Source organism: Zea mays, chromosome 1 (genome assembly GCF_902167145.1).
Source record: "Zea mays cultivar B73 chromosome 1, Zm-B73-REFERENCE-NAM-5.0, whole genome shotgun sequence".
NCBI classification, from domain to species: domain Eukaryota; kingdom Viridiplantae; phylum Streptophyta; class Magnoliopsida; order Poales; family Poaceae; genus Zea; species Zea mays.
In genome coordinates this window covers 219,349,302-219,421,390 of record NC_050096.1, presented here as the reverse complement: position 1 = coordinate 219,421,390, position 72,089 = coordinate 219,349,302, and the positions used below count along the sequence as shown (strand labels likewise).

Genomic DNA, 72,089 nt, shown 5'->3' with positions numbered 1-72,089 from the left:
TTTAGATTAACAATAGTAATGGCCATCTGAAAGTAGGAAATACCATGTTGCTGCAGGCAATGCCAGGGTGTATTATGTTCAAAACAACCTCCCTAGAGAATGAGGACGAGCTAAAGGTTATGTTTGGACCCATTGTCTACACAAATGAAAGAACCCTTGTTCCTGGCGTCGAGGATGCAAATTCATCATCTGATGATCATGTCGAAGTCACTTTAGGTGGGGGTGAAAACAGCACACCTGACCCATGCTCAAATGCGACTGGGAAGCGTAAGGTGCGTCATGATTCTCCTGAACCAAAGAAGAAAAAGGATACGAGGGAAGAGTACATGAAACGACTAGTGGAGGCATTTGAGTCGCGTTCAATGACCACTAACAAGTCCATCACCTCTGCTGAGACCGACCCTGTTCGTGTTGAGGTTATTGCGCAGTTGCAACAAGTGATCGATGATGGTTCACCAGAAGGCAGCGACCTACATTTTTTTGTCACTCATCTGTTGATTGAGAAAAAGTATAGAGATGTATTTGCATCACTGAAGACAAAAGAAGGAAGGAACGCTTGGCTGCGCCGTGCTTTCGAGATAGATCTAAAAAAGTCCACTTAGATGGTGGTCGTCCGACAACAGAGGCTGATGTTCACTATTATGTTAGTCGTGTCACTATTATGAGTCTTGTTGTGTCACTATTATGAGTCTTGTCGTGTTACAAAATAAACATTTTGTACGCATAATTTTCCCTTTCGAACAATTTTGCAATTATTCGAGTTGAACATGTATTTGAATAATCAGAGTTGTATGTTTGTGAACAATGTCAATCTGTGAAATTTCTGTCACCTATGATACATGAATATGTGTCTTATATACTGTGCTTATACATGAATATGTGCCTGTTGTTTGTGTGCATGCAGATGTGTGACCCTGCTGCACACACATATGATCATGACATGGATGACAGAGATGCACAATTGCTTGTTGCCCTATATGCTGTAGACATTTGGGGCAGGCCTTCCAGTGAGGTTTCTAGAAGAACAATGGTTGAAACAGGTATTCAATGGGTTGAGCGAACTTTGGAGAATAGTAACGACTGCTTTGACATGTTTCGCATGCGACGTACTGTTTTTAGACGATTGCATGATACGTTGGTGGAAAGTTATGGTCTGCTTCCAAGCCGTGGTGCAAGTACTATGGAAGCTCTAGGTATTTTCTTGTGGGCATGTGGGGGTCCACAATCATTTAGGCAGATAAGGAATAAGTTTGGTCACTCCTTGGAAACTATTAGTCGCAAGTATAGTGAAGTACTTAATGCACTACATAAGATGTCAGTTGACGTAATCAAGCCCAAAGACCCAAATTTCATAGAGATTCATCCTCGTTTGCGAGAGGGGAGATTTTGGCCCCACTTCAAGGATTGCATAGGAGCAATTGATGGTAGTCACTTTCCAGCGTCTGTCCCAGCCTCGGAGCAAGCCAAATATATTGGTCGGCACGGTTACGCATCGCAGAATGTAATGGCCGTTTGTGACTTCGATATGAGGTTCACATTTGTTGTCACAGGTTGGCCAGGTTCAGTACATGACACTAGAGTATTACAAGATACTTTGATAACTTATGCGGACTGGTTCCCCCATCCACCGGAAGGTAAATAAGTATGTTGTACTTTTGTATCATACGATATTCATTTATGTCTTAAGTATTGAACTTTATATTTCTGTTTGTGCAGGTAAATACTATCTTGTGGATTTAGGTTATCCAAATAGAAAGGGGTACCTTGCACCTTATAAGGGTCAGAAGTACCACATTTCTGAATGGCAAAATGCGAGGCAACCTATTGGGAGCAAAGAAGTATTCAACTATGCACACTCGTCGCTACGCAATGGTATAGAGCGATCTTTTGGTGTGCTTAAAATGAAGTGGAGAATTCTGTTAAGTCTCCCTTCATTTTCGCTTAAGAAACAATCCAAGATAATTATTGCATGTATGACATTGCATAACTTCATTAGAGACAGTGCTCTACACGATAGAGACTTTGATGAACTAGGACCTAATAGCCTTGGTCATGATGTATCTGTAGGTGAGAGTAGTAGTAACACATCTGATGAGTTAGACATGAGTGCATTTCGAGATGGAATTGCTAATGCATTAGTGTCGTAGTTAAATATGTAAATGTAACGGTAGTTATGTTGTAATGAACTCCACTAATTATATGTAATGACCTTTTGTTGGTTCGGTGTTAATGTGTATAATTTGTTCAAACAGAATCTGCAATCTGAGAATCTGTGTATCCAAACACCTAGATTCTAACGAACAACTTTTCTGCACAGCTGGCGAACCAAACACCTAAATTCTAACCACCAGCTTTTCCCAACAGTCAGCTTTTCCCCACAGCCAGCTTTTCAGAAAAGCTATTCAGAAAAAAGCCGAACCAAACACGCCCATAGTATGCCATTTTTAGAACAAAAGGTTCCCAGTCTGCAATACTCTAACCACACTGAAATTTGATAGTGTATCAACTTGCATCGTTTAGCTTCTTCAATATTCAGCGGCGGCAGCAGCAGCAAAACACAGAAACGTATTAAGGGGGTGTTTGGTTTTTAGTGACTAACTTTTAGTCCCTTCATTTTATTCTATTTTAGTCTCTAAATTATTAAATACGGAAACTACTAAAACTCAATTTCAATTTTCGTATTTACCAATTTAGAGACTAAAATAAATAAAATAAAAGAGACTAAAAATTAGTCTATAGAAACCAAACACAACCGAAGAATTTGTTTGGTAAACAGAAAAATGGAAGAATCACCTCGCTATTTAAAATTAAATAATAAAGGGAATCCTCTCCATAGACCGCCTTCATTTGTTTGTCCACCAAACCGGCCCTAAAGCTACGAAGAAAGCCAAAGCTGTTCCAATGCCTTCTTGCGGCTGGCTGCAGCTGCACTGTAATTCTACACCGGATAAGCTTTGCTTGGCTGCTTTCGCAAGCTGCTGGAAGCAGATGTGTGGAATGACACTGGGGGCAGTGCGTTGATTAAATAATCGCCAATAATAAACAATAAGGCACCATTAACAATTGGTCACGTACGCTAGCACGCTTCCCGTGAGACGCATATGGACACGTAGATCTGCATGACTGCATCAGATACCTCTCACGTGAATGCAGGAAGAAAACAATGCAATTACTGGCCTAATGATGCCGTCTCGAATTTGTTAAACAAACTGGAGAACTAGGGAAAAAAGGCCTCGGTCTCTCACTTAAAATATTACAGTGTAGTTCAATTGAATTTTCTAAAAATAACACCGGGAATTAAACAAGTTATAACTAGAGGACAAATATAGAATAAGTTGCACATAAATTTCCCTTTGGTTAGGCATTATGTGTTAGAAACCCTAAAAATAATCATAAAGATGAGTATATTTCTTTATATTCATAATATATATTGTTTAATTGAATATCCATGTGAAAGACACCTTGTATTTATAGCAATTACGTGAATTGTTTGTAAGATTTTTTTACTTGTATGATTATTCTAAAAGATATCCCTCGTCAGATTTGATGACTAGCACATGTATTAGTTAATGACTATGTTTCATAAGTTATGGACATGGAGATGTAAAACTAATAATGTAGACACATGTATAACATGAGGTTATACTGACCCAACGTGAGTTTTATAATATAATTGTCTTTTTACAATATGTATGATATATGTCATTAGATCTGAGGTTATCACATGTTCTTAAGATGTGAATTAATCTACTTAGTGACTATCAAACATTACTCCGTAACTAGATAGTTATAGAGGTTGTTTTGGGTATGTCAGAAAGCATGCTTTGAGGCATGATCGGTTAAGATTGAATTTGTCCTTCTCTACGTGAGAGAGATCTCTGGACCCCTCGAGTGATTGGATCAAGAAAATACATAGCCATGCTACGGCTAAGTGTTAACCTATGAAAGGATTCCAAATCACAATATCGAGAAAGAGAGGTCAACTTAGAGCCAGACCAAATATCGTGAGATAAAGGGAACATAATGTTCTGATGGTTTGTCTGATATGATTTTTACATATGCATAGAAGTTGACATGTCATGCTAGAGGATGTTGTAAATTATTGGACTAAGTAAGAGTACTCGGGCCATGTCTATTTATACGTGAACCTATAGGGTCACACACTTAAGGAGAATGAAGCCTAATTCAGATAGGATTCGAATTAGACTGGGTTTTAGGGTTGTTGATGGGCCTTGGAGTCAAAAGCCCATCAGGACGCCTATATAATGAGGGTGGAGGCGTGGTAGGTTTAACCTGATTCGTCCACCAGAACACCAGCAGTCGCTCTCCTCTCACCATCACCACGCCACTGTCGCGGACCTAACAGTTCGATATGCGACACTTTCTCCCTACACGTGTGAATACCTCAGAGGTGCTGCATCTAGAGCACTAGGACAAACCACACAAGGACATGAAGGACATCGATGACTGCACGTCACTGCTCGGCGGTTTCGTTCACATCAAGATTGTTTCCTCTATCATGTGTGTCTAGTGGTAATCTTGTGACCTATAACATCTGTAGATCTTGGTTTTATGGGATCAAAATTTTTATTTTGCGCTACCATATCCTCTCTGTAATCCTACAATGGTATCAGAGTTGTACCTGTTAAGTTTTAGGTTTGGGACATGTGCATATAGTTATATGCGAGTTTTTTGGATGATCTATGAACACGTTTTGGTGTTCTTGCTGCAATGGTCATGTAACGATCTACTCCTACCGATCAGTATTCCACCATCGGAGTTAAATGATACACGTAATACAAGTTGTGGTGAGATGAGACCAATGTGATTGGTCAGATCGAAACTCAGTTTGATATGGTGTTTGCATCTGATGCGCAGTAGTAATTTGGATCTACTACCGAATTGGGTTTATCGTTGTTATGAAACCTTACCGTATGTTGGAAATGGTGATGCCTAAAAGGGGTGAATTAGGACATCTAAAAACTTCTTTCTAAACTAGGCCACAAAATAAACCCTAGAACAAAACCTATGCAAATAAACAATCTAGATTGTGCAAACTATATTTTGTCTATGTGTTGTTATCTCTACCGCAAAAGAGTTATGCAACCAAAGTTCCAATTCTATATAATCTACACTAAGAATAGTAAAGATTGCAACTTAAGTAGAGAGAGTAAATGCGGAAGATTAAAGAGCTAGTAGAGAAAGCAAACTCTCATGGACGACGCTGGTATTTTTATCGAGGTATTCAGAACCATGCAAGGTCCTGACTAATCCTCGTTGGTGCCTCTACGCAAAGGGTAGCCCACACGAGGGCCAAATACCACGGTCAATTAACTCTGTAGAGAGCCACATGCCTTCTCCATGTGCAAGTTGTGCTCCACTTACGGCTCCTCTCGGACGCTCCCCGCCATCTCCACTATTGAGCTTTTGGATAAAACATTGTAGGCCTCGTTCCCTTCGATACATAGTGGCGGTTGTGTCACAGACGCGGTTGTCACAGTCTCGCAAGACTCTTGCCCCCACTCGGTACACTATTACAATAGCTCGCACATGAGCCGAGGGGTTTTGTGGATTTTTCTAAACTCACTCAACTAACTAGGAACAACCTAGAGCAAGCGCATAAGCGGTCTAACTAACCTAAGCAATTCGCAAAGCACCTATGCTAATCACTGAGTGATTCTATTAAGCACTTGGGTGTATGAGCACTTGGAAATGTCTATAACATGTGTTGGTATGTTGCTTGGGCTCCCACACATTCAAATGGCCAGTTGGAGGGGGTATAAATAGCCTTCCCTCAATTATAGTCGTTGGATAGAAAGCTGATGTTTCTGTTGTCGAACGCACTGGATAGTCTGGTGCTGAAAGGGAAATGTGCCCTTGGGCCATTTCTATTTTGTTTTGGTGATTAAATAAATACTCATCACATTGTCTTGGACTAACATCTTGATGTATGAGCATAGGCACAGATATTTAAAAGGCAAATTGAGAAACATAAGAAAAGTGCATTTGGTGTATATTGCAAATCCTATCACATTAAAGGAACAAGGTATGATTCTAGCACCAAGTAAATTGTTTTAGTTGCTAACTATGTTCAAGTTGAACAATTTTGGAGAAATGGTGTTTGGCTAAGATTAGCCAAACTTGTGCCAGTCCAGTGTGCACCGGACAATGTCTGGTGCCCAGGCTATCAGCTGGCCGAACAGGCCACTCTCGGGAAAGTGTTGAGGCTCGCTGGCTATAATTCACTGGACTGTCCAGTGTGCACCGGACTGTACGGTGTGCCAGCCGCACGCCTGGCCAACGGTTGGCCGCGCAATCAGCGTCGGCCACGTCAGCCGAACCAATGGTCACCAGGTTGCACCGGACTGTACGGTGCGCCGCTGGACTATCCTGTGTGCTAAGTGACCAACTGTTGGCAATGGTCAGCTCGACTAATCAAGGAAGCAAATTTGTGACTATGTAGTGTCCGGTGTGCACCAGACAGTCCGGTGCACCCGCGGACAGAAGGCAACCAGGGCCTTCCAAATGGAGCTCCAACAGCTCCTAGGTACCTTGAGGCTAATAGAGCCGTACACAAGCATACCTTAAACATACTACAACTCCGAGACTCCACGATTAGTCTGTTGTTTTGTTACATAGAGATTTGAGCGCGTTCTTGAGCTGTGACTCCGTTGTTTTGAATCTTGCGCTCTCTTCTTGACTTGTGTGCGTGTTGTTGCTGTGATTAAGTTCTTGTGTGTCTTTCTACTCCCTCATTACTCTGGTTTTGATTAAGATCATTTATGTAAGGTATGAGAGACTCCAACTTGTGGACATTCCTCACAAAGGGGATTTGATATAAGGAAGAAAACTGTGGTACTCAAGCTCAATCTTTGGATCACTTGAGAGGGGTTGAGTGCAACCCTTGACCGAAGGAGGCCACCACAACATGGAGTAGGCATTGGCTAAACCGCGAGATAAAATCGTCGTGTCTTTTATCTATTTACTTTATTGCGATTATTGTCTTCTAAGAGTTCTCATATTTCAATTGTATTATTGCTCCTAAGTTTGATACACATATCAAAGGAGCAATCAAGTGAAGAGTTCTCCTCTCCTCCATCTCTACTCATACCAACTTGGTTTTAGCTTCCACTAACATTCATTGTAAACCAAGTTTATGTTGTTTAGAGTTGATTTTTGCAGGATCACATATTCACATACCCCTCTAGGTGCTCTCAGGTGCACACCGGACATGTCCAGTGCCCTAGCCATGTCAGCCGACTGTTGAGAGCTGCTGTTGCCGACCATTGGGAAGGTTGATGTCGACCGTTGACCAGACTGTCTGGTGGTGCACACCGGACAGTCTGGTGCTCTAGCTCTCGAAAGTACATTTGCGGAGCTCTTTGTGCAGACTATCCGGTGTGCCACCAAAGCGCTGGCTGACTGCCTTATTCTTGGATTTATTTACTATTTTCTTGGGCTTATTTTGGTCTTGAGTCTTGGACTTGTGCTCGATTTTTATTAATCTTCTAAGCATCTTTTAGGTCTTGTTTTTGAGGTGTTGCATCCATAGAGCCTCAGTCTAATCATCTTCAGATCCTATGAACTACAAATACAAACACTAGCAAACACATTAGTCCACATGTTATGTTGATCATCAAACACCAAAATCATTTAGTCAAAATGGACCGAGGTCTATTTTCCTTATAATCTCCCTCTTTTGTGATTGATGACAACACAACCAAAGCAAGAAAATAAAACAAATATTTTGATGAAATTATGCAATCTACTTGCTAGGATGCATGAATGTCCCCACAATGTGAGATTATGGACTTAAGCCTCCCCCTAACCCCATAATCCACATACTTCCTATTTTAGACCAAAACCACTTGTAGAACCAAAACCACTTGTAAGCTCAATGTTTTTAAATTAAGTGGTGTTTGGTATTTGATATATTTTGAATTGCTTTGGTCCATAAAACTTCTCCCCTTTGGAATCAAACACTGAAAAAGAAGACATTAAAAGCATATAGGAAGCAAAAGACTTGCCCTCTAAAAAGATTACTCCCCCTTTGAAGGAATATTCTCTCCCTTTGTATGAAAGAAGACATACTCCCCCTGTCGGAGATCCTCTATTTAGGAAAAGCACATGAGAAAGAGAGGGGACAAGACATGATTGAATAGACTAACTCCCCCTATGCATAGGTAAAAGATATATTTTAACTACATATGCATTTATGGCAACATGGGAAACATAAGATGTGAAATATAGTCTAATCAAAATCTGGAGAAGACATGTAAATGATACTAGTAGAATGAAACCACTTGCGGAACTTGAAAACACTTGTAGATTTGTTGTGGAAGTTTATTGTCTTTCTCCAGGGACTCCATTTTCCTTCAATGAGACTGAAAGGGAAATAGGGTCAAACCTTTTCCTAAATGATTTTGGTGGTTGAAATGCCCAACACAAATAATTGGACTAACTAGTTTGCTCTAGATTATATATTCTAAAGGTGCTAAAGGTTCAACACAAACCAATAAAAAGATCCAAGTTAGGTTTCAAAAGAAAGGAGCAAAAGAAACCGAAGAGAACCCTGGTCTGGCGCACCGGACTATCCGGTGTGCCACCGGACAGTGTCGGGTGCACCAGGGGACGTAAAATCTGAACTCTTCACCTTCGGGTTTCTCAGACGCCGCTCCGCTATAATTCACCGGACTGTCCGGTGTGCCACCGGACTGTCCGGTGCACCAAGCGGAGCAATGCCTCCCAGCGCAACGGTCGACTTCAACGGTCACTGCCAAACGCTACAGTGCGCAACAGTGCGCGGCAAAGTTAGAACGCACCGGACACTGAACAGTAGTTGTTCGGTGTAGCACCGGATTGTCCAGTGCCCCAAGATGTCAGAGCTCCAACGGTCGAATCCGTAAGAACCCTAACGGTTGGGTGACGTGGCTGGCGCACCGAATAGTGTCCGGTAGCGCACCAGACTGTCCGGTGCACCCATCGACAGATAGCCTCCCTAACGGTTGGTTTGGTGGTTGGGGCTATAAATACCTCCCAACCACCACCACTCCAAGCATCCAAGTTTTTCAGACATCTCATTCAATACAAGAGCTAGTGCAATCAATACAAGACACAATTCAATAGAATCAAAGCCTCTCCAAGTCCCAAATCCACTCCAAAGAAATAGTGACTAGAGAGAGTGTTTTGCTCGTGTTCTTTGAGCTCTTGTTTTTGGATCGCTTTCTTCTTCCCCATTCTTGTTCTTCAAAGCACTTGTAATCAAAGCAAGAGACACCAATTGTGTGGTGATCCTTGTAGGGTCTAAGTGGCCCATTTGATTGAGGAGAAAGCTCACTCGGTCTAGGTGACCGTTTGAGAGAGGGTAAGGGTTGAAAGAGACCCGGTCTTTGTGACCACCTCAACAGGGACTAGGTTTGCAAGAACCGAACCTCGGTAAAACAAATCATCGTGTCACTCGCTCTATTTCTTTGGTTGATTTGTTTTCGCCCTCTCTTTCGAACTCGGTTTTATTTGTAACGCTAACTGTGGCTTGTCGCTTGTCACTTAAGTTTTAAATTTCAGATTTGCCTATTCACCCCCCTTTAGGCGACTTTCAATTGGTATCAAAGCCCGATACTTCATTAAGAGTCTAACCACTCGAAGTGATGTCGGTTGGATCTGCCAAGAGGGAGATGGAAACCGCCACAAGCCACGGGAAGTCTCCATCAAGAGAGTCCGGCGCCAAAGGAAGGGAGGAATCTCCTCCCCACGTCAAGTTGCATCGGAGTGGCGACAAGAAGAAGATGAAGAAAGTGGTCTATTACGAGACCGACTCTTCGTCGCCATCCACCTCCGGCTCCAACGCTCCGTCCGTCACTTCTAAGCGCCATGAGCGCAAGAAGTTTAGTAAGATCCCCTTACGCTATCCCTGCATTTCCAAACGCACTCCTTTACTTTCCTCCTGAAAGGGAATTAGGCTTACACCTAGTTCCTAAATAATTTTGGTGGTTGAATTGCCCAACACAAATCTTTGGACTAACTAGTTTGCCCAAGTGTATAGATTATACAGGTGTAAAAGGTTCACACTCAGCCAATAAAAAGACCAAGTTTTGGATTCAATAAAGGAGCAAAGGGGCAACCGAGGGCACCCCTGGTCTGGCGCACCGGACTGTCCGGTGTGCCACCGGACAGTGAACAGTACCTGTCCGGTGCACCAGGGGACTCAGACTCAAACTCTTCACCCTCGGGATTTCTCGGAAGCCGGCACGCTATAATTCACCGGACTGTCCGGTGTGCACCGGACATGTCCGGTGCTCCAAGGAAGCGCGGCCTCCGGAACTCGCCAGCCTCGGTTTCGCGTGGCAGCCGCTCCGCTAAAATTCACCGGACTGTCCGGTGTGCACCGGACTGTCCGGTGTGCCAGCGGAGCAACGGCTCTCTTCGGCGCCAACGGCTCTCTGCGGTGCATTTAATGCGCGCGCAGCGCGCGCAGACGTCAGACTTGCCCATACCGGTGCACCGGACATCAAACAGTACATGTCCGGTGTGCACCGGACACCCAGGCGGGCCCACAAGTCAGAAGCTCCAACGGTCAGAATCCAACGGCAGTGATGACGTGGCAGGGGCACCGGACTGTCCGGTGTGCACCGGACTGTCCGGTGCGCCATCGAGCAGAAGCCTCCAGCCAACGGTCAAGTTTGGTGGTTGGGGCTATAAATACCCCAACCACCCCACCATTCATTGTATCCAAGTTTTCCTACTTCTCAAACACTTACAAGAGCTAGGCATTCAATTCTAGACACATTCAAAGAGATCAAATCCTCTCCAATTCCACACAAAACCCTAGTGACTAGTGAGAGTGATTTGCCGTGTTCATTTGAGCTCTTGCGCTTGGATTGCTTCTTTTCTTTCTCACTTGTTCTTGTGATCAAAACTCCATTATAATCAAGGCAAGAGGCACCAATTGTGTGGTGGCCCTTGCGGGGAAGTTTTGTTCCCAGCTTTGATTTGAGAAGAGAAGCTCACTCGGTCCGAGGGACCGTTTGAGAGAGGGAAGGGTTGAAAGAGACCCGGCCTTTGTGGCCTCCTCAACGGGGAGTAGGTTTGAGAGAACCGAACCTCGGTAAAACAAATCCGTGTGTCACACTTCATTATTTGCTCGCGATTTGTTTTGCGCCCTCTCTTGCGGACTCGTTTATATTTCTAACGCTAACCCGGCTTGTAGTTGTGTTTATATTTGTAAATTTCAGTTTCGCCCTATTCACCCCCCCCCCTCTAGGCGACTATCAATTGGTATCAAAGCCCGGTGCTTCATTAGAGCCTAACCGCTCGAAGTAATGTCGGGAGATCACGCCAAGAAGGAGATGGAGACCGGCGAAAAGCCCACTACAAGCCAAGGGAGCACTTCATCGGAAGAGTCCCGCACCAAAAGGAGGGAGAAGAAGAAGAGCTCCTCCAACAAAGGGAAGGAGAAGAAATCTTCTTCTCACCACAAAGAGAAGAAGGAAAAATCTTCCTCCCACAAGCCGCACCGGAGTAAGAACAAGGAAAAGAGGATGAGGAAGATGGTCTACTACGAGACCGACACTTCATCAACATCAACCTCCGACTCCGATGCGCCCTCCGTAACTTCTAAACGCCAAGAGCGTAAGAAGTTTAGTAAGATCCCCTTGCACTACTCTCGTACATCTAAACATTTACTTTCCGTCCCATTAGGCAAGCCACCAACTTTTGATGGTGAAGATTATGCTAGGTGGAGTGATTTAATGCGATTTCATCTAACCTCACTCCACAAAAGTATATGGGATGTTGTTGAGTTTGGTGCACAGGTACCATCTATAGGGGATAAGGATTATGATGAGGATGAGGTGGCCCAAATCGAGCACTTCAACTCTCAAGCAACAACGATACTCCTCGCCTCTCTAAGTAGAGAGGAGTATAACAAAGTACAAGGGTTGAAGAGCGCCAAAGAGGTTTGGGATGTACTCAAGACCGCGCACGAGGGAGATGAGCTCACCAAGATCACCAAGCGGGAAACGATCGAGGGGGAGCTCGGTCGGTTCCGACTTCTCAAAGGGGAAGAGCCACAACACATGTACAACCGGCTCAAGACCTTGGTAAACCAAGTGCGCAACCTCGGGAGCGTAAAATGGGACGACCACGAAATGGTTAAGGTTATTCTAAGATCTCTCATTTTCCTTAACCCAACTCAAGTTCAATTAATTCGTGGTAATCGTCGATATACAAAAATGACCCCCGAGGAAGTTATCGGGCATTTTGTTAGTTTTGAGTGCATGATTGAAGGCTCGAGAAAGATCAACGAGCTTGATGAACCCACCACATCCGGAGCTCAACCCGTCGCATTCAAGGCGACGGAAGACAAGAAGGAGGAGTCTACACCAAATCGACAACCAATCGACGCCTCCAAGCTTGACAATGAGGAGATGGTGCTCGTTATCAAGAGTTTCCGCCAAATCCTCAAGCAACGGAAGGGGAAGGATTACAAGTCCCGTTCCAAGAAGGTGTGCTATAAATGTGGTAAGCCCGGTCATTTTATTGCTAAATGTCCTATATCAAGTGACAGTGACCGAGGCGACGACAAGAAGGGGAGAAGAAAGGAGAAGAAGAGATACTACAAGAAGAAGGGCGGCGATGCCCATGTTTGTCGGGAGTGGAATTCCGACGAGAGCTCAAGCGACTCCTCCGACGACGAGGACGCCGCCAACATCGCCGTCACCAAGGGACTTCTCTTCCCCAACATCAGCCACAAGTGTCTCATGGCAAAGGACGGCAAACGGAAGAAGGTTAAATCCAACTCCTCCACTAAATATGAATCTTCTAGTGATGATAATGCTAGTGATGAGGAGGATAACTTGCGTACTCTTTTTGCCAATCTTAACATGGAACAAAAGGAAAAATTAAATGAATTAATTTGTGCTATTCATGAAAAGGATGACCTTTTGAATTCCCAAGAGGATTGTCTAATTAAAGAAAACAAGAAACATGTTAAGGTTAAAAAGGCTTATGCTCTAGAAGTAGAAAAATGTGAAAAATTATCTAGTGAGCTAAGCACTTGCCGAGAGACAATAGACAACCTTAGAAATGAAAATGCTAGTTTATTAGCTAAGGTTGATTCTCATGTTTGTATTGCTTCAACGTCCAATCCTAGAGATGATAATGTTGATTTGCTTGCTAGGATTGATGAGTTGAATGCTTCCATTGCTAGCCTTAGAATTGAAAATGAAAAATTGCTTGCTAAGGCTAAAGATTTTGATGTTTGCAATACTACCATTTCCGACCTTAGAAGTAAAAATGAAATATTGCATGCTAAGGTTGTAGAACTAAAATCTTGCAAACCCTCTACATCTATTGTTGAGCATGTGTCTATTTGTACTAGATGTAGAGATGTTGATGTTAATGCTATTCATGATCATATGGCTTTAATTAAACAACAAAATGATCATATAGCAAAATTAGATGCTAAAATTGCCGAGCACAACCTAGAAAATGAAAAATTTAAATTTGCTCGTAGCATGCTTTATAGTGGGAGACGCCCGGGCATCAAGGATGGCATTGGCTTCCAAAGGGGAGACAATGTCAAACTTAGTGCCCCTCCTAAAAGATTGTCTAACTTTGTTAAGGGTAAAGCTCCCATGCCTCAGGATAATGAGGGTTACATTTTATACCCTGCCGGTTATCCCGAGGACAAAATTAGGAGAATTCACTCTAGGAAGTCTCACTCTGGCCCTAATCATGCTTTTATGTATAAGGGTGAGACATCTAGCTCTAGGCAACCAACCCGTGCTAAGTTGCCTAGAAAGAAAACTCCTAGAGCATCAAATGATCATAGCATTTCATTTAAAACTTTTGATGCATCTTATGTATTGACTAACAAATCCGGCAAGGTAGTTGCCAAATATGTTGGGGGCAAGCACAAGGGTTCAAAGACTTGTGTTTGGGTACCCAAAGTTCTTGTGTCTAATGCCAAAGGACCCAAAACCATTTGGGTACCTAAAGTCAAGAACTAAAATTGTTTTGTAGGTTTATGCATCCGGGGGCTCAAGTTGGATACTCGACAGCGGGTGCACAAACCACATGACAGGGGAGAAGAAGATGTTCTCCTCATATGAGAAAAACCTAGATCCCCAACGAGCTATCACCTTCGGGGATGGAAATCAAGGTTTGGTCAAAGGTCTTGGTAAAATAGCTATATCTCCTGACCATTCTATTTCCAATGTTTTTCTTGTAGATTCTTTAGACTACAACTTGCTTTCAGTTTCCCAATTATGTCAAATGGGCTACAACTGTCTTTTTACTGATATAGGTGTCACTATCTTTAGAAGAAGTGATGATTCAATAGCATTTAAGGGTGTGTTAGAGGGTCAGCTATACTTAGTGGATTTTGATAGAGCTGAACTCGACACATGCTTAATTGCTAAGACTAACATGGGTTGGCTCTGGCACCGCCGACTAGCCCATGTTGGAATGAAGAATCTTCACAAGCTTCTAAAGGGAGAGCACATTTTAGGATTAACAAATGTTCATTTTGAGAAAGACAGGATTTGTAGCGCATGCCAGGCGGGGAAGCAAGTTGGAGTCCATCATCCACACAAGAACATCATGACGACCAACATGCCGCTTGAGCTACTCCACATGGATCTATTCGGCCCGATTGCTTACATAAGCATCGGCGGGAGTAAGTATTGTCTTGTAATAGTGGATGATTATTCTCGCTTCACTTGGGTATTCTTTTTACAGGAAAAATCTCAAACCCAAGAGACCTTAAAAGGATTCTTGAGACGGGCTCAAAATGAGTTCGCCTTAAGGATCAAGAAAATAAGAAGCGACAACGGGACGGAGTTCAAGAACTCTCAAATTGAAAGCTTCCTTGAGGAGGAGGGCATCAAGCATGAGTTCTCTTCTCCCTACACGCCACAACAAAATGGTGTAGTGGAGAGAAAGAATCGAACTCTTTTGGACATGGCAAGAACCATGCTTAATGAGTACAAGACACCGGACCGGTTTTGGGCCGAAGCGGTCAACACCGCCTGCTACGCCATCAACCGGTTATATCTTCACCGAATCCTCAAGAAGACATCATATGAACTCCTAACCGGTAAAAAGCCCAACATTTCATACTTTAGAGTTTTTGGTAGCAAATGCTTTATTCTTGTTAAAAGAGGTAGAAAATCTAAATTTGCTCCTAAAACTGTAGAAGGTTTTTTACTTGGTTATGACTCAAACACAAGGGCATATAGGGTCTTTAACAAGTCCACTGGACTAGTTGAAGTCTCATGTGACGTTGTGTTTGATGAAACTAACCGCTCTCAAGTAGAGCAAGTTGATCTTGATGAGATAGGTGAAGAACAGGCTCCATGCATCGCGCTAAGGAACATGTCCATCGGGGATGTGTGTCCTAAGGAATCCGAAGAGCCTCCAAATGCACAAGATCAACCGTCCTCCTCCATGCAAGCATCTCCACCAACTCAAAATGAGGATGAGGCTCAAGTTGATGAAGGGCAAAATCAAGAAGATGAGCCACCTCAAGATAATGGCAATGATCAAGGGGGAGATGCAAATGATCAAGAAAAGGAGGATGAGGAAGAACCAAGACCGCCACACCCAAGAGTCCACCAAGCAATCCAACGAGATCACCCCGTCGACACCATCCTCGGCGACATTCATAAGGGGGTAACTACTCGATCTCGGGTTGCTCATTTTTGTGAACATTACTCTTTTGTTTCCTCTATTGAGCCACACAGGGTAGAGGAAGCTCTCCAAGATTCGGATTGGGTGGTGGCGATGCAAGAGGAGCTCAACAATTTCACAAGGAATGAGGTCTGGCATTTTGTTCCACGTCCTAACCAAAATGTTGTAGGAACCAAATGGGTCTTCCGCAACAAGCAAGATGAGCATGGTGTGGTGACAAGGAACAAAGCTCGACTCGTAGCCAAAGGGTATTCACAAGTCGAAGGTTTGGATTTCGGTGAAACCTATGCACCCGTAGCTAGGCTTGAGTCAATTCGCATATTATTGGCCTATGCTACTTACCATGGCTTTAAGCTCTATCAAATGGACGTGAAAAGTGCCTTCCTCAATGGACCGATCAAGGAAGAGGTCTATGTTGAGCAACCTCCCGGCTTTGAAGACAGTGAGTACCCTAACCATGTCTATAGGCTCTCTAAGGCGCTTTATGGGCTCAAGCAAGCCCCAAGAGCATGGTATGAATGCCTAAGAGATTTCCTTATTGCTAATGGCTTCAAAGTTGGCAAGGCCGATCCTACACTCTTTACTAAAACTCTTAAGAATGACTTGTTTGTATGCCAAATTTATGTTGATGATATTATATTTGGGTCTACTAACGAGTCTACATGTGAAGAGTTTAGTAGGATCATGACACAGAAATTCGAGATGTCGATGATGGGGGAGTTGAAGTATTTTCTAGGATTCCAAGTCAAGCAACTCCAAGAGGGCACCTTCATTTGCCAAACGAAGTACACTCAAGACATTCTAACCAAGTTTGGGATGAAGGATGCCAAACCCATCAAGACACCCATGGGAACTAATGGGCATCTCGACCTCGACACGGGAGGTAAGTCCGTGGATCAAAAGGTATACCGGTCGATGATTGGTTCATTGCTTTATTTATGTGCATCTCGACCGGACATTATGCTTTCCGTTTGCATGTGTGCAAGATTCCAATCCGACCCTAAGGAATCACACCTTACGGCCGTAAAACGAATTTTGAGATATTTGGCTTATACACCTAAGTTTGGGCTTTGGTACCCTCGGGGATCCACATTTGATTTGATTGGTTATTCGGATGCCGATTGGGCGGGGTGCAAAATTAATAGGAAGAGCACATCAGGGACTTGCCAGTTCTTGGGAAGATCCTTGGTGTCTTGGGCTTCAAAGAAGCAAAATTCGGTCGCTCTTTCCACCGCCGAAGCCGAGTACATTGCCGCAGGACATTGTTGCGCGCAATTGCTTTGGATGAGGCAAACCCTGCGGGACTACGGTTACAAATTAACCAAAGTCCCTTTGCTATGTGATAATGAGAGTGCAATCAAAATGGCCGACAATCCCGTCGAGCATAGCCGCACTAAGCACATAGCCATTCGGTATCATTTTCTTAGGGATCACCAACAAAAGGGGGATATCGAGATTTCTTACATTAATACTAAAGATCAATTAGCCGATATCTTTACCAAGCCACTTGATGAACAATCTTTTACCAGACTTAGGCATGAGCTCAATATTCTTGATTCTAGAAATTTCTTTTGCTAGCTTGCACACATAGCTCATTTAAATACCTTTGATCATATCTCTTTTATATGCTATGACTAATGTGTTTTCAAGTCTATTTCAAACCAAGTCATAGGTATATTGAAAGGGAATTGGAGTCTTCGGCGAAGACAAAGGCTTCCACTCCGTAACTCATGCTTCGCCATCACTCCGAGCAACTCTCTATTCCTTGGGGAGAAATGAGCATCAAAGAAAAGGACTTCATCCTTGGGGGAGAGAGTAAAAGCTCAAAAGCAAAAGGACCGGACTTCATCTTTGGTATAATCTTAACTCGTTACTTATGACCAAAGGGGAAGAAATTACTTCGAGGGCTCTAATGATTCCGTTTTTGGCGATTCATGCCAAAAAGGGGGAGAAATGAGCCCAAAGCAAAAGGACCGCACCACCACCACCAAATTCAAAAACTTAGTGCTTTCCAAAAGTCTTTATCATTTGGTATCCTATTGTGTTCAAAAGGGGGAGAAAGTAGTATTTCAAAAATGGTATATCAAAACCCTCTTGAACACTAAGAGGTGGATCTCTTTTAGGGGGAGTTTTGTTTAGTCAAAGGAAAAGCATTTGAAATAGGGGGAGACAATTTCAAATCTTGAAAATGCTTTGCAAACTCTTATTCATTTACCTTTGACTATTTGCAAAAGATCTTTGAAATGGATTTACAAAAAGAATTTGCAAAAACAAAACATGTGGTGCAAACGTGGTCCAAAATGTTATATAAGAAAGAAACATTCCTTGCATATCTTGTAAGTAGTTATATTGGCTTAATTCCAAGTAACCTTTTCACTTACCTTTTACAAACTAGTTCAATTATGCACTTCTCTATTTGCTTTGGTTTGTGTTGGCATCAATCACCAAAAAGGGGGAGATTGAAAGGGAATTAGGCTTACACCTAGTTCCTAAATAATTTTGGTGGTTGAATTGCCCAACACAAATCTTTGGACTAACTAGTTTGCCCAAGTGTATAGATTATACAGGTGTAAAAGGTTCACACTCAGCCAATAAAAAGACCAAGTTTTGGATTCAATAAAGGAGCAAAGGGGCAACCGAGGGCACCCCTGGTCTGGCGCACCGGACTGTCCGGTGTGCCACCGGACAGTGAACAGTACCTGTCCGGTGCACCAGGGGACTCAGACTCAAACTCTTCACCCTCGGGATTTCTCGGAAGCCGGCGCGCTATAATTCACCGGACTGTCCGGTGTGCACCGGACATGTCCGGTGCTCCAAGGAAGCGCGGCCTCCGGAACTCGCCAGCCTCGGTTTCGCGTGGCAGCCGCTCCGCTAAAATTCACCGGACTGTCCGGTGTGCACCGGACTGTCCGGTGTGCCAGCGGAGCAACGGCTCTCTTCGGCGCCAACGGCTCTCTGCGGTGCATTTAATGCGCGCGCAGCGCGCGCAGACGTCAGACTTGCCCATACCGGTGCACCGGACATCAAACAGTACATGTCCGGTGTGCACCGGACACCCAGGCGGGCCCACAAGTCAGAAGCTCCAACGGTCAGAATCCAACGGCAGTGATGACGTGGCAGGGGCACCGGACTGTCCGGTGTGCACCGGACTGTCCGGTGCGCCATCGAGCAGAAGCCTCCAGCCAACGGTCAAGTTTGGTGGTTGGGGCTATAAATACCCCAACCACCCCACCATTCATTGTATCCAAGTTTTCCTACTTCTCAAACACTTACAAGAGCTAGGCATTCAATTCTAGACACATTCAAAGAGATCAAATCCTCTCCAATTCCACACAAAACCCTAGTGACTAGTGAGAGTGATTTGCCGTGTTCATTTGAGCTCTTGCGCTTGGATTGCTTCTTTTCTTTCTCACTTGTTCTTGTGATCAAAACTCCATTATAATCAAGGCAAGAGGCACCAATTGTGTGGTGGCCCTTGCGGGGAAGTTTTGTTCCCAGCTTTGATTTGAGAAGAGAAGCTCACTCGGTCCGAGGGACCGTTTGAGAGAGGGAAGGGTTGAAAGAGACCCGGCCTTTGTGGCCTCCTCAACGGGGAGTAGGTTTGAGAGAACCGAACCTCGGTAAAACAAATCCGTGTGTCACACTTCATTATTTGCTCGCGATTTGTTTTGCGCCCTCTCTTGCGGACTCGTTTATATTTCTAACGCTAACCCGGCTTGTAGTTGTGTTTATATTTGTAAATTTCAGTTTCGCCCTATTCACCCCCCCTCTAGGCGACTATCACCTCCCATTAGGAAAACCACCGGTTTTTTACAGTGAAGATTATTGTATGTGGAGTGATAAAATGAGGCATCATCTAACCTCACTCCACGCTAGCATTTGGGACATTGTTGAGTTTGGAGCGCAGGTACCATCCGTGGGGGATGAAGGCTACGACTCAGACGAGGTCGCTCAAATCTGGCACTTTAACTCCCAAGCCACTACTATACTCCTCGCCTCTCTATGTCGAGAGGAGTATAATAAGGTGCAAGGGTTGAAGAGTGTCAAAGAGATTTGGGACGTGCTAAAGACCGTGCACGAAGGGGATGAGGTGACCAAGATCACCAAGCGGGAAACGATCGAGGGGGAGCTCGGTCGATTCATCCTCAACCAAGGGGAGGAGCCACAAGCAATGTACAACCAGCTCAAGACCTTGGTCAACCAAGTGCGCAACCTCAGGAGCACCAAATGGGATGACCATGAAATGGTCAAGGTTATTCTAAGATCACTTGTTTTTCGTAATCCTACATAAGTTCAATTAATACGTGGTGATCCTAGATATAAGCTAATGTCTCCTGAGGAAGTGATAGGAAAGTTTGTGAGCTTTGAGTTGATGATCAAAGGCTACAAACAAATCATTGAGCAAGGCGGCACCTCCACACCCAAGGTGCAACCCGTCGCATTCAAAGCGACGGAAGAAAAGAAAGAAGAGTCTACATCAAGTAGGCTCCCCATCAATTAATACATGGACACTAGAAGCATCTATATAATGGACTCCATTGCCTATACCATCATGGTTTAAGGGTGATCATCCTAGCATGCATTATATCCATAATATACATTATATTGCCAATAATATGAATGTTGCCATGGAATTGGCCAATCCTACATGGAAAGACGATATTTATATGTGGCGTCGTATAGTACCAACATGGGTTCCAAGAACATTAAACTGGTAATTTTTTAACCCGAACAACTTATTAATTTTGTCTACATATATGTAACAATGTATTCTTTTAATTTGTAGGGATTTATCTGGCTTTCTTGTTATCAACTTTATGCACGATTGGAATGGTATAAGGTTACCCTGCATTTGCACCATGAGTACCCTATTTGTTCTAATACTTTGTCAATATTGTTCTTCTATAATTGATTATTAATCGAGTTCAATGATATGTAATAATGAATGTGCAGAATGGGAATGTCCTGAGGACCAAATTCTTAGTAGAATTATTGAAGTACAAGGACAATGAATCCAAAGACAACATTCCAGAAGAAATACAAGAAATTATTAGGCACATCAGATAGATATGATTTTATTTGTAATGATACTCAACTTTTACAGAAAATTATTATCCTTAATGTATATTCACTTCATTTTAATTTGTCGTCTTACCAAGATTTCAGTGCTTATTAATAATAATAAAAAACAAAGATTCATGTTTTTTGCACATCTTATTATCCTAATTAATTTTATTGCCTTTTAGGTTCGTAGTATCGTTAGGACGGGCATCTTACTATAACAATATAAGACACATTTTGTATATATAACACATGTGCTTATATAAGTTATCGAGATATTACATGTCTCTGTTGCAACGCACGAGCACTGACCTATTATATATAGAAGTCTGTATGGTGCTGATTGTTGCAATGTAGTGGTGAAATAGGTAGATTAAAATAACAAAATTTATGTATAGTAGGATCACAAGTGGATTACAGAACCTTTTCTTATAAAAGTATAACACACATTTGTAAATAGATTATCGTGGTTTTATATGTTCCCGTTGCAACGCACGGGCACTCTCCTAGTTTTTCTTATGATGGCAGCTTTATAATGGTGAAATGGAAGAATGTTGCATGCTCTGTTCCAATGCTCCCTGCTAAAACTTTGAAGACCAACTCTTCTTCATATGTGAGAATGATGCATGCTCTGCTCCAGTGCTTCCTGCTAAGACTTTGAAGACCAACTCTTCTGTATTTCATCAGTTGCAACCTTGTAGAATTCCAGACTGAACTAGGGCACCCATTTACGAGGCATGGAACATCAGTGTGCTTGGTCCAGTAACGTTGTCCCGCCTAAATGAGGTGAAGAGGGACCTCAGCAACCAGAAATGGACCTATTAGGTTGGTACCTCACCTTTCCATCTCATCTAATGACAAACCGCTACTCTCCCCTACCCCTCTCTATTACTCTGAATCTAAACACAAACAATGATTGTGACTGACTTCGCGCCTGCAAATCGGCCTGCACGGCAAGTCGCTAGGCGTGCACTCCATTGCCGGGAGCTTGTTCGTCGAGTGGGGTAGCGTGGCCAGGAAGTAGCCTGTGACATGGCACAAGGATACAAGGTCAGTGGTGTACTAATACTACATGGTTTGTCCCACCTTGTCGCTGGTTGTGGCTCTAAAATGTGGATAGTTAGTACAAGTGGATGTTTTGCTGGAAAATGTAGAATGGAGTGATTGAAAAATGTGTTATTTGAGTTGTCACATGTATTCTTGGAATAAAAATTTGGGCAGTTCCAAGCTAGGACACAGTGTATTATGATACAACTATAGTAGCCTTGCTCGACTTTTGGTGTGGTTTTTATCATTGAATGAGGCACTGTTTGTTGACCCTCTAGATTATATAATCCAACCAAACAAACAACATAGATTATCATATGGATTTAATAATCTAAAATTCATGCAACGATAGCTAAATTTTAGATGCTACTATGCATGGTTTTTATCGCTTTAGAAGATCAAACATGCCTCCACCAAAAATGAAGGGCTTTTAAGGCAAATTTTTATTTGCTTCTTATTAGATATGGTTCCTCCATTATCATTAGTCCCTCAAAGTCAGGTGCAGAAAACTCATGCATGAAAATTGACTTGGAGTGATGTGAATATGATATGTAAATTATTTTATCATGAAATAGATAAGAAAACACAGAACTTAAAAGCATGTAGTTTTGCTCTCAGTAGGGTGTTGTAGCAAGCTGTGTGCAGCCATTAGAATCCAATTGTCTGATGAGTGATGTCGTCATGCTTTGTCAAGTTGATTTGCTATTTATATGCTGATTGCTCTTGCAAATCGGTGGTGGATTTACTGTGGCGTGCATAATCTAGAGTCTTTCTTTGACAGTGCTTCGATGAAATCCGATGTATTCATTGCATGCAATTTCTGGTTATCATTCATATTTCATAAGGTACGCCATCTGAAAGAGGCTCTCTTTCTGGTTTTACTCTACATACATTCAACTGATAAATTGTAGATAAAATAAATTTTCAAAACATCACTTTTTTGACATATTCAGGATCATTTTGACATTTGCTTTATTGGTTTATTTGTATGCATGTATATTATATTGCAACATTGCATAACTAGGCACAAGACAAAATTCTGCGTATGATTAGTTGGTACAGTACTGTGCCTTGATTCTGAACTATAACAATCTCGACTCTCAAACTTCTATCGGGATGCATTTGGATTCTCCATGTCTATATCACCCTTGTATATCCTTCATGTATTACTAATGGCATGTTAATGTTTTTTTACCATGAATTTAGGCACTCTATGAAGTAGTAGGTGTTGATGTAGGTTTCCTCTAGGGAATGATTTTTGATGATTTGTGCAGCTCATGCTACTATACTTAAAAATATTAAAATATTATTTTAGATGCATTGAACCCCAAATTTGTAGTTGAATTCGAATTCCATATCTATTATTCTATAATTTAAAAGCTTCAAATACTCTAGAAACAACTTTGTATTTCAAATGTGTAGAGACTCCATTTGGAGCAAAGACTGAACATTGCAACACATCAAGACGATTGGGTCCTGCATTTGAATGGAGGATGGTCCTTGAGACCCCAGTCTGTCAAAGCATGCGACATGCCGAATTTTTTGCTGGGCTATGTTGCATTATATATTGGCTAAAATCGACAATAAGTTTAAGTGGGTTACAAGGGAGAAGGATTTTGTTGTATCTCATATTGAAATCTAACCTACACCTCCCGTGAGAATGGATTATGGACACCCTAGATCTAACTTGCACCTCTCGTAATATATAAAAACCGTAGCAATGCACAATCATTGTACTATCATATATAAAAGTTTGTAATAGATGATTGCAATATAGTGATGAAATAGCTAGATTAAAATAACAAAATTTATGTATAGCTAGGATCACAAATGGATTACGAAATCTTTTCTCGTAACAGTATAACACACGTTTGTACATCTCTACTACTAATTATGTACCTACTGTAGGCGTCCACATCCCCAAGATGGTGCACGTTCTGCCGGCCACATCCCGCACGCGACCCCTGCCCCCCCCCCCCCCCGTTCCACCCCCAAAGGCGGAGAGGAAGAAGAGATCCAGAGACGAGCGAGCGTCGGGACCGTCGCCACCCGACCCATCTCGTCGATCCACATCAGAACGACCTCCGCGACTGCCTCGCGCACCTCTCCACCTCCTCCTCGAGGACCACCATCGTGGGTTGTTCAAGGCGTAGCTGGAGGCGTCCTACACGACGCGCTTCTAGGTCGAGCGATGGCAGTCCATGGTAGATCAGTTCGCGGATTCTTTGGTAAGCCTTGAATTCTTCCTTCCTTAATCCTATGGCGTGGGAGACCAAAGCAAGTTCGAGTTTGAATGTACAGGGTCAGAAGCGGCATCGTCGCATCGTCTCTCTGGGCGACTCCGCCGCCGCCACCGAAAACCACCAATTGCTCCCTCTTCTGGCCGCCGCCTGTCGGCACCACCTTTTATCCCTCCTCTATCCCTCTTTTTCTCCATCTTGCGACTGAACCTCTGGCAGCGTCGTCGCTGTCCGATTCTCCATCTTGCAATTGAACCTCTGGCAGCATCGTCGCCGTTCGGTCGGCAGCTATGTGGATTCGGGGCCCCTAGGTGTGGATCCGCTCGTACCTTCCCCGGATCTGGTGTCCTGTCGCCCGGGTGTGCTCTGATGCTTGTGCATGGGCAGTTTCCACTTATTCTCGCGCGAGACACCTTGGGCTAAGCAGTCTGTGTGGACGGTGTTATTCGTGAGGTGGCGGCAGCTGTTTGTTCCGATGTTTTGGCTTGTAGAAGTAAGCGCTCCATGGTCGGAGCTATAGTTGATTTTGGTGCATCTGATTTGAATTTGATGTGTGGATGACAGGTGTAACGCCCCGAATTTTGCAGTTGAATTTTTTTTTCTTTTCTTTGCTCGCCAAAATTCGGGCGTTACCTTTCTTTTTCTTTTTCCCTCGCTAAACCTTGACCTTTTCCAAAGTTCTAGCGGGATTCGGTTTGGAATTCCCGTATGTATAAAAACCCTAAATACTTTATGTTGTTTGATGCACCATGCCGAACCTTGCATTTCTTTTGATTGCTTTGAAAGTGCAAATGCATTCATGTAGAAAGATCGGATTTCGAAAATGTTTTCTTTCTCTTTTCTTTCTCTTTTCTCTCTCTCTTTCTCTCTCTTTTTTTTTCTCTCTCTCCCGCGCCGTGGGCCGACCCCGGCCGGCCCAGCCGCCCCCTGGCGCCCCCCTCTTGGGCCTAGTAGGCCCAGCCGCCCCCCCCTCTTTCCCTTATCCCCTAACCCTCTCCCTCTCCCCCCTCATTTTCTCCCTCCCCACCCAAGCCGCCGCCCCCTACCCGCCCCCTGCCCTAGCCGCCGCCCCTGCCTAGGCCGCCGCCCCTCCCCGTCGCCGTTCGGCCGCCCCGCTCGGCCGCCCCGTCCCCGTCGCCGGTGAGCCCCCCCCCCCCTCCTCCCTCTCCTCCCTCCCCCTCTCCTCCCTCCCCTTCCCCTCGCCGCTCGGCCCCATGGCCGGTTCGGCCGCCCGCCCCACCCCTCGCCGCTCGGCCCCATGGCCGGTTCGGCCGCCCGCCCCACCCCTCGCCGCTCGGCCCCATGGCCGGTTCGGCCGCCCGCCCCCCCCCCGCGTGCGCCCCCGGCTTGGCCGGCTCGGCCGCTCGGCCGCCCCCGCGCCCTGCCCCGCGCCCCTGCGCGCCCAGCGGCTCGGCCGCCCCGCCCCTGCGCCGCCCCCTGCCCGGCCGGTTCAACCGCCCTAGGGCCGGTTCAACCGCCCCCCCCCCCTCTGTTTTTTATTTTTTTTTTATTTTATTTTATTTACTTTCTGTGATCATAATTACTGTATTTTAAGTAGGCTAATCACTGTTCATGCTATGGGAAAATAGGAAGTTTAATTTAAAATTCCGTTATGCTATTGATTCACGTAGTTAATTGTTTACCCCGTGCAATGTTGATCAACTAGAAGTGATTAGGTTTCCATTAGTATATATAAATATGTATAACAGAATTATTTTGTTAAGAACCAATTGTGTCATTAGTGCATAAGATTTAACCCCCTGCGAGACCTTTCCCGTTTCTTTCTATCCACAACAAATGCGTTATCGAATGTCATACTTGATGCATATTCGCTTTATTTGTTATCTTGTATGGTGTACTGTTCTTTTGTATTAAATATGTGGATGTATGTATGTATGTTTGCGCTCGCATAGAGAACGATCCGGTCGAAGAGCCCGAGGAATTCGCAGGAGAAGCCCCTGAGCAGCAGTCGTTTGGTGGAGGCAAGTGTCCTTTGACCCATCTATGTCCTATTCATTCTTTAATTCACCTCCCGCTTTACACATTTATACCTAAGGATTGACTAGCTTTTGTTATCCATGTCCTTGTTTACCTATTTGGGTCGGATTATTACTACTTAGTCTGATGCTATTGCTCAACTCTAATCAATGAACATGATGTGATTATCTATGATACGCTGTTTTCCCGTTCTTCTTTATGATTATACTTGTGGTTTTCAAGGGGACTCGAGCGGTTTCTCGAGTGCCTCTCCGTAAGGACCTGTTCTATGGATGACCGCCCGGGAAAACAGTGCAACCATGAGGGTGGAATGGGGTGCCCTTAGCTGAATAATTAGAGGATCCGGGGTGTAGTTCACTTAGCCGTCGTGCCGTCAATGGGGCTCGGTGTATGCGGCTCGCTCTGCCAAGTTTGGGTTCGCCCCTTGGGGAGGAGTGCGGTGCATTTAGGAAACCTAACGGGTGGCTACAGCCCCGGGGAATCTTTGTAAAGGCTTCGTAGTGATGCCCTGCTGGATCACCTTGGTAGTGATCAATGGAGAGTCATGATCTCCGGGCAGAATGGGAATCACGGCTTGTGGGTAAAGTGCACAACCTCTGCAGAGTGTTATGAAACTGATATATCAGCCGTGCTCGCGGTTATGAGCGGCCAAGGGAGCTCCAATGATTAGTGGTACTTGATCAGAGATATTTTGGTACAGGTGGTTATGAGATTGATGGTTCTGGTTATGATTATGGTGCTGGTAAGTGGTATTCTTTCCGTTTGGAAAGGATACATTGGGTTAATAACTTGGGTTAATGTTAAAACCTGGCTTTCTACTAGTAAGTAATAACCTGACCAACTAAAAGCAACTGCTCGACTTATCCCCACATAAAGCTAGTCCACTACAGCCAAACAGGATACTTGCTGAGTATGTTGATGTGTACTCACCCTTGCTCTACACACCAAACCCCCCCCCCAGGTTGTCAGCATTGCAACCACTGCTCAGGCGAAGATGAAGCTGTGGAAGGAGACTTCCAGGAGTTCCGAGATTACGACGAGTTCTAGGTGTGGGTTAGCGGCAACCCCCAGTCGGCTGCCTGTGAAGGCCGCGTTATCTACGTTTCTTTTCCGCACTTTGATTTATTGTAAGAACTATATGGACGTCTCAGACGTATGATGTAATCGATTATTTCCCCTTATTAATACTATTTTGAGCACTGTGTGATGATGTCCATATTATGTAACTGCTGTGTACGTGAATAACTGATCCTGGCACGTACATGGTTCGCATTCGGTTTGCCTTTTTAAAACCGGGTGTGACATAAGTGGTATCAAAGCCGTGCTGACTGTAGGACCGCTAACCTAGAGTAGAATGGTCGTTCTAAGGACTATAGACCTCTGTCTCTTCCTTGACTTTGATATCTCTTCAAAAGTTGGTCCTACCGACCAAACCTATGTTCTACTACATATTATACCTTGCTGAAAATTATGTTTTATTCTGATCCTTCATTTACTTATTACTTGCTGGTCATATTAATTCTGTTCTCACCCTTTTGCTTGCGATGTCTTTTGTAGATGGCTCGACTTAGACACACTGCACGAAAGTCAGTCATCCCCTTCTTACCCTCCCGTCTTGCTGAGCGTCCGCTTCGCCGTCCCGTGGCCGGACAGTCCAGCCACTTGGAGAGACTACACCACCGCCTGCGTGAGGAGCAGGAACGTCGACGACAGGAGCAGCGGAGCTCTTCCCTCTCGCTCCACCAGGAGATAGAGTCTGTGAGGAGCTGCTCCCCTGTGCTTTCTCTGGAGCCGCCCCCTGCACCACCACTGGGCGCCCCAGCTTCTGGAGTAGCTGCTGGAGGAGACCCAGACGACGGAGATGGCGACGACAGCTCGAGCCACGACACCGACTTCTCTGCCAACCCTGAGCCGGAAGGATGGGTTGCTCGACCCATCACTCGCGACGCTGCTCGCGGGTGTCACTTCCACGATGCGCTCGACACCCTGCTACGTCGGGCATTTGACCGGCATACTTGGTCCGTCGAGTATCGCTGTGTGGTCTACCAGCATAGTCGCGGGGTCTACCCGGACCGCTGGGAGGCGACTTGCTTGGTGCGCTGCCCGGAGGACAGTCTCCAGGGTGCAGAGGCCTGTTCAGAGCACTATTCTATCTCTGAGCGGGACTCAGCTGAGGCAGCCATGCAAGATGCTGCACGGCGTGCGCTTTCGCACTACTGCTCGGTTTTCGGTGGGGCAGCTGACGGTCTTGACCTGAAGTATTACCCCCGCCGTTCATCTGGCAGCACAGGAGGCGTGATTGTCTCACCTGTCGGTGAGGGCAATCCTAGGTTGAGCAGCACAGTCAACCTAGCCGCCGTGCTAAACACGGAGCTGGACCATGCACTAGACGAGCTGAGTAGGGCTCGTGCTGAGATCGCCCTGCTGCGGGCTGAGCGCGCGGAACGTCGTTTTCTGGATGGTGGTTCCCCCGCTCCCGTCGGGACTCAGCACCCGTACCGCTCACCTCAGCGTGGACACCAGTCTTATGGCAATCCCGCCTGCAAGACCAAGATCAACCTAGAACCATAGATCGTTAGAGTTGGATCTTGTAATTAATACGAAATAAATATATACATAGAAGCTTCGGTCTTAGTGTTAGTCTCGCTCTTAGTTAGTCTTAGTTAGACAGGGTAGTTTGCTATATCCTGTGCATTTATGTTTGTCATGATGAACTATGTTTGGTTTGGATCTTTGTAATGATTGTCACCAGAGTGTGGGTATCCCCTGCATTTTGGTTTACGTACTATGTCAATAAAGTTAGTTATATAGTTGGGAAACCCATTATTCTCCTTTCCTCTTTATCTGAGAAGCTGTGTGGTCTGTGTTGGAGATCAGTGAAGATGCTCATCTGTTCAGTGCTGTTGGAGAATTCTATACTCTTTTCTTATGCTGCAAGCTTTGCCAGATCAGTTCTGATGTGTGGTTGCGTTCTGCAGATGTCAGAGAACAGGCGTAGAGGAGGAAGGCGTGCTCAGCAGGAGCGAGCCGCTCCGCAGGATGAGGTGCCCCAGCAGCAGCACCTGCCGCCCCCGCCCCCGATGTCCATCGAGCAGATGTTTCTGATGCAGACTCAGGCAGTTCAAGCCATCGGTCAGACTCTGGCCGCCATTCAGCAGCAGCAGCAGCAGCAACAGCAGCAGGCTCCACCCCAGCCTCAGATGCCTCAGATGCCTAGAGATAAGCGTGCTGAATTCATGAGAGGTCATCCACCAACGTTCGCTCACTCTTCTGACCCCATGGATGCTGAAGATTGGCTGCGCACTGTGGAGCGGGAGTTGCATACCGCTCAGTGCGATGACAGGGAGAAAGTTCTGTATGGTCCCCGTCTGTTGAGAGGAGCAGCCCAGTCATGGTGGGAGTCTTACCTCGCCACCCATGCCAACCCCGACACCATCACCTGGGAAGAATTCAGGGGTAGCTTTCGTCAGTACCATGTTCCTGCAGGTCTGATGACAGTGAAGAAGGAGGAATTCCTGGCCCTTAAGCAAGGGTCATCGTCTGTCAGTGAGTATCGAGACAGGTTTCTGCAATTGTCTCGCTATGCTCCTGAAGATGTCAACACCGACGCCAAGCGACAGTACCGTTTCCTGAGAGGCTTGGTTGACCCTCTGCAGTATCAGCTGATGAATCACACCTTCCCGACATTCCAGCACCTGATTGACAGAGCAATCATGACAGAAAGGAAGCGCAAGGAGATGGAAGATCGTAAGCGCAAGATCAGTGGACCGCAGTCTGGAAGCAGCAGTCGCCCTCGCTTTTCAGGCAATCAACCTCAGCAGTTCAGGCAGAACCAGCGTCCACCTCAGCAGCATCAGCAGCGTCAGCAGTATCAGCAGTTCCAAAGGCAGTACCCTCAGAATCAGTACCAGAACCGTCAGAGCAATCAGTCAGGAGGTCAGTTTCAGAAGCAGAATCAGCAAGCACCTCGTCTTCCTGCCCCAGCAAATCAGCAGAACAGTCAGGCAGCACCAGCTCAAGTTGGAAACAGAGCGTGTTTCCACTGTGGAGAGCAAGGCCATTGGGTGATGCAATGTCCAAAGAAGGCAGCCCAGCAGCAGTCAGGCCCCAATGCCCCAGCAAAGCAGAATGTGTCTCAGCCTGGAGCAGGCAATCGCTCTCAGCAGCGCTATAATCATGGAAGATTGAATCACTTGGAAGCTGAAGCAGTTCAGGAGACCCCCGGCATGACAGTAGGTATGTTCCCAGTCGATTCCCATATTGCAGAAGTGTTATTTGATACTGGAGCAACACATTCTTTCATTACTGCATCATGGGTAGAAGCACATAAACTTCCAATAACTACCATGTCAACCCCCATTCAAATTGATTCAGCCGGTGGTAGAATTCGAGCCGATAGCATTTGTTTGAATATAAGTGTGAAAATAAGGGGGATAGCGTTTCCCGCCAACCTTATAGTAATGGGTACTCAGGGAATAGATGTCATCCTAGGGATGAATTGGCTAGATAAGTATCAGGCAGTTATCAGTTGTGATAAAAGGACAATCAAGTTAGTGTCCCCACTAGGAGAGGAAGTGGTGACCGAGTTAGTCCCGCCTGAGCCAAAGAAAGGAAGTTGTTATCAGATGGCTGTCGATAGCAGTGAAGCAGACCCAAATGAGAGTATCAAGGTTGTGTCTGAATTCCCAGATGTGTTTCCAAAGGATTTACCGGGTATGCCACCAGAGCGGAAAGTTGAATTTGCTATAGAGCTTCTTCCTGGAACCGCCCCTATCTTCAAGAGAGCTTACAGAATATCTGGACCAGAGTTGGATGAACTTAAGAAGCAAATTGATGAGCTGTCAGAGAAAGGTTACATCCGGCCAAGCACCTCGCCTTGGGCCGCCCCTGTCTTGTTTGTGGAAAAGAAAGATGGTTCTAAGAGGATGTGTATCGATTATCGAGCTTTGAATGAAGTCACGATCAAGAACAAGTATCCTTTGCCCAGAATAGAAGATCTGTTCGACCAGTTGAGAGGAGCCAGTGTGTTCTCCAAGATCGATCTGAGGTCAGGTTATCATCAGCTCAGGATCCGACCTTCGGACATTCCGAAGACGGCATTCATTACCAAGTATGGTTTATATGAGTTCACAGTGATGTCTTTTGGTTTGACCAATGCGCCAGCATTCTTCATGAACTTGATGAACAGTGTATTCATGGATTATCTTGATAAGTTCGTGGTGGTATTCATTGATGACATTCTGGTTTATTCTCAAAGTGAAGAAGAGCATGCAGATCATTTGAGGATGGTATTGCAGAGATTGCGAGAGCACCAGTTGTATGCAAAGTTGAGCAAGTGTGAGTTCTGGATCAGTGAAGTCCTGTTCTTGGGTCACATAATCAACAAAGAAGGATTGGCTGTGGATCCGAAGAAAGTGGCAGACATTCTGAACTGGAAAGCGCCAACGGATGCTCGAGGAATCAAGAGCTTCATTGGAATGGCCGGATATTATCGGCGATTCATTGAAGGGTTTTCGAAGATTGCGAAGCCAATGACAGCGTTGCTAGGCAACAAGGTTGAGTTCAAGTGGACCCAGAAATGCCAAGAGGCCTTTGAAGCGCTGAAAGAGAAGTTGACTACAGCGCCTGTCCTAGTCTTGCCTGATGTGCACAAGCCCTTCTCGGTGTATTGTGATGCTTGTTACACAGGTGTGGGATGTGTGTTGATGCAAGAGGGAAGAGTTGTGGCTTACTCGTCCCGACAGCTGAAGGTTCATGAGAAGAACTACCCCATCCATGATCTAGAGTTGGCAGCAGTGGTTCACGCACTGAAGACATGGAGGCACTATCTGTATGGACAGAAATGCGATGTTTACACAGACCACAAGAGTCTGAAGTACATATTCACTCAGTCAGAATTGAACATGAGGCAACGAAGATGGTTAGAATTGATCAAAGACTATGAGTTGGAGATTCATTACCATCCAGGCAAAGCAAACGTAGTGGCAGATGCTTTGAGCAGAAAGAGTCAAGTCAATCTGATGGTCGCTCGCCCGATGCCTTATGAGTTGGCCAAGGAGTTTGACAGGTTGAGTCTCGGATTTCTGAACAATTCGCGAGGAGTCACAGTTGAATTGGAACCTACCTTGGAGCGCGAAATCAAAGACGCGCAGAAGAATGATGAGAAGATCAGTGAGATTCGGCGATTGATTCTAGATGGCAGAGGCAAAGATTTTCGAGAAGATGCAGAAGGTGTGGTATGGTTCAAAGACCGCTTGTGTGTTCCCAATGTCCAGTCCATTCGGGAGTTGATTCTCAAGGAAGCTCATGAGACAGCTTATTCGATTCACCCTGGCAGTGAGAAGATGTATCAGGATCTGAAGAAGAAATTCTGGTGGTACGGAATGAAAAGAGAAATCGCAGAGCATGTGGCTATGTGCGATAGTTGTCGAAGAATTAAGGCAGAACACCAGAGACCTGCTGGATTGTTGCAACCGTTGCAGATCCCTCAGTGGAAATGGGATGAAATTGGTATGGATTTCATAGTCGGATTGCCTCGCACTCGAGCCGGCTACGATTCCATCTGGGTAGTAGTGGACCGCTTGACCAAGTCAGCCCACTTCATACCTGTCAAGACCAACTACAACAGTGCAGTATTGGCAGAATTGTATATGTCTCGGATCGTTTGTCTTCATGGTGTGCCAAAGAAGATAGTGTCAGACAGAGGAACGCAGTTCACCTCTCATTTCTGGCAGCAGTTGCATGAAGCCTTGGGCACGCATCTGAATTTCAGTTCAGCTTATCACCCGCAGACAGATGGTCAGACTGAAAGAACCAATCAAATCCTTGAAGATATGTTGAGAGCCTGTGCGTTGCAAGATCAGTCCGGATGGGACAAGCGATTGCCTTATGCGGAGTTTTCCTATAACAACAGTTATCAGGCCAGTTTGAAGATGTCACCGTTTCAAGCGCTGTATGGAAGGAGTTGCAGAACTCCGTTGCAATGGGATCAGCCTGGAGAGAAGCAAGTGTTTGGGCCAGACATTTTGCTCGAAGCCGAAGAGAACGTCAAGATGGTTCGAGAGAATCTGAAGATAGCGCAATCAAGGCAGCGAAGCTATGCAGACACAAGAAGAAGAGAGCTGAGTTTCGAAGTCGGAGACTTTGTCTATCTGAAAGTGTCACCGATCAGAGGAGTCAGAAGATTCGGAGTGAAAGGCAAGCTAGCACCCCGCTACATTGGTCCGTATCAGATTCTTGCAAGACGAGGAGAAGTGGCTTATCAGCTCAGTTTGCCAGAGAATTTGTCTGCTGTGCATGATGTCTTTCATGTGTCTCAGTTGAAGAAGTGCTTGCGTATGCCAGAAGAGCAGTTGCCAGTGGAAGGTCTTGAAGTCCAGGAGGACTTGACCTATGTTGAGAAGCCAGCTCAGATCCTTGAGGTTGCAGATAGAGTCACCCGAAGGAAGACCGTCAGAATGTGCAAAGTCAGATGGAGTCACCACTCTGAGGAAGAAGCAACCTGGGAGCGTGAAGATGATCTGATGGCCAAGTACCCGGAGCTCTTTGCTAGCCAGCCCTGAATCTCGAGGGCGAGATTCTTTTAAGGGGGATAGGTTTGTAACGCCCCGAATTTTGCAGTTGAATTTTTTTTTCTTTTCTTTGCTCGCCAAAATTCGGGCGTTACCTTTCTTTTTCTTTTTCCCTCGCTAAACCTTGACCTTTTCCAAAGTTCTAGCGGGATTCGGTTTGGAATTCCCGTATGTATAAAAACCCTAAATACTTTATGTTGTTTGATGCACCATGCCGAACCTTGCATTTCTTTTGATTGCTTTGAAAGTGCAAATGCATTCATGTAGAAAGATCGGATTTCGAAAATGTTTTCTTTCTCTTTTCTTTCTCTTTTCTCTCTCTCTTTCTCTCTCTTTTTTTTTCTCTCTCTCCCGCGCCGTGGGCCGACCCCGGCCGGCCCAGCCGCCCCCTGGCGCCCCCCTCTTGGGCCTAGTAGGCCCAGCCGCCCCCCCCCCTCTTTCCCTTATCCCCTAACCCTCTCCCTCTCCCCCCTCATTTTCTCCCTCCCCACCCAAGCCGCCGCCCCCTACCCGCCCCCTGCCCTAGCCGCCGCCCCTGCCTAGGCCGCCGCCCCTCCCCGTCGCCGTTCGGCCGCCCCGCTCGGCCGCCCCGTCCCCGTCGCCGGTGAGCCCCCCCCCCCCTCCTCCCTCTCCTCCCTCCCCCTCTCCTCCCTCCCCTTCCCCTCGCCGCTCGGCCCCATGGCCGGTTCGGCCGCCCGCCCCACCCCTCGCCGCTCGGCCCCATGGCCGGTTCGGCCGCCCGCCCCACCCCTCGCCGCTCGGCCCCATGGCCGGTTCGGCCGCCCGCCCCCCCCCGCGTGCGCCCCCGGCTTGGCCGGCTCGGCCGCTCGGCCGCCCCCGCGCCCTGCCCCGCGCCCCTGCGCGCCCAGCGGCTCGGCCGCCCCGCCCCTGCGCCGCCCCCTGCCCGGCCGGTTCAACCGCCCTAGGGCCGGTTCAACCGCCCCCCCCCCCTCTGTTTTTTATTTTTTTTTTATTTTATTTTATTTACTTTCTGTGATCATAATTACTGTATTTTAAGTAGGCTAATCACTGTTCATGCTATGGGAAAATAGGAAGTTTAATTTAAAATTCCGTTATGCTATTGATTCACGTAGTTAATTGTTTACCCCGTGCAATGTTGATCAACTAGAAGTGATTAGGTTTCCATTAGTATATATAAATATGTATAACAGAATTATTTTGTTAAGAACCAATTGTGTCATTAGTGCATAAGATTTAACCCCCTGCGAGACCTTTCCCGTTTCTTTCTATCCACAACAAATGCGTTATCGAATGTCATACTTGATGCATATTCGCTTTATTTGTTATCTTGTATGGTGTACTGTTCTTTTGTATTAAATATGTGGATGTATGTATGTATGTTTGCGCTCGCATAGAGAACGATCCGGTCGAAGAGCCCGAGGAATTCGCAGGAGAAGCCCCTGAGCAGCAGTCGTTTGGTGGAGGCAAGTGTCCTTTGACCCATCTATGTCCTATTCATTCTTTAATTCACCTCCCGCTTTACACATTTATACCTAAGGATTGACTAGCTTTTGTTATCCATGTCCTTGTTTACCTATTTGGGTCGGATTATTACTACTTAGTCTGATGCTATTGCTCAACTCTAATCAATGAACATGATGTGATTATCTATGATACGCTGTTTTCCCGTTCTTCTTTATGATTATACTTGTGGTTTTCAAGGGGACTCGAGCGGTTTCTCGAGTGCCTCTCCGTAAGGACCTGTTCTATGGATGACCGCCCGGGAAAACAGTGCAACCATGAGGGTGGAATGGGGTGCCCTTAGCTGAATAATTAGAGGATCCGGGGTGTAGTTCACTTAGCCGTCGTGCCGTCAATGGGGCTCGGTGTATGCGGCTCGCTCTGCCAAGTTTGGGTTCGCCCCTTGGGGAGGAGTGCGGTGCATTTAGGAAACCTAACGGGTGGCTACAGCCCCGGGGAATCTTTGTAAAGGCTTCGTAGTGATGCCCTGCTGGATCACCTTGGTAGTGATCAATGGAGAGTCATGATCTCCGGGCAGAATGGGAATCACGGCTTGTGGGTAAAGTGCACAACCTCTGCAGAGTGTTATGAAACTGATATATCAGCCGTGCTCGCGGTTATGAGCGGCCAAGGGAGCTCCAATGATTAGTGGTACTTGATCAGAGATATTTTGGTACAGGTGGTTATGAGATTGATGGTTCTGGTTATGATTATGGTGCTGGTAAGTGGTATTCTTTCCGTTTGGAAAGGATACATTGGGTTAATAACTTGGGTTAATGTTAAAACCTGGCTTTCTACTAGTAAGTAATAACCTGACCAACTAAAAGCAACTGCTCGACTTATCCCCACATAAAGCTAGTCCACTACAGCCAAACAGGATACTTGCTGAGTATGTTGATGTGTACTCACCCTTGCTCTACACACCAAACCCCCCCCCAGGTTGTCAGCATTGCAACCACTGCTCAGGCGAAGATGAAGCTGTGGAAGGAGACTTCCAGGAGTTCCGAGATTACGACGAGTTCTAGGTGTGGGTTAGCGGCAACCCCCAGTCGGCTGCCTGTGAAGGCCGCGTTATCTACGTTTCTTTTCCGCACTTTGATTTATTGTAAGAACTATATGGACGTCTCAGACGTATGATGTAATCGATTATTTCCCCTTATTAATACTATTTTGAGCACTGTGTGATGATGTCCATATTATGTAACTGCTGTGTACGTGAATAACTGATCCTGGCACGTACATGGTTCGCATTCGGTTTGCCTTTTTAAAACCGGGTGTGACAACAGGATCTGTAGAATTTGGGCAAGACTTCTACGTGATCATTAGGTCATGTGATAAACTGATAATTTTGGGCGGACTGCTTTGAGCTTTGATGTCATATACTAGCAATTGAAACATCAAATTCAAATCAGATGGCTCCAACCGATTCTCCTGTGTCGTGCCCATGGTGCAGCCTGGCAGAGGCGGTGATGACGGGGAGCAACCACTATCGAGGATCGCCATGGAGAGGGTCGTCGATGATGCAGCACATCAAGGTCCCATCCCTCTCCCTCTCTCACGCTCATGCTTCTACTTGTCCCCTCCATGCCCCAACGATCCCTCTCTGTCCCTTCGCCCAAGCGGCCAGCTGCGGCTCCTCACCGAACGCCAACATCCCCCAGCAGCTGTAATTTCATCCCAATCTTGTAGCCCAGCAGTAGCAAAAAAATGACTCAAGCTCCCTTGTTCTTTTAGGATCAACAACAACAACAGACTAACACTTGTAGTTACGTGACTCCACTAATAGTGGTTTACATCAGCTGGAGGGTTAATGTAGCACTTTTCATTGGATCAAGGGTCAAGCAGTAGTATGATGTCTTGTTTTGATTTGTACAATGTAATTTAGTTTTAATCGTCGCTTACCATTACAATGTAGCTTGAATAGCATGCTTGGATATTTTAATGTCATTGCCTAATGTGTTAGTTTGCCTTTGTCGTTCTTGTGCTGTTGTGCAAGCTGGAGCTTTGGCCAGTAGATGGCAGGGCAGTAGCTATGGCAATATGCTTTATTTAATTATTCTTTGCAATATTATTTGCTTGATCAAAATAATTTTTTTAGATGGTGATAAAACGTAATCGACCTTTGCCTCCATAGAGGCTATAGCCACTTATCACAACTGTTGTGAAATTATTTTGCATTACATAGCCTCCCACCGTGGCTATGAGAATGAGATTCAACTTTAGGATATATCAAAATCGTACAGAATTCGATATGATAAAATATGTAAATATCCCAACACATGTTTCCTCCTTCTACCATAGATTATTCAATGATAAGTGCATATCTCAATTTTCTATGATCTCAGGCGTCTGTCCTGATCTCTGTAGTTGTAGAAGTTTAAAGAAACGCGAAGGAAATCTTAAGCAAGTGAGGTAAATTCTGCAGCTAATATTTTCCTTTTTAGTGCCTATACAAAACCATTTACCTTTACTGACATTTGACTATGTAACATGGAAGTTATTTCAAGAAATCCTTTTTTTAACTATGTTGTTGTTGCTGATCATTTGCATTTATTTAAAGTGCAGAGCAACTCCTATAGAGTAAGATACCCCTTCTATTTCTTCATGAACTACACAAAAGTATTTTTGAATTTATTATTGCTAACCTGTTGATCTTCTCAGAGTCTGCAGAACATCTCCTTTTTATTGGTTTGCACATGGCAGCTCATAAGCACTACTACACTGGTTTGGGGCTAAAACATGAGGCTAACAAGATTTTTGTTTGCAATTTTACTGACCTACTAAATCTGTTATAGTTGATATTAGTACACTGAACTCCTAACCAGGTAGCTAAATGTAAAATCTAAATTTCCTAATTCCTGCCACATGTAGTATACTGAACAATTTACATTGCTTATTGCTAGAAGTAACATGTCTGTTCACTAATAGTAGCATTTTAGTATTGTACGTGAGCTTTGATAATTGGATAGCCTATACAAAACCATTTACCTTTTTAGTGCCTATACAAAACCATTTACCTTTACTGCATTATCTAAATAAGTTTACCATGTTGATAATTGGATAGCCTATTTTTCTTTGCAGGTTTTGTTTATTCTTTCGGCTACCATGGAATTCAACCACAACTTCTGAACAGGACAAGGTTTTCCCCTTTATGTTATTTTCACTAAAGTTTCTGTTTCACAAGATAGGCAGTTACTTCTGTCATAATAATCTGACATGCTAGCACTTATGAGTTGACAGTAAGAAATCTAAATAACTACTTACAACTCTGATATTTCTTTGCCTCATACACGAATCAGAATATGCATCATTTATGAGCTCGAAGCATGATGTTTTTCTTAAGATACCTTGTGCATCATATTTTCTTCTAGAGTATAGCAGAAGTGGAACAATTCTGAAATCTTAAGCAATAGGTGTCTCTGTCTTTTATTAAGCATGGTAATTTATCTTTTACAGAAACTGATATCTATCAAGAATGTCTGATGAAGGCCCTTGTTAGGTATTTAGGTGCTAGAGTGTTCAGTTGCTGCTCATGGTCCTAATCTGTGGCGTAAATGTTGCGTGTTGGTCATGGTCCTAATCTGTGGAAAGCTTTATATGTGGCAGATGCGTACTGAATATTTGAATGTTGGCTTTAGGTCGGTACGGTCGTTGAGCCTGCATCTGAGTTCTACTCAAGTAGGCTGAAAAATAGGGAACACAAGGCAACATTGGTTGACGAGCTGTTATCAGATCAATCTGTGAAGAGCTACAGGTATGCTCATCATACTTTTGTCGTTTTGCATGTACATCAGTGGACAGTGGCTTGTTTTTCAGTGCAAGATTTTCTGTAATAATTGCATATGGTCTTTTGCAAGATTTTTTGGTGCCTACATATACAACCATCATAGAAGCAACCTACATATACAACCATCAAATAAATGAGGATCAATGCTTTAGTGGTAATGCCATTCTCAAACGGTATCATTTTAGTTGTTTTTGAGTTTTGACGATGTACACGTGTGCTTTGACATGCTTGATCCACCGCTACAAGCTTACTTTGATTTCTGTGACCTATGAAAACATTTAGAATTTTGGCAGCTTGTTGTTTTCTATTTTCTAGAGTGTGATCTTTTAAAAACATGATATGAACTCATACTTTTTATCATGATAAAAAGTCTGTTAGGATTAATGGTTACATTATGCTACTCCATGCTTCCATGTCTCACTCTGTGATTCTGTTCCACTTGATTCTGATATAACTAAAGTTTCTAATGTCACATATTCCCAAACACTTACTCGGTTCATTCTTCTTTGCTGTGGTTTGAGAATTCAGGAAGAGTCGACATCTCCTGTTAGTTGTTTTTGTGATTACCGGTACCCTTACTGCTTCTAGAAGTTGGGAGAACTGTCAGTTTGTAGAGCACTTCAAACCAACAATTGTTGTACTACAAATCAACATATAACATGGTTCCATTGTAGTTAGCAATGTACCAATGGGATATCCAGTACTTCAGTCTCCAGCAACCTATCAGGCCCGCTCCCGGCCAACCTCACATGGACCCAATGGCATGTGGTGTCCAGTGGTCATGTGGTTAATGGTATATCTGCACCAGTTGGTTATCATCCAATGTGGATGAACTTCGGAAATGAGTAAGTATGATCATGTCTATTTTATTTTCTAAATTTTGAACTTCTCATTATAAGTTTTATTTGTTGAATCATGTTCTAGGGTATGATTTGGTCGTATTTGTAGAGTATGATTTGGTCGTATTTGTACCTCCCGAGTGGCTTTTCAGCTAAAGGGAATAATTAAAGCATGTCCATCATTTAACATTTTCTCTTTTTTTTAATCGAACCGACAATAATAGTGCCTATTTCTATTCTTGAATATAAAGCATATGCAGTTTCTAAGCCTACTTTAGAAGTGGTCTGTTAGTTGTTAACTTATTATAGGACTACAAAATCAAGCTGCTACAGATTATAGAACACATATTTACTACACCACTTGCACTACAAGTTGCTATCCACTGGTTTTCTAACTTGGACACACAATTTCCTTGTCAGTTTTTTCCTCGGCATCCAGTTTCATGTCAAGCTGATTGTTCTAATTAATTATTTTTTGTCCCTTGATTGATGTCTTCTTATGGACTAGGGATTATCATTTTTTCTGGGGCATATATTGATTTTTTTGGAGTTATTGCCCATGCACTTTTTGCATTACGGCGTGTCCAAACTTTCTACTCAGTTCACACTATTGGCCCTTATGTTGTGCTCTTATAGTCTAATGTTGTTGTAGCATGGTTGTGGACAATGGAGTGCTTGAAGCACCACGTGCTGATGCTACTGCCAGCATTATGTCATCTGAGATGGCCATGAGTCCCTCATTAGCTATTAGTAGTTCATATGCTCTTTTCCTATATGGATTCTGTTTATGGTAAAATAGTGGCCTTTTTCATTCATTTTGTTTATAAATGACACACTGGTTTAACGTGGGGCAACCTATACGGAGAGTTCCCACAGTCCATTGTGTTTTGGTACAGCATATGATTGTTCTGGGGTTGAAAATGCTAGAGCTTTACCAATAATAGGTATTTAGTCTTATGAAAATGTTATGCTGATTGCAAACCATCATGTGTAGAGATATTGAGAATATCAAACCTGCTTTCTAACTTTTGAGTCAGAGGAAATGAGAGGTTGCCACCAATTGCAAGTCCAAACCATATGCATCCATTGCCCTAGGTGCCTAATTTATGTGGAAATGGTTTCAGTCCGGTGGAATGAGATGCATTCTGAGGTATCTGTACTAGCTACTAAATTTGTTTTGCCATTTTCGTTTATTCATTATCTATGGCTCAAGTTTCAGTGATATCAAATTAGTCCGGATCTGTGATCTTTGAATTCAACATCAACTGGATCATGGAGATGACCATCCCGATCAATGGTAAGATCTTCTATCTTTATTTTAAATGATGCATCCTAAGGAATATGTACCAGCTAATAAAAATTATTTTTCCATTTCTGTTCATTCATTATCTGTGTCTCAAGTTCCAGTGATGTCAAATTGGTTTGGAGTTGTGATCTTTGATTTCAACATCAGCTGGATCATGGAGAAGGCTATACTAGCCAATGACAAGATCTTCTGTCTTTATTTTAAATGTTTTGTACATCTCTCTGATGGAGTTTGTTTATGCACTTTACATATCCTCTTCTGGCGATGGGCTGGTGATTCTAGATGGAGGTATGTGATTTTCATGCTTTTATTTTTTTGTCAGAACATGTAATTTGACTTTGCTTTGGCTGAACTGTAGACGTGTACAGTGTACGCAACATGATCAGGATATTAACCTATAACAACTTTGCTAAAAAACACCGAGCGCTTGCAGGAAGTACACAACCAGTTTAGGAAGTACACAATGCTTGCCCCATCCCTATGCATTACTTGTTAGTTGTTAACCGGTGCCTCTCGATGGAGTTTGGATGATATATCAGTCTTGTTATATCAGATTTATTGCGTATAACCTACACTTTGGTGTCATTCATGTTTTTCTTCTCTTTGCACGTGAAGTTTTTTTTGTTCAATAAGCTACATGTATCCTTTACATCCAGTATTGTTATGTAAGTGGTCTAAGTTTTTTTTAAACCTTCCAATAGTAGCTATAACTTATAAATATTTCATTGATGATCATAGAGGACCATGAAGGGCTTGCACATTGTACTGGGTACTTTAGCTTGCAGCAGGTGTTGTGAATATTTCAGTGCGCATCGTTGCTCATGGATCAACAATTTCATTCTGGCTTTTGCGTCTTGGGTGTTCTCTTTCTGTTTTGAGACATGGTTTGTGCTGGAGCAAACAGTTGGTGTACTTATAATAATAATCTATACTACTATATTAAGGCTGCAAGGGTAGCCTGCCGTTCTGCCTCCAGTCAATCTGGATCGTCCGTATCTGCTGCCCACGCCCGCGTGCATCCCGGTCGTCCAACTATTGCGAGCAACTAGTTGTCGCTACTCCGCATCAACCACCTCCCACTCCCTTGATCGACGGAGCCGTCACAACGGCGCCTATGGCCAAGCCTTCCGACCAGACTCGTTTCGTGTTGGATGCGATGGCCGCGGAGAGGGTGAAGGTCGCTGAGAATTGGGAGCGGGCATTGGATTCGTTGGAGAACATGAATCAACTCCTGGGAAAGTTTGACAAGGTCCAGCGCCAGCCAGTTGGTGGAGCAGTCGGAGGTGGCGGCGCAGGCGGCCAAGCAGGCGGCAAAGGAGCGTTCTGTTCGGTCGCGTCAGGTGGAGGAATCTGGGCAGCTGCTGGCGCTGCTACAGCTGGAATCCATGGCGGCGGAGACGGAGAAGTCCAGAGGAGCGGATCCACCAGTCCATCATCTGGGTCTTCACCCCCTGTTCAGGTACGGAAGGGTCCTCAGAAGGGTGTTCAGCTCAATCCACTGCGTGAGATGCCATTCCCAAAGTTTGATGGTGCTGATCCGAGAGTTTGGTTGGACAAGTGTTTGGATTACTTCCATATTTTTAAGGTTTCTGAAGCTATGTGGCTACAAGTGGCGTCTCTGCACTTGGAAGGGATTGCTGCTTGCTGGTTTCACGTGCATAAACTGAAACAGAGAACGACATTAGGACGTGCATATTTTTGTGAAAACTACCCGCTTCTCAAGTTTGGTCGGTGTCGCTCGCGGGTCGCGGCGGCCTCTGGATGTACTCGCGTCACGGCGGTGGCTCGCTATTGGCAGCGGGTCATCATGTAGGCGACCTGCAGCACGATACATAGCGCGGCGCGGAGGCTTTCGATCTCGTTGGCCAGGGACTTGCCGTTCCATGCCCCCTCCGCACCATCCTCCACATGCGCCGACCATGCTTTTTAGCTACCTGCTCCTCCTCCAAACGATGCAAAATTAAGCTAAGATCCATCTGAGTCAAACGAAGTTTTCTTTTGTTGATGAGAGAGTCAAATGAAAGTTGTCTGCTATCTGCTTACGTTTAGTTGCTATTATATGCACTGATCAATCATGTTATTGTCTCCCGCAAATGCTAATTAGCAATCGAGGTTTAGCCATCGTCCGTCCTCCAACTTTTAAAAGAAAAAGAAATAGATCATCTTTTTGTGATATATCCCAAACGATTTAAGTCTGTAATCGAATGCAATCATTAGCCGAGGATATATCAAGATGACCAAGCTCAATTATAGTTAATCAAATGGTAAGTTGGGCTTTATGCCGAACCTACCTTTAGACTGCTCATAGTGGAAGATCACAGGGGCCAGACCTACATGTTGCTTTTTGGCCGCTGAGAGAAATAGAAATAAGATATACAAAGCAGACAGATGGGTACACCATAAATTCTTTTTAACCAATTTTTTCATTGATATTAATCTTGACATTTTTATTAACAATGTAATATAGCTCCTCGTGTGGCCTCTTTCTATTGAACTATATCGAATATTGGACAGGAGATGAACTGTCAAACATTTTTACCCAAGTATATTATTACTACCATGACATATATGCACATCTACAGTCAATGTTACATATGATGCTATAATTTTTTTTTCTTATTTGCAGGATGACATGACACATTTCAGAAAAAATTGGCTGCTATATTACTATCTTCAAACATGAACAAGAGAAAGGGGTGTATGTTATACAAATATGAAAAAGAAGTTGACACGGGAAGCCCCTCTGATGTTCAGATATTAGAAGTCCTACAAATCCTAAGAATAGAAAACTACTCCGTGCACCTGATGATAGCGAAGTATTGATGGAAGATGATGCTGGTCCCATTACTCAAGCAGACTTAGAAAGGTGGTTTGTTCATGATTGGGATAAAGGAACTCCTATAAAGGTATCGGCAGATGAGTGCACCAACGACTTTTTAATGAGTGGTCTTTCCATAAAGGATATGCCCGTGACCAAAGCCAATTTAATAGATGTTCTATGCGATTACATCATGGCAATCCAAGACGATATGACATTACAGTAAGTGCTCATTGTTTTATCTATTTTATGTATACCAACTACGTATAGTCTTGATATAGACTTTCGTCATGCTACATCACAGGATGACATGGGTGCGAAGTTTCAACCCTTTTAAGATAGACATATCTGTCAAAGACTTGCAAAATATTAAGGATAAATCTAGATATGACTCTAAAATGTTTTAACATGGATGTTTGACTGCTTGCCAATAAAGATTCACTATGTCAAAAGGTAAAAAGATAAAGGATATAAAGCATTATATGGATATGCACTTCTGGGTAAGTTTGTTTCCAATCAATAATGTAGCAATATATAGTATCTACCTTTAATCCTCATGTGGTCATGTATATATATATTTATCCAGAGAATGGTTAGTTTTGGCAAACTTCCAAAGTACCACGAGGACCCTACAACAGAAGAGCTAGCCAAAACACTCGACTGTTGGCCATCAATGAACTACTATATCACTGGTTGTAAATATGTAAGTATGTGTTCATTTCGAATGTATTTATAAAAGACACTTCTTTATAATCCTAATGTTTGATGTTTTGTAGGTTCTTATGCCATGGAAATTCACCGAGTGCTACACCCTTTTCGTAATTGATCATGGTAAAAAGCATGTGACTTTTATCGACTTTACACCCACTAAAGATTGATGTAAGCATATGCCATACAAGAGGTTCGTGGAAGCGATTATCATGGCCTCAAAGAAATATAAGATTGCCTACAACAAGAAATGTTCTGAATGGGCAGAATATTTTTAAATGGGAACATACAATTCGAACTGGTGTTCCAATTTACTTAAGGGCTTGTTCGGTTAGGGGTGGATTGAGAGGGATTGAAGAGGATTCAATCCCCTTCTATACAAATTTAAATAGGAGGGGATTTAATCCCCTCCAATCCCCCTTAAACTCCTTCAAACCGAACAAGCCCTAAAAGGGTATTTTCTCCGTACCACGTACCTTCTCAGCAATATAGATTTTTTCTATGATAACCATTGTATATAACATAGTTGGCCAAACATTATTCTATAGGGTTAATACCAGCTACCTCGTTCTACAAGCTATGGTCATGTGGGGATATGGTAGGCGAATGGAATTTGTTAGGGTGAGTGGAGTACGTTTCTTTCAAGTTCAAACATATATTTCAGTTACATAATACAAATTTGATTTGACGTTCTATTCTCTTATGTCTTTGTGTGTAGGATGCAAAGATTCTTCGAAGAAACTTTGTGATTGATCTATTAAGTTATGAGGACAATTCATCAACCAAGTTATCAATATCTCTACAAAGGAATAGATTAGTGTACGGTTGTCGATATATTGCTCGTTTTCATGTAATTGTTGTGCACTCGCGTTTTATTAATAATTTGTGAGTCGTCGTAACGCACAGACACCTAACTATCATATATATATATATGTCTGCATGATATTGATGGTTGCAATGTAGTGGTAAAACAAGTAGATTAAAATAACAAAATTTATATGTATAGCCAGGATCACCAATGGATTACAAAACCTTTTCTCACAATAATATAACACATTTATATATAAGTTATCATGATATTATATGTTCCCGTTGCAACGCACGGGCACTAATCTAGTATATATTTATATACCGTTAATATAATATTAGTATTACAATGATAGTTTGTCACATGGATTTTGTATATCATAACGCTGTTTGTCGTTTTGTATCTATGTTTTATACGAATTTTGAACTCCCCTGTAGCAACGTACGAGCACATTACGAAGATTTATGACTCTATTGCAAGTTAGAGGTAAAAATAGTGTGTTTGTGCAAGCTCAAATCTTTTGTCATAAAAGTATAACACACATTTATACATAAGTTATTGTGATATTATATGTTTCCGTCGCAACGCACGGGCACTCACCTAGTAAGTTATTGTGATATTAATTATATATTCCCATTGCAACGCACGGGCACTCACCTAATGAAATACCAAAAACCCGAATATCGAACTTTATCAATTATGAAATTTGGCTATTTGATTATGTGAACTAAATGTGTGATGTAATCAAATTGTTATTCACTTAATTGTATATGATTTACGATGTATTTCTAAATCTTTGTACCTATATAATTTTTATTTTTTAAAATTATGTGTAATTTATTATATAAATTTGTAATGGTTTTTCATTTTTAAAAACCGATCAGTTTTCTGATGTCCAGAGAACTAAAGTTTTTTAAAACTGAAAATCAAACCGAAGTTTAAGAAAAATTGAATGCTCAGCCAAAAACGGGCAAACGGCGGGCGCACGGTGCGCCCGACCGCTGCTTATCTATACTACTCTATTAAGAATCTAATGTTGACACCTGGTGCTACCACGACTTTACCACGCACTGACACACGTGCCCTGCCTCGGTGTTGTGCCCTATGGGCCCCACGCTCAGCATCCGCGCAACGCTCTCTCATCTACTGCACTGTGAACCCCAACGGCCCTGCAGCCAGCTATTGCGTTTGTCTAGGACATGACCCCGCCCGTCCAGCTACCACCAAATCACACGTACCTTAGTGTTTAAAAATAAAAAATAAATATATAAAAATTAGTGCAACGTGAGCATTACCTTATGGATCCCAGCGCCGGCATAGCCATCTACTGCGCCTGTCCAGCACTCGACCCTATCTGCGCAGCCACACAAGTGCAGAGCGAGCACTTAAACTCATGTTCAGAAATTTGGGCTAACCACCATACCGTCCATAACTTAGTGTTTACAAATAAATAATAATTATATTTAATAAACAATGATAACAATCCTGGCAAATTTTTCTGTCGCAGTGTTACTGGCTGCATGTATAGATGTTCAAACGGATCGGGCTTACCGGACGGCTCGAAACCCGGCACAGGTTTAGCCCGGCACGAATCCGGCACGACACGTATCGCTTGATTGGTTCCCAGTGTGTGGGAAGCCAGGCTCGTGCGAGCCTGAACGGCGAGATACGTCGGTTCTAGGCGTACGAGCAGATGCAACAAATGGTGTTAAAATGCAATGTTATTGCATCCGTTCAGACAGGCTGCGTGCTCCGCGTGCAAGCAACCAAACAAAATCTCAAATAGAGTCAACGCATACGGTGGTCCAGGATATGATAGTGCGGGTAACCAATCAGACCTGTAGTGAACCGGGCCCGTGCCGGCCTGACCCGGTCACCGGGCCGTGCCTGGGCCAAAGGCGTGGCACGACGGGCTAGGCCCGGCACGGCCTGATTTTATTTTTTTTTCTATTTTTTCATATAAATACATATATTATACTTAAATATAGAGTATAAAACACAAGAAACATGTGTTTTTGTTGGTTATGTGGGTGTAAATAAATGTTTAGAGTTAATAAATATGGTTTAAACCATAAAAAATGCTTACTTTTAGGATATTTTTATCATTTAAACATCATATATTGTTATGAGCCCATTACATCTGTCGGGCTGTAGACCGGCCCGACACGATTATTAACCGTTATTAACCTAGCAGGTCGTGCTTGGGCCTCGCTTGGAGCCCGTGGGCCGGCACGACATGACCCGCTAGCTAATCTGGGCCGGATCGGCACGGCCCACCCATTTGGACATCTATATCTGCAGGTCGCGTTCGTTAGGCACTCCACGTGCACTGCCGGTCTGTGGAAATCTATACTACTTATTAAGGCTCTAAGGGGTAGGCTGCCCCATTCCTGGTTCTGCCATTTCCATTCCGATGTCCTGGTCGTGGCATTTCTCATTCCCACCCACACACTGTTGTCTGACACCAAAACCGGTCCCACAACCATGGCATCTTCTCCATTCCCATTCCCACGCATCTTTTCCGTTCCCACACCTGTGCATCAACGCCAAAAAAGCTAGATGTGTGGGGTGACAGCCATGACCAACTAAGACTACACAAGTTGTTTCACACTGGAACTTATAAACAAGTGTGTGCGCAATTTAGTAGTCGATGTGGTACTAAGTTTAGCTTCCAAATACGAAGTACATGCGTGCTGGGAGTCCCATCTGCTTTTTGTGGCCCAGACCTAGGCCCACTATCGGAGCAACCGCTCTCCCCACGAAATCCTCCCCCGGGTCAGCGGACTCCCCCTCCCCCAACCCCGCGCTCCACTTACGTGACTCGCGCGCGACACGCGAGCAGGAGGTTGAGACGAAGACCCGCCGCCACCGGGGATGGCCCAAGCGCCGCCGCGACCTAGGGAGCGAGGATGAGGAGCTCGAGGAGGTGCGCCGCATGCAGAGGATTCCTGCAAGGAGGAGAACATGGAGGTGGTGCCCGTAGTAGTAGGGGAACCGATCAAGAGCACTGGCGAGGGGAAGAAATAGAAGAAGCACTATGCTTCCTTGGAGTACCACGTCAACAGCTTGGAGCTGGTAAGCATCCTTCTCCGTTCCCTCCCCTCCCTGCTCTGTTTATCTAACTTCTCTCGTTAAGAGATCCACACTTTGCTTTCTTGGGATTTTTTGGGGTTTCGGGAGGCACAGGTGAGCCCATGGCTTGTTCCTCCTGCCCTTCCCTCCCCTCCCCTCCCTGCTCCCCCGACTCTGCGCGGATCTGGTACTATCTAGCCCATAGAGCCGTGTTGGACAACACAACCACGACCACAAGGCATCGCTGTGGAGCAGTCGGAGCCATTTGTGATGCCCCCTCCCGGTAAGAGATCCACACTTTTGCTCGTCCGGTGACGAGATAAGCAAGTACGAGTACTGAGTTACCTACTGTTCTCTCCAAAATGAGGGCCCCAAAATGATGAGGACAAATGTCTCCAGTTCACAGAAACTACCAATCTAGATAAGCCCTCTACTCCACGGTGCTCCAAACAATCGGCCTCTGATAATGGAGTTTAGCGTGCTTGAGTTTGACGACTTAGGTGTAAGGATGCATTTTCAGCTATATTGTGTATGCAATAACTTAAGACTACATTGTATTATTATAAGTGCAGTTCTGTTTATCTAACTTCTCGGTCTTATAGTGTCATAAAGTGTTGATTAACTGAGGATAAATTATTCTCTTAGGCTCAGAGTGAAAATAAGGTTTCAGAATTAGTTATTTCAATCTCAAAAGTTGAGATAACTCGAAACATACCTGATGATTATAGAAATGAAGAACCCGTACAGCAAACCAACTAGCATCTATATTATAAATTTTTTTCCTGTTTTAGTTGTCGTTATTTCAATCTCAAAAGTTAAGATAACTTCCTCCCTTGTTCTGTTTCCCACCCCCGCAGCTTGCATTGACCACAGAGGCACACCGGAGCATCCGGCGAGGACCTGCACGCTTGAAACCGACGACGAGGCCATGCGTGAGAAACCAACCACCTCGTGTTTATCCTTATTTTCCCTGTTTGCAGTGTTCTTGTTGCGAAGATGAATTATCTAGCTTTTACTGCAGGTGGTGACACAGTATTACATGTGCAATTTAGATATGGATTTGGACGACTAAAATCATTTACTGAAATGTACCTAAATAATGTTCTGTTTGTGTAGCATCTTTGCATGCCCCGCCTTTTTACACGGTGACACAGTGTTACATGGGCAAGGTACTTTGCATGGCCTGTCGTCATGAATTTCTTTCTGACAACATATTGGTTCAACTTGTTTTCTTGCCATTAGCCATAAAATTGTTTTTAATGAATTGTTATTCAGTTTTGCGTCACAATTTCCATGTTCTCGCATGAATATGTAGCTCTACATTGGCCTTGAAATCTTATCGAGGTCTTCACTTTGGACTATGGAATTAGAAAAGAGTGGAAGAATAGGGTAGGGAGTAATTTCTTTTTCTACTTGTATAGTGAGCTGTGTAAAATCTCATTACTTTAACCACTCCAATAGTTGTTAGCTTTGCACACCAGTTTGGCATGTTGGACCCATGGATCAGCTTTGCGTGACGACACAACATGCATCATTATATAGCACCTGAAACCCATGCAAGATCAGTGGCTGACATCTAGAATCCACCCACAGCTTCTCATCTTTTCAAGATCTCTTATCTATTTAGAGAGCATGATTGGCCTTTTTGTCTTCTACTCCATTCGTTACTCTTTTGTATAAAATGTTTCGTTTTTAGTTCTGATTTTGTTTTTGATGAATGATGATATGCTCATTTCAAGTTCTTTTCATCAGATGCTACTCACATTTAAGATTCCCATAATTTTGTTATGTTGGTCTTATTTACAGTTAACTTTTTTTGTAGTGGGGAATTGCATATTGTGTCAAGGGTGGTCCAGAAAAAGAGCTAAAAGCAATGCAGGTGCGCTACTTTTTTTCTCTCCCGTGTTCTGCAGTTCCAAAAAAACTAGAATCACACTAAAATTTCACCTTCATTTCAGTACTTGGAGAGAAGAGAGTGTGAGTATGACCAGAAGATATCCATTGATTTCTACAAGGTATGAACAGTTAGCTTTGAACTGCCTTTTCTTTCAGAACTCTCATGTTTCCTTGATGCATGTTCAGGAAGGAGATCCCTTGAAACCAGCTGTGATGGGCGTCTTAGTGTAAGGATCTGAAGTTCCAAAACCAAAAAAACCAATTCCATGCTATCCGCTGATGTTGCTGTGGAACTTATAACTTGGTGTTCATGCAGGTTCGTTTCCACTCCAGATCCAATTGGCAACAAGTACTATCTTGGCCCTGCTCCTTTGCAGAATATGGCAAGGTGAGACATTGCACCCCTCTATTGTTCTTTTGGGCATTTTACCTGAGCAAGCATCAAATTGTGACTTGTTCTACAATCTTGTTTGCAATGGCATGCAAATTGCTACAACCAATGGCTCTACTGGCTATAATAGGGATTACCTGTTCTCAATGGAGAAGGCATTAGCCAGCATTAGTAAGAGAACCTATTTTTATATTTTTAAGTGGTTAACACTCTGAATATCTGTTTTTTATACCCCATGTGTTACATAAAATACGGTATTACCTGGGAGTAGTTCATGTATGTCCTTTCTGCAAAGTCAGTATTTACATCCTAGACTCAAACATCAAATTGTGATTATGCTGCCCCTTTTCAGGCCACGAAGATGATTCGATCATAGAGCTTGCAAACAAGGTGAGGAAGGTGCTCAACAGAACAAAGGAGACCAAAATCACTGGTGCCAATGCTTCCCTGAAATCACATGCCCATTATGTTTTTTATTATGATTTGGTATCTTCTCCGTGTCTGTGAACAAGAAAGATTATGTTCCCCTGAATATAGATCGCTGAGAGTTTATTGTTCCTAGCGATGCAGGGCGCGTGAACTCTTCTACTACCTCAAGGGTAAGCAGGTGGACTATGGCGAGGAGCACAGCAAGGCTTGCGGCCACAACAGGTTTGGGAGAATATATCACACAGGTAGGAGATTCCAAAGAACACAATACATGGCCATGGCCTTTCAGAAATTTATTTATCCATTAGTTCTTACATGGCTGTTCTAATTTGGTGCAGGTCACTATCCTGTTTGTTATGAGCACAACCCAGTGCATTTTGTGGGGCACTCTGCTGGCGCGCAGGTTGTGAGGGTGCTGCATCAGATGCTTGCCGACAAGGTACACAAACAAGAGATTTTTCGGTTTTACTCACAAGTGATAGTTGTTTATTGCTACTGGTGGAATTAGTCATGCCTATCATGTGCTTTCAGAGGGATGGTTCATGTGAGCTGGAGTACAGGATTAGAGCACCCAAATTAGGAATTAGTCATGCCTATCATCCCGCTTGAGACGAAGGATGAGCTTGGGCTGCTTCATCCAGCATTCAAGGCTGTGAAGACTTCCACATGATAATTAGAGTACAGTTCCACTTGTTTATTTTGTTGGCTCGTTCTAGATCCTGTTAGGTCTATAATCCAAAGTTTTCTTTTTTTTGTAGAATCTGGTGACAACAGAAGTTTGGGTTGGGGTCATGGGATGGATATCTTTGTTGTAATGTGAGGTGTTAGGAGAATTATGTTATGCTTATTTATTGGCATAAGTTATGTCTTACACGTACAAATGAGTTAATGGATGAACTCAAGTTATTGGTTCAATTATAGATTTCAATGGAGTTTCCTGTTTTTTTTATTATTGTGGGGATTTATGTTAGGTTGTCTCCACTCTCCAGGAGACCGTGGAGGTGGTTCTGGAGGGAGCATCTTTATAAGGGCTGCATCGATGTGAGTGTTTGTGGAATGATTTTTTGTTCTGCTTTCTTTATGCTAAGTGAATTGAGATATGGGAATGCAAGCTTAGTTAATCAAGTAGTGTTTGTGGAATGATTTTCTGTTCTGCTTTCTTATGCTAAGTGATTTGAGATGTGGGAATGCAAGCTTAGTTAATCAAGCAGAATTTGGAAAACAGTTACCAATTGGGAAGACCAGCAGTATAAATTGGTGAGAAATATATGGCAGGAAAACAGTTCCTGAAAAGTGTATCTTTCTGTCTCATGCTGTTTTTCTTGTATATTTTGGGGGGCCAAAACATGTATTCATGACGACATTTTTTATATGGCAGAAGCTAGATGTGATGATGAGAAATCACTTCGTATGTCTCAAATGAGCTTGGCGAAGAGATTTGGCTAATCCAGATCTTTTGTTGCCTCCACTCTGATGGAATATGGTGGTGCTCCTCAGTCTACAACTCCAGAATCTATTCTTTCAGTTTTATATTTATTGTTGTTATTGCTCAGTTTTGGTTACACAAGTTTGTGTTCCTGCAGGTTTTGGATCCTGAAGGAGAAAGCGGGTCCTAAGGGAGGAAGCAGAGCAATTGGAGCTCGAACTGGAGATGCATAGAGAGTTAAGGGAGTAGATGCTGCAACTCTTGTGGCCTACGCTCGAGCTGAAGCCAGATTAGTGGTTAATGTTATGAATTACTTTAACAATAGCGGAGTTCTCTTTGAATTCTTGGTCTTGACAAATTTTGGCATGTTTCTGTTTTTTGGCAGATGAGGGGGGCAGTTGTCCTTGCTGCTAAGCATGCAAAAACAATGGTCGGGAAGCCATTGTTGTATGGAATAGGTACCCTGTTGGTCATGTCGCTGAGGACACTGTATGGAGTGGGTTGTGTTTTTGGCGCACGGTGGTTCCTCTACATGACAAGCGTATCTCCATCGCTGCAAATTGAGTTTGTAAGTGGTCCGAAACAACTAGGTAGCTACTAGCTATTGAGTATTTAGGAGTCAATGCTTAATGATATTTACTTAATGCTTAATTGCTTATCGAAGTAAGAACCCTGTTTTTTGTATTGACATGGTGGTGCTCTTTAGGAGAGAAGCCAGGGGTAAAAAACAATTAGTTCTGCAGATTTTATTTTATTTCGATCAGTTGTGAGAGTTTCTTACAATTGGATGACATTGCTTTGTAGAAAGAAAATACAAGGTATTTTTTAGTAGGAAAGAGTTGCATTTTCTGTGCTCATATACAGCTTTGCCGTTCGTTTTCTAAAATGTTGAAAAGGATCATGTCATTGGTGTAACACTCCTGTTTGTCTTAATTGAAGAAGTGGTACCAACGAGATGTCATTTCCTATCATAATTTTATCTGATGCATATGTTGTAGTAGAGCTCTCAGCAATTGATTCCTCTCATAAATTGGTGGCTAGAGCTCGTGTGGCCCTCTCATCGGATTTGGTGTCTGAGCCCTCGCTAGATCTCGCACCCTCATCGAAGCCCTCATTGGATTCGACACCCTCACTGGAGGTTGCACCGCAATGGGATCTAGGAACCGTAGACAGCCTCGACCACCCACGTGGATTGTTGCCTCTGTGGATGAGACGCAGCGCCAAGGGGCCAGAGGAAACTACGTGATGAACCTCACATCACAGCTCATGTCATGGTTCTGAGACAACCCGTGGCCGCCGGCGCGCCACCGCCGGGACGTGAGTTCGTCGGAGCGTCAGCGAGTCGCTACAACCCAGGTGAGTTTGTTACGGATATGATTCTCTGGATTATTCTGATCGTAGTTTTGCCAACTGGCCAAGTACAGAGTATATATCCGGTCTCTTAACAGGCCATTACAGACTCCAAATAAACCCATAACACCAGATTAGGACACTAAACCCGGCCCACGGCCCAACCCTAGAGAGTACTTACTGCTCAGACATGACAATTCCCCGGGCCTCAGAATCCGCTTGTCCCCAAGCGATGGCGTCTGGAAAACGGTTCTTCAACACATAGTAATCTTCCCAAGTTGCTGATTCCACTGGCACACCAGACCAGCGGATAAGAACCTGTGGAACAGCTTGATGGCCTTTGCGCACAAGACGTCGATCCAGGATTTCTTCAGGAACAATGCCAGTTCTTGAGAGGTCCACCAATGGAGGCAAAGAAGTAAAAACTGGAGTATATGATGGATAATAAGGTTTCAGCTGGGAAACGTGAAACACCGGATGAACTTGAGCATCGGCTGGAAGATCCAATTTGTAAGCTGCCGCACCAATCTTAGCCAACACTCTGAAAGGACCAAAAAACTTGAAAGCCAACTTTGGGCAAGGACGGTTCACCACAGTCTTTTGAGCATATGGCTGAAGCTTGAGCAGCACCATCTCCCCAACCTGAAACTCTCTTGCTGTCCTTCCCCGATCAGCCATTTGTTTCATCCGATTTTGAGCTCGAGCGAGTTGTTCTTTGAGATGAGTTGAGAAAGCAACCCTGTCAGCCAGCCAATCTGTTACTGACCCCTCCTCCAGGACACCAGACTGAGGTAACGCCAACATCGGGGCATCATATCCATATAGTGCTTTGAAAGGCGTACAACCCAGACTAGTATGGTAAGTAGTATTGTACCAAAATTCTGCCAATGCTAACCACAACTTCCACTTAGCCGGCTGAGCATTCACTGCACATCTTAGATATGTCTCCAAACATTGATTCACCCGTTCACTTTGACCGTCAGTCTGTGGATGATAGGCAGTGGAAAACAGCAACTTAACATCCATAAGTTGAAACAGGTGCTTCCAGAAAGAGCTAATGAAAATCTTGTCTCTGTCTGACACAATGGACTTGGGAGGTCCATGTAACTTCACCACCTGATCCAAAAATATTTGAGCCACTCCCTGGGCAGTGAAAGGGTGCCTGAGTGGAAGAAAATGCCCATATTTGGTGAATCTGTCCACTACTACCATGATGGTGTCATAACCCTCAGACTTTGGTAACCCTTCGATAAAGTCCATTGTGACATCTGCCCAAATGCCATGTGGAATCGGAAGAGGCTGTAACAGTCCGGCTGGATGAGTCCTTTCTGGTTTCGCCTGTTGACAGGTCAAGCACTGTTGTACAAATTGAGTCACATCCACCTTAAGTCCCTTCCACCAGAAAAGTTTCTTGACTCTCTGATAAGTGGCATGTATGCCAGAATGCCCCCCCATGGCACTGTCATGTAAAGCTGCTATCAGTTTGGTTCTAAGGGCAGAGTTGGACCCTATCCAGATTTGGTCACCTTTCCTGACAATACCTTGCTGCAAGCTAAACCCTTGTTCATTTGGACTATGCACCAACAACTGAGTAATTAACTCCTGGGCTTCAGCATCTGTCTCATAGGAATTCAAAATCTCTTGAATCCACACTGGTTGCACTTCAGAAAGAACAGCCAACTCCATCATAGCCCCCACCCTGGATAAAGCATCAGCTACTCGATTCTCTACCCCTTTTTTGTAAACGATCTGAAACTGAAGGCCCATTAATCTTGCCATAGCTTTCCTTTGTAGCTCAGACTGAAGTTGCTGCTCTCCTAAAAATGTAAGTGACTTATGATCAGTCTTGATAACAAAAGGACTCCGCTGCAGATATGGCCTCCATTTCTCCACAGCAAGAATTAAGGCTAAAAACTCTTTATCATAGATAGATAGGTGTCTATTCCTTTCTCCTAAAGCCTTGCTGATATAAGCTATGGGCTTTCCTTGTTGCATGAGCACAGCCCCCATTCCGGTGTCACATGCATCTGTCTCTACCACAAAAGGAAGATCAAATCGTGGTAGAGCCAAGACAGGAGTAGTCGTCATAGCTTTCTTTAGGGCCTCAAATGCTGCTTGAGCTTCATCATTCCACTTGAAACCATGCTGTTTTTGCAACAGCTGAGTGAGGGGTCGTGCCAAAACTCCATACCCACACACAAACTTCCTGTAGTACCCTGTAAGCCCCAAAAATCCCCTCAACTCAGTGATATTCTGTGGTCTAGGCCATGCCAGCATAGCAGCTGTCTTTGCAGGGTCCGTCGCGACCCCTTCACTGGATATAATATGTCCAAGATATCTCAGCTCTTTCTTCGCAAACACACACTTCTTATGCTTCAAGAAAAACTTCTGTTCTCTGAGCTTGGACAATACCCTCCTAATATGTTTGTAGTGCTCCTCCAGACTCGGACTGTAGATCAATATATCATCTAAGAATACCATAACAAATTTCCGTAGAAATGGTTCTAGCACTGTGTTCATGGCACACTGGAATGTTGCTGGTGCATTTGTCAAGCCAAAAGGCATAACTCGGAATTGGTAATGGCCATGATGAGTTTTGAACGCAGTTTTACCCTCATCCTCCTCTGCCATCCGAATCTGATGATACCCCGCAGTCATGTCTAGACTTGTGAAAAACTGAGTTCCTGCCAACTCATCCAGAATCTCATCCACCAAGGGCATGGGAAAACGGTTCTTGATGGTCATGGAGTTCAACCTTCTATAATCAATACAAAACCTCCAGCTGCCATCTTTCTTCTGAACCAGTAATACGGGAGATGCAAATGGACTGGCACTGGGTACTATCAATCCTGCAGTTAATAACTCTGTCACTTGCCTTTCAATTTCTGTCTTGTGGAAAGGTGAATACCTATAAGGCCTGGAATTCACCGGAATAGACCCTGGGAGCAATGGTATATGATGGTCATACATTCTAACCGGAGGTAGTCCAGTGGGCACAGCAAACACATCTTCAAACTCCTTAAGTATCTGCCTCAGCGGTTCCTGTTCCTTTTCAGCACCTTCCTCCTGTATTGCTTCGAGCATCACAAAAGCCCACACTTCATTTCCCTTCATCCACCTGCTCAGCTGAACAGCTGACACTTGCAATACCTCTGTACTTCCTACGCCATCCCCCTTCAGCTGCACTCTGACCCCTTTATCCCAGAATGTCAGCACCTTGTTGTCCCAATCACACTCCATAGGACTATGGCTCTTTAGCCAATCATACCCCAATATAGCATCATAGGCTTCTAAATCCAGTACCCTCATGTTACTGGCATAAGTGTGCCCTTCTGCCCACCACTCCAGCGCTGCCACCCTTTTTGAACTCAACATGAACTCTCCATTTGCCACCTTGACTCTTACCGGTGAAACAACTTCAGTTGATAAAGCCAACTGATCTACCATCCTCTGGCTGACAAAGCTTGAGGAACTGCCCGAGTCTACCAACATCACCAACACTTGATTCTGGATCAGTGCCCGAACTCTCATACAATTCTCACGGTCAGTTCCACTGATAGCATTTATAGACAGCTTATATGCTTCCTCCACTTCCTTATCTTCCTGATCCAGCTGTTGCAACGTCTCATCTGACAACACCAACCCCATATCCTCTACAGTCAGATTATGTAATTGTGCTCCACCTCTTTTAAGGCATTTAGCTTGATGTCCTGGCTCGTACTTCTCTCCACAACCAAAACATAAACCATTTAGCCTCCGAAACTCTCTCAGCTGCCTCTCCTTAGCCAAATCAGCAGGGCCAGTCACTCCTCTAGGATCTCCTTTCACTGTGTTCACCATTACTTTGCCACCTAGATAATTCCTCTGAAATTTGGCCTTGTTCATCTCCACCACTTCCTGCTGAATCTGCGCCAGAAGTATCGCCCGATCCAGTGTTCGAGGTAATTGTGCCAACACATGTCCCTGCAATTCCCCCTTCAAGCCTTTCACAAACTGAGAAACAAAGAAAGTTTCTCCCAACCCAGGGTTGTGTAAGGTATTAGCATACTTGGCCTCTTCAAAAGCATGAATGTACTCCTCTAAACTGGACCTCTGCGTCAGCTGCAACAAACCCCTCATTGCTTGGGAATCCTCTTCTGCCCCAAACTTCTCCTGTACTGCCTGAGTAAACTGGACCCAATTTCCCAGCCCTTGACTTCTCTTGTATTCCCGCACCCAGCGTGCTGCATTTCCTTCCATGTGCAGATAAGCTGAGGACGGCCACAAGAACTCAGGCACCTGGTAAATATGGTAATACTCCAAGCACTTATCGAACCAAACCTTAGGTTCAGCACCCTGAAACTTGGGAAATGCCATCTTCGGCAAATCTGAAGGCCGATAATCTCTTCTCCCTCCTTGTGGGTCATTCACCCGGTTCCTCATATTTCCTCCCCGATGCTCACGACGCTCTCTACTTCCTTCCGGCTGATCATCCACACGAAACTCCTGCTCTCCATACTCCCGATCATCACCCTCAGACCGCCTTTGGTTACGCCCTTCCTTCTCAGACTCAGTTTCCATACCTTCCATCTCCTTCGCCATCCATTCCAATCGAAGGCGCGACACCGCCTTCCCGGTTTCATCCACTTGACGCGCCAGGATGGTTCGTTCCTCTTCCGCCTTCCTCGCAGATGTTGCAGCAGCCTCAACTTGGTGATGAAGACGTTGCTGTCCCGCCTCCATCACCTCTGCTTGACGTTGAAGACGTTGCTGCCCAATCTCCATCGCCTCCACCTTGTCGCCCAAACGCTCCAGGATCTTCATCATCCGATCCCAGCGCTCCTCGCTCTTCTGCTCCGCGACCTCCATTGTCTCCAGCAGCAGACGCGTCTGCACGGAAGGTTTGGTGGACGGCGCCGTCGCGGAAACCTCCGAGGACCACTCCTCTGATACCAACTGAGACAACCCGTGGCCGCCGGCGCGCCACCGCCGGGACGTGAGTTCGTCGGAGCGTCAGCGAGTCGCTACAACCCAGGTGAGTTTGTTACGGATATGATTCTCTGGATTATTCTGATCGTAGTTTTACCAACTGGCCAAGTACAGAGTATATATCCGGTCTCTTAACAGGCCATTACAGACTCCAAATAAACCCATAACACCAGATTAGGACACTAAACCCGGCCCACGGCCCAACCCTAGAGAGTACTTACTGCTCAGACATGACAGGTTCATGCCTCTCATCGCCTCCCGTCGCAGCTCATGTTGTGGTTCGCCAAGGCCGCCGCCACGCTGCACGCCATGGGCAGCGATGTCGCCTTCGCGAAGCTCGGCATGGAGTGCTACCCCAAGGAGGCCACCGCTGTTGGGGTCAAGGGATTCCCCGACGCGGAAAAATAATTGACGACGAGATCAATGCCGCCTCCGTCGCTTGCTGCCGCATCTACCTTAGGTCCGAGTCTGAGCCTGGTGAGCCCCCACCCACACAAGTTCAGAATTACCAGATTCATCTGTTGCAGTCCTCTTACTTTCCCTGCTCATTTTGGTAGTAAATGATGGCACCATTCTGCCTCCAAGGCACACTAATCACAACCACTAATCCACTATTTCGAGGAATAATTCTGAACCATCAACTCAACAGTAAGACAAGCCAACAGTTGCTTTCCCTTCTGGACATGGCTTTGTTGGGCTCGCATGTCTCTCACCGATGGTAGGCATCCGATTTGGTAGGAAATCTGGGCGCTGATAGATCCATTGGCAGATTTATTGGGTAATGAAAACAGTGATTGGTGAGAACATGTCATGTAACCTCATGTCAGGTGGGGTGCTATCTGTTTGGTAGGATTAAAAAATAATTGTTCTGTCTTCATCCTAGGTATATCGCAAGTTCTTCGGCGGGTACTGCAACTGCTCATACCATGGTTAGTCTTAGTGAACCTCTCTTGGTGTTCTTAGGTTTACCTATAGCTATTATTTATCTGTAGCTATTATCTACTGGGTTTCTTTCTTGGTGTTGATAGTTTGTTGGAGATTAGGCGTTTGATTTCCTTTACAAAATAGGTTCAGTTTGAAATTGCGGCCAAAGCAATGTTTTCATGTGGTTTCATCAATTTTAGTTTCTATATTTACATGTGTTTGATTGTCCCTTGCTCTCGTTTAGATAGAGATTTCTATCAAGAGTATAGAAAGTTGGTGCCTGACAACTAGCTGCTTGCATTCATCCACCCCCTACTCTTATCTTGCAAAAGCCCACTTCTTGTGTTTTGCTTGTATATATATTAGGCTGGACCAAAGTGCGGTTAAGTAACCTCTAACAAATTGTCATGACATGAGCTGATTAGCGGTCTATTGTAAGCCCGCTCGGACTTACGAAAGTGGAGGTCACATTTCCATTCCACCAATGCATGTAGATTTTGGTTCAGACTTCCATCAGTGAATGAAAAAAAAGGAAAAGCAAGAGAGAATAGCAAGTACTTATATCAGTATAAAAATATACCAATGGGTAGTGAGCCTGCAACGTTGTGTACGTATACATGGGGAAAATATTTGGTTTGTGGCTTGTGTGAAAGGACAATTTAGGTTTGTATTCTATATCTGAGAACCATTCATAGCTTTAAGATTTTGTTATAATTGTCATCCCATGGTTTTGCTCGGAATAGCTGACCTTCTCTTTGTGTTTTTTGGTTGATATTAGTGTAAGATGATGAGTCCACATTAGTTTGATGTGCACCTAACAATTAGGTTCTTCCTTCTTAATACTACATGCATTGTTTTAGATTCTAGCCTATATGTTTAGTTGCAGGTCAAGTCTCTTAACAAATTTGGTTTTGCTGGTTGTTTAAACTATTCCAGTTTGTTGTGGCAATTCAAGTGACAGGTCCAGAAAAAAACATATCTCTAGCTATTCGTTATTTCATATTGAATTTTCCTCATATTGTAGAGAAATCTCAGCTAATCTGTTCACATCTTGAAAATACAATCACAATTTCTCTTTACACATGAAATGTCCCTGAAGTGTTCGCATATACATAATGGTGATTGTGACAGAAGAGTCATGCTATCTGGAGTCCTTTATTCAGTATTTCGGACAAATGACTATCACATTTTATTTAGCAAGGAAATATAAGGTGCAAAATATTATATTAGTGAACCTATGAGCAGTTGAGCATACTCAATCTCATGCCTCATATCTGATCTTTGTGGACCAAGTGCGGTTTGAAATTCCCTCGCCTATCTTGGGCTGACTTAAAGACAATCAGATTTAGCATTTAGTCAGATGAAAAGATGGATAATAGGGATGATCCCACTTGGATCCTAGGCACAAGATTGAGTGTGCAATTGTGCATTTTTCATTATAATCGTATGCACCTGTTACTTCCTATTATTCACATTATCAAATATTGTTCATGTAGTGTCTTGCACTCTTGCCCGTTCCTGAATAGACAGTTAGGGAACAGGGTAAAGATGGTGTTTGTAGACTTTTTGGCTGGGAATACAAATGTTAAGATGTAACCGCATAAGGATATGTCATGTGCCCAAGATTCTCGAACAGAAGTTACCTCAATAATCGATAGTTCAATAAATAGATTAGTTTGTATGATTAATTTACTATGTTGTTCTTACACAACTGGTACATAAATTCAGCTACATCTAAACTTAGTCAATGACATATGCTAACTTTTGTTGTTTTTCACAGTGGCACAGAACACTTCTTTGCATGAATTCCTTGATAGTTATCTACAATTCAGGCACAGGTGGTATGATTCTCCAGGATTTTTTTGGGACTGGTCATTGCGGGCATGTTGAGGGTATTTAGTTAAGCAATTTTGTTATTATTTTAGATTGAGTACATCAGCTCGCTGGTTGCTTACATTTTCTTGGTCCCTAGAGCTACTCACCTCGCTGGTTGTTTACATTTCCTTGTTCCTGGGATCCACTTTCCTAAAATGAATCTGTTTTAATCTTGTAACTGGAACTGGTGGATATTTTGATAGGGAAATTACGATGATTGATTTCTAGATTTGAGTTTCAGATTTTTTTTGCTTGTACTGGCCTCTTGAGATTGGAAGACTGGCGTTGTTGTGGGCTTGTGGCATAGGCTTCCTTTGTGGGTCTTTTTCTCATCTGATGTAAACAATATTTTTTAGTCTGGTAACGGTGCAAAGGCAAATGGGGCATCATCACATATCTAGGTCGTATTTTCGACAGACAGATATAAAACGGAGTGGGAATGCCTCGGTAGGATTGATTACTCTATTTATTTTACTAAGAATGGAAGACTAAATCCATTTTTAATTTTCTACTGTTGGATAATATCTTTTTTGCAGATTGATATCATGTCCAAGTTCTTCAAGCTGATGGTGGTAGGTGTTTTGCTTTGCTACTTTCTCATTGTTGAAGTTGTCTCCATGTTGTATTCACTAAAGAACCCCTATATTATTTATTTTGGAACAAACCTTTTTAATGGTGGATTAGACTGATTCGGTGAGGTAGCTGTGCTTTTATGGATTGAGGTTGGTTTGGTTTGGATCTAAGCCCATTAGCAGCTCTCATTTTGTGCTGACAGGTTGCCAAATTACAATTTAAAGTACCTGATTAGCTGATTTGCTATGTACTATGACATTTAAGTATTTAACGTATCGATAAGAAATTGGTTGTTTTATTAGTTAGTAGTACTTGGATTGATTCACATGCAACATTAATACCATCATGTTTAATGTTCTGTAACTTCCTGCCATCATGTCTGAAATAGAAAATAATCTCCATGGGGCTTTTAGATCGTCAAACCAAGTTTGGAAACAAGAACTCCAGTTTGGTGCCTCAAATTTGATATTGTTGTTTTAACTGCTACTGCTTATGTTTGTGCCTGATACTACTTCCTTAACTGGGATTGAATATGAGAATATTGTGCCTGATCAAGATGTTGGATGTTAGTATTTCAGTTTTGGCTGATTCTATTTTTCTTTAGTTGCTACCATACTGTTTATTTTAACTTGAAGCTACATATAATTCAAAAGTACATGGATTTTGCAACGGACGAATGCTCGCTTGGTGTAGAAGCCATGGAGCTCTTTGGACCAAGGTGACCATCTGATCGACCAGATCGGCCATGGCACAGGTCGCATAGGTGTATTGCCATATCAAGCCTATATTATTGTTGTATTACATTGGACGCATAGGGAAGGGAAAAATCTGGTGGATTATAGGGTGTGATCTGTCTGTCTATAGTTGTGGTGGCATTCATTTGTGCAAATGATTTGTGATATATTGATGTCGAGAATACATATGTTGTTTATTTCTATGTAATCGTTGCACACTATAATTTTATCAAACAACTTTTCTATTGTTGCAAGGGGTGACAAAAATATGATGGATTGTAGGAAGAGGCCTTTGCCCAAGTGTATTGTCTATGGCAAGCCCAAGCACCAGGGTATCACCCAACTCAAGTTCCAGAGGTACAAGAGGTGTGTCGCTGAGAGAGCTATACGCAAGCTTGGTGGACTGAGGGTTCTTATGTTATGAAATAAAGTATGTCATGAACTTTTTGCAATTTGACTGTATTATCGGACTACGAATGGAGAGTGATAAAATGTTGCATGCTGTTGTGGACTACATGATTGGTTAGTGATCAAAAAAGGGAGTTTGCATATTAATGTATTTTATCATATTAATCATTATTCATATAATGTTGTTCTCTGTCTCTCGCATGCGTGTGTTGTTGGCTCGCATGCGTGGGTTGTTGGCTGACCGGTCTAACATCGTAGCACACGTTCGTTGCCCCCCGACCCTCGCGTCGCACTCCCTTGCACACCACCGCCGTTGTCGTCGTCCCCAGATCCGTGCTCTTCTTCCCTGTCTAGCCGATAAACCCTCCCCTCTACTCGCTTCCTTCAACAGTTTCCGTTGCAACGCACGGGCACTCGCCTATTACCTCAGATGAACTCAATACACTGCCGACGCCACCTGATCTAGGGTTTAGCGGAGTGCCCTCGCGACGAAGCGAGGGCCCGATCCATCCAGGTAAGCTCAACTGACTCCGATAGGTTGAATTCCGCTTTAGTTCGAACGATCTTGTGTGGTTGGTGTCACCGGCCCGTCCTCCTCGTGCCCGATGTGGTTTTGGTTTTTGTGCTGCTTGTAGTGCGCCGAGTTTGGAATTGGATCCGTAGTGTGTGGAGCTTGGAACTGGATCCATAGATTCACTTCTGCAGTTTGCTTGATGTCATCAGGCGCAATGGATCGGACCATCGGGTAAAACAGGATGTAGTTGTGCGGTTTTGGTGTTCGTATAGGCGGGCACTTGGGAACTCGTAGGTGGGGACTTGGGAAGTGAAAATGTTGCTCTGCGTGTATATGATTCATCGATTTTGTCACGAGGAAACTTGCATCATTTGGTGTAGGGGTGAAAATAGGACGAATACAGTCGGATAATAGGTCATTCGGTATCGTACCCTAATATAATTTTCTCGGATACAGAATCGGGTACAAGTAATTAAAATTTGGGACGAATGCATGATGGGATCGGTTAATAATTCGGGCGGGTAAGAAAGATATCGGATATTACTCGGACAGATAATATATATTTGTCGTATAGTTTGTCTCGATAATATTATTTATCAAACCGTTCAACAAACCAATAATATAAGAAATATATAATCTTATAAATATATAAAATTATACCTAAAAAATTGATATCATAGAGCTCAAAGTTACTAATGACAAAGACATTATAAAATAAAACATTTTTTTTAAAAATCAGCAACATATTCTCTAAGGAGGTGTTTGGCATGACTCTGCTCCATCCTAGAGCAGCTATTCTCTAAGGGTGCGTTTGGTTTAGGGCTGGAAAATTAGCTCGAGGCTCGCGAGCTGGCTCGAGCTCGGAGCGGCTCGGCTCGGCTCGGGGTGGCTCGCGAGCCTCGAACGAGCCGAGCCGAGCCTCTTCTTCGAGCTCGTTTTTGCAGCGAGCCGAGTCGAGCCGGCTCGTTCCAGCTCGCGAGCCGGCTCGCGAGCCTCACAAAAATGATTAATTTATGGAATAATAATGAATATTAGATAATTTTATGGATAATAGCTCATTTTTAGTCTTTGATGATGAATATATTACAAGTTATAATTTAATTTACTCATAATGTAGAATGATGATTCTATATTTCAAATTTATATAATGTTAATTCACCAAATAATGCAATGGTAAGTACCAGAATATGGCTCGCGAGCCGAGCCGAGCCGGCTCGCGAGCCAAAGTTGAGCTGAGCCGAGCCGAGCCTCTTTCGCCAGCTCGTAAAATGGACGAGCCGAGCCGAGCCGAGCTCGTTCAGACACCGAGCCGAGCCGAGCTCGGCTCGGCTCGTTTCCTGCCCTAGTTTGGTTGCAATGACGGGATGAGACAAGACAGGATAGGATGATCCCTTACGTAAGACATTTTGGTTTAGGGTCAGTGGTTGGAACAGTACCATCCCAGTGCTGTCCCTAGCTGTTCATCAGAATTAGGCGGACGAGAGGGACACTGGGTGACGTCGCTGTCCCTGGCTGTCCTAGCTGCCCCGCAACCACTTGAAGGTGAAGTACCTCTGCTCCAGAGTCTATGGTGCTTTCCCATAACAAGTACAATGGTAGGTAAGCTATTTGGCATGACTCTGCTCCACTCTAAAGTAGCTCTACTCCAAAACTCTGGTGGAGCAACTATGCTCCAAAGTTTAAATTGCTTTCTCATAACCAGTGGCAATGGCAGACAAATAACTCCAAACTCTGTATCTAGGTTGCTTTTTAGTGATTTCCAAGCAGCAAAAGAGGTTTGGCTCTAAAAACTCCATGAAGTTTGTAACTCTGGAGTTAAGAGTGTTTGGTAGGCTCTGGCTAGCTCCTCCTTGGAGTTTTGCTCTGGAGCCATGCCAAACAAAGTACTTTCAAACTTTATGTCTAGATTGTTTTTAAAGAGTTTCAGAGAATTTAAAAGGTACTCCAAACATTTATATTGTAGCTCTTAAAATTTCACAAAGTTTACAACTCTGAAGTTAGGATGTTTGGCTGATTATGGTTAGTCCCTCTTTGGAGTTTTGCTCTGTAGCCATGTCAAACAACCCCAAAGATTGTAGAATTTGTGTTCGGGACTCCGGGTATGCATCCTGAAGGTTGCAATATGAGCTGAGGAAACTTTTTCAAGCTGGATAATATGCTTGCTCCACTTACAATACTTCTGTATTGAGCCTCTATCTCTAGGTATAGTCTTCTCCAAGTAGGATTTTTTTTGTTCCCAATCAAAATATCTCAAGTACATGGAATATAAAGGCTATAGCGTATTACTCTGGAACCTAGGAATATTGGCCCATACATCCCTTTTTTTTGGTACCTAACATAATGAAGGTCAATTGCATGTTTTTATGCTATGCATTGGAGTAAGATACATGCATTTACGGCCAACATGTTTTACTTTTACAAAGTTAAATGAAGTTTAGTTTATGATAGTGTGATAAAAAATAATATCATGATATCCCATAAGTTGGAGTAATCTTCATTGTCTCATAAATTGTTTAGACCATAGTCACAAAGTCCCCAGATCAAAAGGGTCGAGGAATGCGGTACACTTCCTGTGAGAGGTTTTTACATGGTGGGAACGAAAATGACCCAGGTGTACCTGGGTCGGGGACGGCGTTTTTAGGTCGAGGGTCTCTGCCACTATACCCGTCTCCTGTGGCTATGGTTCATACCACAATACGTTGCATTCTTTTTTTGGTCAAAGTATGTTATAAGGACTTGCCAAATATTTTAACTTAGTTAAAAAATTTATTAAGGTTAGGAGTGCACTTTTGAAGTATATATCATAATGTAAATATTTACATTATATTGTAAAATACATTATATATTCAATTATTCATTATTAGAGAGTTTGCACATTTGTTTCATATGATTTGGTATTTGTATAACCCACATACATGCATAATTTCAATGTCAAGAAGTATTGGCCACGCATCAGATCATGTGAAATTTGAGAATATGGACTCTTATCTTGACTTCTCAGTCATGAACTGATGGAGTACCTTGATGATGTTCCAATCTGATATAAAAATAGCAGACTCTTGCTTAGTGCCTTTATGGTCACAAGTTTGGGGGTTGTGGCCTTGTGGGGGTTGGATGGGGTTGGCACTTGGCAGTGTGGGCGGTGGGGTGGGCAGGTTTGTTAAGTTGATCTGTTGCATACTCATAACTAGTGTGGGTTCATCTGTGTTTCATGTGTGACAATAAACATCAATTTCAGTCCCCATTTTTGCATGTTGCTGCTAGTGCCACTAGATTCCACTGCATTTTCACCATTCACCATGCTGGATGTACGCTTTGTGCCACCTGTGACTTGTGAACTACTTTTTCTGTTGTCTGCAAGTAATTTGCCTAACAAAAGTTCTAATATATGTACATGGCTCTGCAATGATATATGTTAGCATGCTGTATAGGCCCATGGGCCTTTAGGGTGTTCGGTTGGCCCAGGAGGGTGGTCGGCTGCAACCCTAGAGCAGTGGCGGCTGCAGCCCCTCTCCCCTTTTTGGTAGTATTGGATCTGATTGGCAAGGTGTCCTTAGATTAGCACTTTCCTGATTCTCTAGATTAGCACTTTCCTATTTCTGGGACATCCTTGCCTATATGTACTGAGCCTTGGGCTCCCTCAATAATCAATCCAACAATCATTTCCCAGCCATCCTCTTTCATGGTATCACGAGACCGGGACTAGTCCTTCCCCTCTCACTCTTCCGCTGCACCTCTGCGCATCCTCCCTGCGCGCTGGTATGGTTGGGACACCTCCACTCTCCCTCGTCGATCCTGCCGACCCCACCGCCAAGACGACGATCCACCCCCGCAGCCAGACGTCGAGGCTCGCCGCGCCCTCCGCGAGGCCGCCCTAGCCGTCGCCCAGACCGCCGAGCAGGACGCCGCCAACGCCTCCAACGAGCGCGACGCCGCCGCAGAGCGCGTCCGCGCTGCCCTTGCTCGGGCGGCCAAGGCCCGGGCCGACGCCGCCGCCGCCGCAGATCCCGCCGACCAGCAACACGCGGACGGCGAGATGAGCGTCCCCCACGCCATGCTTCTCCACGAGGCCGCTGCTGTCCTCAATCTCCACGCCCAGGCAGTCTCCGTGCAGAACGCACGCAGCCTGGTGCCGACGGTACTCGACACCGCTGGCAACTACCCCCGTTGGCGCGAGCAATTCCTCCTCGCCGTCACCAAGTACTCGCTTCTGGACCACGTCCGCAGCGACTCCATCTCAGCCCTCGCTGACTGGACTCGGATGGACGCCGTCGTCAAGTCATGGCTCTACAGCACTGTCTCCGCTGACCTCGCCGACGCCGTGATCGACCACCGCGCATCCGCCCGTGAGGCCTGGCTCGCCATCGAGGACCACTTCCTTGGCAACCAGGAGACTCGCGCCCTCCACCTCGACGCTCAATTTCGCGCCTTTGCTCAAGGAGACCTCTCCATCACCGAGTATTGCAAGCGCTTCAAGAAGATGGCCGACGACCTCGCTGAGCTCAACGAGCACGTCACTGACCGCACCTTGGTCCTCAACGTGCTTCGTGGGCTTAACGAGCGCTACAAGGACATCGACGTCCATCTCCGGCGCGGGCGCCCGTTCCCCTCCTTCGCCGCCGTCCGCAACGAACTCCTCCTCGAGGAAATCAACATGGTACACCACCCTGTTGCCCCCTCCACTGCTCTTGTCGCCACTGGTTCTTCTCGCCAGCCTGCAGCGACCAACAGTGGCTCTCCGCGGATCGGCGGTGGAGGCCCCAAGCCAAAGCACAAGAAGAAGAAGGACCGCAGGGCTGGCAGCACCCCTGCTCAAGGCCCCAGCGCTCCCTCAGCTCCCTCTTCCGCCCCTGGAGCTCCTGCTGGGTCCGGCGCGACCTGGCCCTCCGTCTACAATCCGTGGACCGGGTCCATTCAAATGTGGCCCGACACCCAGACCCCTCCACTGTCCCGCTTCCCCAGGGACGCGCCGGCCCTCAACAGCAGGCTCTGCAGCAAGCTCTGCTGGCCCAGCAGATGCATCTCCCTCAGCAGACTTACCCGCCCTCCGTCCAGCAGGCCTTCCAGCCGCAGCAGCTTGCGCCGCTGCAATACCAGCCTATGGTTGGCACTCCGGTTTGGGACCAAAACTCGCTGGCCTCTACATTCAGCACCATGACGCTCACTCCACCGGTGAACAACGACTGGTACCTTGACACCGGTGCTTCCTCTCACATGACCTCTCATGACGGTACCCTCTCTCACTCCTCCACTCCTCGATTTCCTTCTCCCACATCAATTGTTGTCGGTAATGGTTCGCTCCTGCCCGTCACTGCCACCGGCAAGGCGCAACTTGGCCCTCTTATTTTAAATAATGTTCTTGTTTCACCTCCTCTTATCAAGAACCTTATTTCTGTTCGACAATTTACTATCGATAACCATTGCTCTGTGGAATTTGACCCATATGGTTGTTCTGTGAAGGATCTTCTCTCGTGGAACGTGATCATCAGGTGCAATAGCTCCGGTCCGCTCTACCCCTTGCAGCTGCCCGTCGCTCACTCCCTTGTCGCCAGTGCTGCACCATCCCACCTATGGCACCGTCGCCTCGGCCATCCCGGTCGCGAGGCCCTCTCCAAACTAGCTTCTGCCATTCCTGCATGTAATAAAAGTTTGGATCCTATATGTCATGCGTGTCAGTTAGGACGACATGTTCGTCTTCCCTTTGGTACTTCAGTATCTCGGGCATCAAATAACTTTGATCTTATTCATTGTGACCTATGGACATCACCCATTCCTAGTATCTCCGGTTACAAATATTATCTTGTTATTCTTGACGATTGCTCACATTACTTATGGACATTCCCTTTACGCCTGAAATCTGACACTTTTTCCACTCTGTCTAACTTCTTTGCCTATGTGTCTACCCAGTTCGGCAACCGCGTTAAGGCCGTCCAAAGTGACAACGACAAGGAATTTGACAACTCCAGCACCCGCACCTTTTTACTCACGCATGGCGTCTTGTTTCGCATGTCGTGTCCCTACACGTCCCCACAGAATGGTAAAGCTGAGCGGATTATTCGCACCACTAACGCTGTCATCCGCTCTCTTCTGTTTCAGGCGAGCATGCCCCCTCCATATTGGGACGAGGCGTTGCACACTGCGACTCTCCTCCTCAACATCTTACCAACCAAGACGCTCGATTTCTCGACTCCGCATTCTGCCCTTCTTGGTAGTGCGCCGTCCTACGATCATCTCCGCGTTTTTGGTTGTAAGTGTTACCCCAATCTCTCGGCCACTGCTCCCCACAAACTTGCACCTCGTTCTGCGCTTTGCATCTTCATCGGCTACTCTGCTCATCATAAGGGATACCGATGTCTTGACCCTACCACCAATAGAATCATCATCTCTCGTCATGTTATCTTCGACGAGTCCACCTTCCCTTTCGCCAAGCAGCCCTCACCGCCCGCAGCTGCGGACTTCACCTTTTTAGATGAAATCCCTAACCTGACAGTCCCCCCTATAGGACTGCCGACCATGTCTTCTGCAGGATCTCCAGGCTCCCGTGGCGTTGTTCTTCCTGCGCCTCCAGTTCCCCCGGGGTTCCACGTACCTCCACGTGCGGGAACTGCGCCCTGCGCGGCTCCCTCTTCACCGACCGGGGTGCCGCCTCCGACCGCCTCCGCGCCACGCGCGGCCACGCCTGCGGGACAGCAGGACATTGCCGCGTTGCCACACGTGGCACCGTCTCCACCAAGCGCGCAGCCTCCAGTTCTGCGCGTCTACTCCAGGCGCCCCGTGCCGGCCACCGCTGCACCAACTGAACCAGTTCCGGCCGGGCAGGCTGCTCCACAACCCGGCCCTCTACCGCGAGGTGCTGTCGCCGTTCCTCCCACGGTTAACCATCATCGCATGGTGACCCGGGCCAAGGACGGCTTCCGCGTGCCGGTCCTCTACCACGCTGTGCCCTTATCTCCGGTGCCGAAGACCTTCCGCAGCGCCCTGGCCGATCCAAATTGGCGGGCCGCTATGGAGGAGGAACATACGGCGCTTCTTCAGAACAAGACTTGGGACTTGGTTCCTCGCCCTAGTCACGCCAACACTGTCACCGGGAAGTGGATCTTCAAGCATAAGTTTCATGCTGACGGTTCCCTGGAACGCTACAAGGCACGCTGGGTACTTCGGGGCTTCACCCAGCGCCCTGGCATTGACTTCGCCGAAACCTTCAGTCCCGTCGTCAAGCCTGCAACTGTTCGCACAGTACTCTCTCTGGCGCTCTCCCGTCAATGGCCTGTTCACCAGCTCGACGTCAAGAATGCATTCCTACACGGCACCCTGACAGAGACAGTGTTCGCTGCTCAACCCTCCGGATTCGAGGACCCTGCTCACCCGGACTTTGTCTGCCGTCTGAACAAGTCACTATATGGGTTAAAACAGGCTCCTCGTGCTTGGTACAGCCGCTTCGCCACATACCTGGTCTCCCTGAACTTCGTAGAAGCCAAGTCAGACACTTCGTTTCGTCTTCCACCAAGGTTCAGACACTGCCTATCTACTACTTTACGTCGATGATATTGTTCTCACTGCCTCTTCGACACATCTACTGCGGAAGGTCATCCTAGCTCTCCAGCGGGAATTTGCTATGAAGGATTTGGGAGCACTTCATCACTTCTTGGGGATGCAGGTCCAGCGCACTTCTGATGGTATGGTTCTCTCTCAGCGGCAGTATATGTTGGACATCTTGGACCGTGCTGGCATGGCGGAATGCAAACCTTGTACCACGCCCGTTGACACCAGTCCCAAGATCTCTGCCGACTCTGGCGCTCCAGTCACTGACCCGTCAGATTACCGCAGTCTTGCCGGTGCCCTACAGTATTTGACCTTCACACGACCCGACATTGCTTACGCCGTGCAGCAGGTCTGCCTTCATATGCATGATCCGCGAGAGCCTCACCTGGCTGCTCTCAAGCGCATTCTTCGGTACGTTCGGGGCACTCTTCACCTGGGTCTTCATCTCCGACCGTCGACTCAAGATGACTTGGTGGTTTACTCTGATGCTGACTGGGCTGGCTGTCCCGATACGCGCAAGTCCACGTCAGGCTACGCTGTGTTCCTCGGCGACAACTTGGTCTCCTGGTCCTCCAAACGTCAGAATACTGTTTCTCGCTCCAGTGCAGAAGCCGAGTATCGCGCTGTCGCCA

The 72,089-nt window shown here is 44.8% G+C and overlaps 1 protein-coding gene and 3 pseudogenes across 10 annotated transcripts in view; all 4 read left to right on the top strand.

The window, feature by feature from the left end:
• Positions 1–2,230, top strand: part of LOC103643286 (uncharacterized) — an 11,982-nt gene extending 9,752 nt beyond the window's left edge. For 2 of the 7 annotated variants that reach the window (XM_035960432.1, XM_035960434.1), the window contains one exon: positions 57–829. In XM_035960432.1, the coding sequence (XP_035816325.1) occupies positions 57–602 (546 nt within the window). In that variant the 3' untranslated portion in view covers positions 603–829. Of the gene's footprint in view, positions 1–56; positions 858–904; positions 1,635–1,716 lie in introns of those variants that run through there. The other 5 variants (XM_035960439.1, XM_035960431.1, NM_001369877.1 and 2 more) reach the window with 4 other exon arrangements.
• A 45,922-nt stretch (positions 2,231–48,152) lies between these two features.
• LOC114574137 (gamma-glutamylcyclotransferase pseudogene) lies at positions 48,153–53,426 on the top strand (annotated as a pseudogene). Its single transcript, NR_161472.2, has 14 exons — positions 48,153–48,430; positions 49,285–49,359; positions 49,544–49,596; positions 50,250–50,306; positions 50,386–50,442; positions 50,510–50,550; positions 50,640–50,711; positions 51,067–51,147; positions 51,277–51,388; positions 51,482–51,582; positions 52,133–52,184; positions 52,522–52,626; positions 52,727–52,865; positions 52,955–53,426. The product of NR_161472.2 is annotated as a gamma-glutamylcyclotransferase pseudogene (transcript).
• Positions 48,153–63,545, top strand: LOC100275899 (gamma-glutamylcyclotransferase - hydroxyacylglutathione hydrolase - 60S ribosomal protein L15 pseudogene; annotated as a pseudogene). The gene is made up of 20 exons (NR_161471.1): positions 48,153–48,430; positions 49,285–49,359; positions 49,544–49,596; positions 50,250–50,306; positions 50,386–50,442; positions 50,510–50,550; positions 50,640–50,711; positions 51,067–51,147; positions 51,277–51,388; positions 51,482–51,582; positions 51,675–51,821; positions 51,902–51,964; positions 52,133–52,184; positions 52,522–52,626; positions 52,727–52,865; positions 52,955–53,137; positions 59,771–59,816; positions 62,043–62,133; positions 62,223–62,258; positions 63,276–63,545. The product of NR_161471.1 is annotated as a gamma-glutamylcyclotransferase - hydroxyacylglutathione hydrolase - 60S ribosomal protein L15 pseudogene (transcript).
• Positions 59,699–63,445, top strand: LOC114574138 (60S ribosomal protein L15 pseudogene; annotated as a pseudogene). The gene is made up of 3 exons (NR_161473.1): positions 59,699–62,133; positions 62,223–62,258; positions 63,249–63,445. The product of NR_161473.1 is annotated as a 60S ribosomal protein L15 pseudogene (transcript).
• Positions 63,546–72,089: the final 8,544 nt, after the last annotated feature.